Source organism: Mizuhopecten yessoensis, unplaced genomic scaffold (genome assembly GCF_002113885.1).
Source record: "Mizuhopecten yessoensis strain PY_sf001 unplaced genomic scaffold, ASM211388v2 scaffold716347, whole genome shotgun sequence".
Classification (NCBI taxonomy): Eukaryota; Metazoa; Mollusca; class Bivalvia; order Pectinida; family Pectinidae; genus Mizuhopecten; species Mizuhopecten yessoensis.
In genome coordinates, this window is record NW_018480071.1 from 1,198,775 (window position 1) to 1,270,863 (window position 72,089).

At 36.9% G+C, this 72,089-nt stretch overlaps 3 protein-coding genes across 7 annotated transcripts; all 3 read left to right on the plus strand.

The window, feature by feature from the left end:
* The first annotated feature begins 7,706 nt into the window (after positions 1-7,706).
* On the plus strand, positions 7,707-23,987 carry LOC110443460. 2 transcript variants are annotated; one of them, XM_021487685.1, is made up of 6 exons: positions 7,707-7,736; positions 12,705-13,079; positions 19,350-19,415; positions 19,970-20,056; positions 21,342-21,476; positions 22,250-23,987. In XM_021487685.1, exons 2-6 carry the CDS (start codon positions 12,795-12,797, stop codon positions 22,547-22,549), a joined length of 873 nt encoding a protein of 290 aa, XP_021343360.1. In that variant the 5' UTR covers positions 7,707-7,736; positions 12,705-12,794; the 3' UTR covers positions 22,550-23,987. The 2 variants fall into 2 exon arrangements, with proteins under 2 accessions (XP_021343360.1, XP_021343359.1); XM_021487684.1 differs by having other exon boundaries at positions 7,735-7,803.
* Positions 23,988-31,284: 7,297 nt separating this feature from the next.
* LOC110443459 lies at positions 31,285-42,114 on the plus strand. The gene is made up of 12 exons (XM_021487683.1): positions 31,285-31,382; positions 31,508-31,721; positions 31,984-32,031; positions 32,751-32,962; positions 33,528-33,617; positions 34,070-34,175; positions 34,375-34,520; positions 36,114-36,201; positions 39,300-39,464; positions 40,362-40,487; positions 40,880-40,997; positions 41,684-42,114. Exons 1-12 carry the CDS (start codon positions 31,296-31,298, stop codon positions 41,970-41,972), a joined length of 1,689 nt encoding a protein of 562 aa, XP_021343358.1. The 5' UTR covers positions 31,285-31,295; the 3' UTR covers positions 41,973-42,114.
* Positions 42,115-44,200: 2,086 nt separating this feature from the next.
* On the plus strand, positions 44,201-56,746 carry LOC110443481. 4 transcript variants are annotated; one of them, XM_021487709.1, is made up of 5 exons: positions 44,201-44,327; positions 51,205-51,825; positions 53,535-54,434; positions 54,670-54,933; positions 55,274-56,746. In XM_021487709.1, the coding sequence occupies exons 2-5, from the start codon at positions 51,386-51,388 to the stop codon at positions 56,706-56,708; spliced, it is 3,039 nt and encodes a 1,012-aa protein (XP_021343384.1). In that variant the 5' UTR covers positions 44,201-44,327; positions 51,205-51,385; the 3' UTR covers positions 56,709-56,746. The 4 variants fall into 4 exon arrangements, with proteins under 4 accessions (XP_021343384.1, XP_021343382.1, XP_021343386.1 ...); XM_021487707.1 differs by lacking the exon at positions 44,201-44,327 and adding an exon at positions 45,715-45,916; XM_021487711.1 differs by lacking the exon at positions 44,201-44,327 and adding an exon at positions 45,715-45,916 and having other exon boundaries at positions 54,682-54,933.
* Positions 56,747-72,089: the final 15,343 nt, after the last annotated feature.

Genomic DNA, 72,089 nt, shown 5'->3' on the forward strand with positions numbered 1-72,089 from the left:
CTTATTGACTAGCTAGCAACAGTATCTAGAAAATTAATAAGCAGAACACAAGAAAAACTGTTAACAGAAATATGACATGCATTGTAACTTGAACAATATGAACTGGTTCAACTTCAACCGGATTATCAAAAGAAGATTCATCATCCTATAAAGTCCTTAAGGCCTATATACTACTCCTGCAAGTTTCTCGAAATCACTTTGACTGTTCAGCATTGCTAACTGAGCCCAGTATGCTCGCTCGTTTGTGAGCACATCACCACCAAACACTTTCTTTTTTATTACAGCTTTTATAGCATCATGTGGAATATACTTATCATGTCCTCTGTTTTGTTCTCGCTTTTGTCTAACAAATCTAATATAGCAAAATAAGATTTTTGCGATGTTTCCTTTAGGAATGGATGTTGAAGATACTTTGGCACACAACATTCATATTTCTTTACACAATTAACATACTTAACTAGAACTCTCATAATATGAAATATAAATATCTCCTTCAATGAATGACATTCTTCCAGAGTTGGAATAAACTTGGAATTTTCTAACAGGCTGATGTCAGCTGTAGGAGCAATGTCTGCAAGATCAAGATTCGAAACTTTTTTTTCAACCCCAACCAGTAGAAACCAATGCCAACTTTGTCGGCATTTATCATTTGTCATTTTTGAAGGACTCCTACTAATGTCAACGTTATTACCTATAATATCACATGACTTGTTCCTTTCCATCGTCTCATCTTGTGGTTACTCTCTTCTGTCAGTCTGAGATGCAGGTTCTACATCAAGAGAAAATAGGAAAAAAATCACTGAACTGAGTTGATCATAAATGTATTATATAAAACAGAAGGTAAAGGATATAACAAAAGAGTAAATCATCAATAGCAATGGTCTAGCTAGTCGGATAAAGATAATCTTGTAATAGAGGAAATGAGCATGTCTGAAAATATACCAACCCAATTCCAATCTCAATTTAACTATCGAGCAATGACCTTTATATTCATTAGCTCACCTGGCCCTTCTTATGCCGTAGTCCGTCGTCCGTCCGTCAACTTTTTCTTTTGAACGACTTCTTCTGAAGAACTGTAGGACCTAGGGTCATGCTATTTGGCCAGTAGGTACATGGGATGGAGTGCTACAAAGTTTCCTCATTAAAATGACCTTGACCTACTTTCACATATGTGAAAATTTTCAAACAACAATATCTTAAAAAACATTTGAACTAGAGACATGATATTGGGTATGTTATGTAGACCAGCAGTGCGAATATTTTTCTCAGTTACAGTTATGAGGTCAAATGTCAACTTTAAATGCTAGTGGGGGGTTCAAATGTCAACTTTGGTTAAAATCTTTAACAATCTTCTTTTCAAGTTCCATTAGGCCCAGGGTCATGATATTTCACCAGTAGGTACCTAGGATTGAGTGCTATAAAGTTTCCTCATTAAAATGACCTTGACCTACTTTCAAGGTCACAGCGGTCAAATATGTGAAAAAATGTCAAACAACAATATCCTAAGAACTAGAGTCATGATACTTGGGTATGTTATGTAGACTAGCAGTGCGAATTGTTTTCTTTATTACAGTAATGAGGTCAAAGGTCAACTTTAAGTGCAAGTTGGCAAATGTCAACATGAGTCAAATGCTTTAACAATCTTATTTTCAATTTCCATAAGGCTCAGGGTCATGATATTTCACCAGTAGGTACCTGGGATGAAGTGTTATATATTTTCCTCATTAAAATGACCTTGACCTACTTCCAAGGTCACTGGTGTCAATTATGTTACAAACTTCAAACAACAATATCCTAAGAACCATTTGGACTAGAGTCATGGTACTTGGGTATGTTATGTAGACCAGCTGTGTAAATTGTTTTCTTTATTACAGTAATGAGGTCAAAGGTCAACTTTAAGTGCAAGTCGGGAGTCAAAGGTCAATATGAGTTAAAAGCTTTAACATTGAAATTTAAAGTTTCAAACAACAATATCTTCAGAACTGTTTAAGAGATGTTAAAATGTCTTGTGTTCTAGTTACCAAATTTGGTCTTAAGTTACCTATATGTCAGTTGTTTTTCATAGCATTGTTCAAAGCAAACATATCTCAAAGGTTTAAACTAAAATCTCAAGAAAATAGCTGCTAGAGTGATGACAGATCAGTGTTACAGACAGAATGACTAAAAAAATGGAGATAGAATCATTAAACCTAAGGTATATAAATAAATATGGGAAAAGTTGTCAACTTAAATAGAACTAATAAAGGATTTCAAGACTGGAATGACATGCAACACTTTTCCTAATTCAGTTACAAACAACTTGACAAGCAAAGGGTGTTCAATACTAAACTCTCCTTCGGTTTGCAAAGTTCAGTCACAAAATCTTGATGATAAAGTCCTGTACAAATACATAACTTGGTAAAAACCCTAATAGGGACTATCAAAAAGTCACTAATTTATTGCTTTTTCAATAAGTAAGTATGTCTCAAGTAAATTTATATACATGATTAATTGATACAATTATCGAAAAGCAGATTATTTTTAGTATTTACAACTTTATTTATTGAGAACATTGCACCATCAAATTTGAACAAGAATGCTAAACCTAAAATTGGTACAGGACAATGTTTACTAATAATGATTGATACTTTTATATAGAAATACATACAAGATGCTTAAGTATGAATAACAGTGCAATATTTAACCAGGGGATAAACACATGTATACATATTATATCCTTAGTGTGCATGCAAATCAAAGTTGCCTTACATTTATAAGAGCGCAGCTCGAAGCTCTTTTCCGGTAACATGTACGAACAATTGAAGTCATGCATGGTAACGTCGAAATACTATGCTTCCAAAATCCTTCGTCACGGAAGTAGCTAGTATAGAGTTACTGCGGTCCTATTTTTACAATTCTGTTTAGCTTTGCTACACATTCTGAAAAATATCTCTTTATCTTTTAGTATATAGTAACTACCAAACAAGACGGAAATCCGGATATGTTTGGGCTATTGTGATTCTCTTTTTACACGATTTAGAGGGATCAGGCAAAGTATATCATGTCGGAAAATAAAATTGGAATTTAATCACCAATATACTTAACTTTTATAATAACAGATAATAACAGTCATATTTGATAAACAATACATCTTCAAATTTGAAGTTCCTCTACTGGGCCTCACTCTTTCCGCAACATTACGCTATTGCTATAAAACGAATAAATAAATATTATTTTAAATAATGTTATTTAGAAAATAAGATTGAAAAAAAATAGCATTTAGACGCTTCACTCGTTTCAGGCAATGCCTGTTTTTAAAATGAATGATTTGCCCAGCAACAGATTCAAGTATATTATATAAAAAACAAGTACATTTTGTTTGTATTAAAATGGGTAATGTTATGATTCAAAAATTACACTATACTATCGAAACAAATGTACGAGCTTCGATCTCTCCAGGCCATGCCTGCGTCATATTATGCAATCTGGAGAAACAAGTTGTCCTGAAGATAAACAAACAAAATTATAATGAAACAAAACAGAAATCATATGACATGCCGGTACATTTATTCTTAATTATCACTTTTTCATACTTTGATGGTGTAAATAGTTTAACTTTAACCCCAAAATCTGCTGTAGCTGACTTTAGTGGTAGAGGCAAAATGTCCGCAACAGTCATTTCGTCCGCTGCAGTAACACTTTAAATTGTAGGCCTAGGTGTCCACAGAGCTTTTTTTGATTTGGCTTGGGACGTTTTGATCTTTTTGATGTTTGTAGCAGACTTGACAAGTATTTTTGTCGAAGTTCGGAAATTAATTTGTGGTTTTCGATTTTTAAGTCACCTGAGGTTTAGCTCAAGTGACCTATTGATATCCGTCTTCGTCCGTCGTCGTCCATCGTCCGTCGTCCGTTAACATTTTACATTTTCAACTTAAGCTAAAAAACTGGCAAGGGATTTCATTAATATTTCATGGGAAGGTTACTGACATCTCCCTGACCAAGTGTTCTTATTTTTCGGGTCGATCAGAAATCCAATATGGCCGACACGGCCGCCATTTTGAAAAACTATTTCAAACTTAAAGTCAAGTTCTACTGGGCCGATTGAACTGAAACTTTGTAGGAACGATCGACTCATGGTCCTGACAAAGTGTTGTTATTTTTCGGGTCGATCAGAAATCCATTATGGCTGACACGGCCGCCTGTTTGAAAAACTATTTCAAACTTAAAGTCAAGTTCTACTGGGCCGATTGAACTGAAACTTTGTAGGAATGATCGACTCATGGTCCTGACAAAGTGTTGTTATTTTTCGGGTCGATCAGAAATCCATTATGGCCGACACGGCCGCCTTTTCAGAAAAACTATTTCAAACTTAAAGTCAAGTTCTACTGGGCCGATTGAACTGAAACTTTGTAGGAATGATCGACTCATGGTCCTGACAAAGTGTTGTTATTTTTCGGGTCGATCAGAAATCCAATATGGCCGCCACGGCCGCCATTTTGAAAACCTATTTCAAACTTAAAGTCAAGTTCTGCTGGGCCGATTGAACTGAAAGTTGGTAGGAATGATCGCCTCATGGTCCTGACAAAGTGTTGTTATTTTTCGGGTCGATCAGAAATCCAATATGGCCGCCACGGCCGCCATTTTGAAAACCTATTTCAAACTTAAAGTCAAGTTCTGCTGGGCCGATTGAACTGAAAGTTGGTAGGAATGATCGACTCATGGTCCTGACAAAGTGTTGTTATTTTTCGGGTCGATCAGAAATCCAATATGGCCGCCACGGCCGCCATTTTGAAAAACTATTTCAAACTTAAAGTCAAGTTCTACTGGGCCGATTGAACTGAAACTTTGTAGGAATGATCGACTCATGTTCCTGACAAAGTGTTGTTATTTTTCGGTTCGATCAGAAATCCATCATGGCCGCCATTTTGAAAAACTATTTCAAACTTAAAGTCAAGTTCTACTGGGCCGATTGAACTGAAACTTTGTAGGAATGATCGACTCATGTTCCTGACAAAGTGTTGTTATTTTTCGGTTCGATCAGAAATCCATTATGGCCGCCATTTTGAAAAACTATTTCAAACTTAAAGTCAAGTTCTACTGGGCCGATTGAACTGACACTTTGTAGGATTGATCGACTCATGGTCCTGACAAAATGTTGTTTTTTTCGGGTCGATCCGATTTAACTGAAACTCGGTCTAGGAATAATCAGCTCATGGTCCTGACAAACTTAAGTTAACGTTATACTTAACTATTTTGTACTCAAATTGGTACATATTTCAACAACGAAAATAAATACTGTAGGACTCAGGTGACCGTTTAGGCTTATGAGCCTCTAGTTAATGTTTCAATTTTGTTTACCAAGTCGTAATCAATTTTGAACAGCTTATTTAACTTTGTAAAACAAAATCCACATACGTATCTGCTTTTTCCATCCTCTTGGTCAGCAATATACCCCAAGATATAACTTAACTGGTCAAAAACAGCGAACGTGGGTCCAAATATTACACGTCTTGACTTTGTTTACAGTGTGTTGTGACACACACGACATGATTCGCTGGGCGCCGCCATTTTTTATTTACAATTGTAACGCGCGTTTTGATTGGTCGGCGAAATCTAGCCGCACCCCATAAAATTGTAGATGCGGGAATTTCCGATTTCGTCGTGAGATCCGCCAAGGGAGAATAGGAGAGTATCGTATTGAACACCCTTGGCTCGCAAAGTTGGTACAAACCATACTTCCATTCATTAGGTTCTTTCAGAAAAGTCAGCCCAACCCCCATACTAAATTTTACAATTAATATATGCTTACATTATAAACAACATCAAAGTTTCTGTTTAAGTGGCCATGTAGCAACACGTTATGCATTTTGGTGTTTGAATGCCCACAATGCTACAGTGAATTATCACAGTAATATGCAAATATATCGTGGTATATTTTAGTAGTTCCAAGATATTGCAAGAGGTACTGAAATAGAATTAATATAATTACAATAGATTATACTTCCAGAAACATAATATTTAGAATGAGAAATGAATAAGTAAAACAGAATAAAGTTCTCTGGGGTTTTTTCTCTTCTTTTTTTCTAAAATCAAAATTAGGCGTGGTATATACTTGTTTTTTTTTATTAACATAATATAGCTATGCAGCTGGGAGGTCAGTATAAAATCCACCACCGAGTTTCCGACCAAAACATTGTCCCTGTGTTCATCACACATAGTCGTTCACTCGGGGCTGGTTGGACACCACCTCACAACCTCATAACTAAATACAGTGCATTGTAGTTGTATTTTCGTGGAATCTGGAAGTAAATTGGTATTAACTTAGCTCATATCTGTTCCTACACGGCCATCAGAGACACCAACATAGAGAACTTTGATATAGGTAGTAGTAAATGTGTATTGATACCGGTTTATACTACTGTTACTGTCGCAAAATGTACTTTTCAAAAAGACAAACGGAATGCCGACGTGCACGTCTAAAGTTCTTAAGAATATCCTTTAATGTCCTGTATGAATGGTACGTTATTTTTAACAGGTCTTCATTTGTCTCATATGGAAGAAAACACTTGGTTGTTCTGGTGGGTCTTTAACCCGGAAAAAGTTACCGTTTCCGAAATGTGCAATACGACTGTGCGCAACAGTATCGCAAATTCCCCCGTTTGAGCTTCGTGGAATGTTTTGTTCGCTAGCAGCAATAGTACTCTTCCTCTCTTTGACACAAAAAAAGTATTTGTGACTGGGGCTAGGCAGTCGACATTTGGGTGTTTGTTACATTTTGAAAATAGGATTCCAGCAGTAACAAATGTTATTAAAAGAATCGTGAATCTGTTAGGTGTTATGGAACAAATAAAAGGAACTTTTCGCATTTTGGGGTTTATGATATGGACGCTTAGTGGTCATAGTTTTAAATGACTGCCAGGAAATAACTTCAGATTTGCCTGTATTTGATGGAAATGAAATAGTGTTTAAGGTGAATAATTATCTCGAAACGTGTTCAATTACCGCTACAAGAGTTACAGGTGTATTTATGTTGTCATTATAACTAAACGAATATTTAGCTACAGACAAGCTTTGATGTTGTAACCTCGAACCAGTAAATATATTATACCGTAGATGGGTTTCTTTTATAATTAAAACACCACTTGAATCGCCTGAAACGTTTGTTCTTATTTCACAATTCAAACCAAATGTAGGGGATAAGCGCCAGAAACGTTTCTCCGTTCAATTGTAATTTCAATCCATATATTTAGAGTATCTTGGCATTTAAACATATTAAATTGAATATTTTGTACTCCAATGTAAATTGCATGAGATAGGTTCGTATCAATTTAATTTACAAGATCGATACGCATTGATATTTTAGTTCTTTTTAGAGCTCCACATATGTTAATTTACCACGTTGAGCTTCAAATAAATATTTGAACCAATTTCACAATTATTGTATACCTCTTGGTACAATCCAGAGAAAACAACCGTGCTAATTTAACACTGTGATTCACTATTGCTCCTGCCAACGGTAAGCGTGGACATTGATTCTAACGACCTTTAACGTCATATAGAGATAACCAGCTTTGTGTTGGGGGTTTATAATATAGAATCACCGACTGTCTTATCAAAATGTAAGTCTGATCGAATTAAGACATTTGTGTTATCGCCTAATAAATAGCCGTGGTGCTGGCATTTCATTCTGTACCTGCTATCAGACGGATAAATGAGTAGGGACCAAGATTACCGCTGGACGTGTCTGAATTCTAAAGGTGGGTCCAATATAATTCGGTACGTTCCGAGGAATATTGACTTCTGATGGTAAGAGACGGGAAACAGGTATGTTTAAACTCTGTTTATAATATTGCATTATATTTTCATTCATCATAATTGCCAGTCACCGATATTTGTCTGTCTGTTTTTACTTCGAGTTACTAACTTGACATTTTAGACTAATACGAATTACCGTGGTACCTTTACGAACCACGTTGAGACATTTACATGTATATATGTATGTTAAAACATGTTATTATCCATATACAGTCACGTGAAACATGTATTGTATTTTGTTTTACGTTATATATGTATTTGTACGTGATACGACATACATATAGTCCTTATATATTGATTTATATTTTAATAAATGTTTTAAGATGGCAATGGCAGCAAACATTACCACCTAAATCCTCTTAAATACTAAAATCGAGCCCCATTAAAATTAAGTAATTCATTATAGCTCATCAGATTTTGGGTGTTCAGTAAAAATATCTAGTGACAGTTTGTTATACTCGCGTATATGCGATACATTATGATAATAAACAATAAGTATTTAGTAATAGTAAGTAGTATAGTATCTGTGTAGTTTGATACATGTATCGTCTCGTTTCGGATAAGTTGTCTTTCTAGTGTATCGTCTCGTTTCGGATAAGTTGTGTTTCTAGTGTATCGTCTCGTTTCGGATAAGTTGTGTTTCTAGTGTATCGTCTCGTTCGGATAAGTTGTCTTTCTAGTGTATCGTCTCGTTTCGGATAAGTTGTCTTTCTAGTGTATCGTCTCGTTTCGGATAAGTTGTCTTTCTAGTGTATCGTCTCGTTTCGGATAAGTTGTGTTTCTAGTGTATCGTCTCGTTCGGATAAGTTGTCTTTCTAGTGTATCGTCTCGTTTCGGATAAGTTGTCTTTCTACTGTATCGTCTCGTTCGGATAAGTTGTCTTTCTAGTGTATCGTCTCGTTTCGGATAAGTTGTCTTTCTACTGTATCGTCTCGTTCGGATAAGTTGTCTTTCTAGTGTATCGTCTCGTTTCGGATAAGTTGTCTTTCTAGTGTATCGTCTCGTTTCGGATAAGTTGTCTTTCTAGTGTATCGTCTCGTTTCGGATAAGTTGTCTTTCTAGTGTATCGTCTCGTTCGGATAAGTTGTCTTTCTAGTGTATCGTCTCGTTCGGATAAGTTGTCTTTCTAGTGACAGTTTGTTATACTCGCGTATATACGATACATTATGATAATAAACAATAAGTATTTAGTAATAGTAAGTAGTATAGCATCTGTGTAGTTTGATACATGTATTGTCTCCGTTAAGATAAGTTGTCTTTCTAGTGTATCGTCTCGTTCGGATAAGTTGTCTTTCTAGTGTATCGTCTCGTTTCGGATAAGTTTTATTTATAGTGACAGTTTGTTATACTCGCGTAATACGATACATTATGATAATAACGAAGAGAATATGTATATTTTCATTTTAAAATGTCAAATTAATTACGTCAAGAGGAAGGTATTGTTTCAAATTTAAATGTCTTTAATGAAGTAGGTATATAGATTAATGATTATCTGACAATCAAGATCTACTCATAGGAAATACATCGAAACGCGCAAAAATATATAAAGGGCGGCAGTTTCGCCAAACAATAAATATTACGTGTTTCCGGTAACCCTACCTACACGAATTTTTCGTGCATACCCAAAACTTTTGAAGGCATTTTTTTCGACCATTTGTTGGCCCTTATGACCTATCCTGTGCTGATGGGCCGTTAAGCATTTAATAATAATAATAATAAATTTCAAAGAAGCGCTGTTAAAGTCAAAATCACTCTCCTATATACACCATATAAAATGGTTTGTTGTCTACCTCCCCACACTAAATTTTTCCAACATTTTACAGGAAACATATTTTTTGTCTGGCCTAAATTGAATTACATAAAAATATAATCATTAATAGCTTCAATGATAATATTGTTTTTTGATTGTTTTGTATCTTTTAATTTTCTCTTCTTTTGTGAAATTGTATATTAGTTTGCCTATTTATACCCGTTGATGTTATTTTTTTTATATCTATTTGAGGAAAGGGTCTAGATGATGGTGATATAACACGTATGAAATCCTCTTGTCACTTTCTTTGTCAAAAATATATGTTTAAACCTTTTAATCGCAATGCCACAAATTTTTGTCAGAAGACACCTCCGAGCTAATAATACTGGAACTTATTCTTTTACAAATAACCATACGGGTTTCTTATTAAAGTTACCTGTAAATACACATGTATCGACTGTACTAGTGAATCCGAAATATTAAAAAAGAAAAAACAGATTAATTTGAAGTTCAAAAAAAAATCAAGGTAGATAACTCACATAAATCATAGATATAACGTGGGAGGTTAGATATAGCTTTAAGACGTCACATGTCTGTCTCATTGACAGATGCACAGACGGAATATGTTATAGCATCTAACCACTGCCTGATCAGGAGGAGAAAGTTGGGACCAGGGGGGATTTTTAAGCTGCTTTCTCCGCAATACAAGTCAAGTATTGATATTGTCTTACGTGTTTTAAGGTATTGCATAACAGAACAACATTCCAGAAATACCTGTTACTCTTCAAACGAGACAAGAGAAAACAAATCGATGAGGTATCGTAATGAAATATATAATCATATCGTCAAGACGCTTAGGTATCTCTATAGGTCACCTAAACGCTTGTTTCGTAACGGTAAAGAACGTGAGCGAATCCGTTTGTGACGTGTATGCTAGACATACCCTCATTGTGTCACTTAGACCCATAAAACGCACATTTGTCGCAGACAAGACATTCTGGTCGGAGATAAATCTACAAATTTCCTTCAAATGCTCTCCGTGTGCACATGTATACGCTAGTATTTATTTAGTGTACCTGTACTGCAGGTACACTTGCATATTAAGGATCCCCATACCACTGCAAAAACACTGTGACTACTTACTGGAAATGCCTTTACCCGGCTTGAGTATAGATTTCATCAAACATTTCCCGAAATAAAACCGTATTTACGAAACTATTATGAAAAAAATACAAAATATACAAATAAACATAACAACATTTGTTAGCGTTTAAACACAACGGAACTAGACTAGGATTCGAACCATTAACCTCAGATTGTTATACTATTGATCTAACCGATTAAGCTTTCTGGTCAAAGGAGGTGTCCTAGCCTAACTGCTATAGTTATATTAAAACGGAAGTTCAGAGGAGGTTACTGTACATAGGGAAATCCAGTGTGTTGGGACAGGGATCATTAAGTATACATGTAATAGGTTGTTTGGGCTATATTGAGGAACTCATTTCCGTGGTTCGTACTTGTTCTGAGAACTAACCTACTCAAAAAGGGTATTGTTTAGTTTTTGGTTTTCAATATGGCGGACAATATCAAATGTGACAGAGCCCTTACATGTATTTCTCCGCATTCGGATTATGCAAAACATCAACTTTCGATCTTTCTGAACAAAATATTGTCACACACAGTTTAAATATGTCTACTTACCTGTTTTTAAAACAGAAGGTTCAACTTTTAAAAAAAAAAAAACATTTTTTTGTGTACAATATTTGGACTAAAACTACATGGCTGTTTACGTGAAAGGTGTTGTATTTTAGCTTCCCGATGATAAGTATAGTTCACCGTTTATCAAAGAATGAAAGTTGTCTATTTGCATAACTAATGGAATTAATAGTAAAAATGTGTAATTGCAAAATTCCAATTGGCCCTTGAGACCAGTAATATGATAATATTCCTTCGAGAGAGAAAAAATAAAAATAAAATATAAACGCATTTTAACATTGCTTTTCTATATATGGCCTGTCAATCAAACATTACTTCAACGAAATGTTATACAAATAAATAGGGGTCATACGTAAGTCCATATCTCAATTTTTTTACTGTACACGGTGAAACCAGTTATTATAGACACCTGATAACACCAACTCCCTTAAATAAAATATTAAATAATTGTATGGTATGGCCGCAGGGGAACCTAATTAGTTTTGCTAAAGGATGCACGCTAATCTAATCTCTTTCTCAAATGATTACAGTTCGGTGATTTGGATTTACAAGCGTTATGACATATATTTTAAATGCGTGTCACAGTGGCGGATCCAGAGACATTTCTGGGGGTGTTTCCAAATTTACAGGGNGTTATCAGGGGGGGGGGGTCTTGAAGCCCCAAAAAAGCCACCTCTGGAGCCGCCACTGCGTGACACTCCGTTAGTCATGATCCCATGTACAAAGGGATGCAACTCTAGCAGAAAAGGTGTAACGTGAAGTTTAGCATCTATCCTTAAGAAATATCATTTTTGAATTAAAACATAGTCTAATGTGGAGGGTAACACTAAGTTCCTAAAGGGAGATAACACATATTTAAATCACAGCATAACGAATCAGGTAGTATTATACTATATATATATAATGGCTCATTACAGATATCATGTTAAATGTAGCATAACACCTTAACTCTAGCACAATATCAAAAAGTATAGTGTGAAACGCTCATGGCATTGCTTCCATAGTTATTTAAATAAAATACGTGTATGTCTAATTTTTGTACCTCTGCAAACGAATGACGTAAGCTATTTAATTCAGAAAAGGACATGCAATCTATACTACGCATACCGAAGTATAAGCTTTAATCAACCCAAAAAGTGTCGTTTGACAATTATACAATTCATAGCTGTTCTATATGCTACTTTATCAAAATATCACTTTTCTGCTCATAAGTATACGTTCTAATTGTAATACATGTAGTTTTGTTTCAGAGATTTTAATGAAGAAATGGCCTTGGTTTTTTTCCTGAAAAACGAACATATCGTCAATTTAAGTGAGCTGTTGTTAATATTATTGGCATTACTTCAAAAAAATCGTAGCAAAAAGGGATGAAAACGAAGGGAAAATAAAGCTGATATTTTACAATGTAAGACTTTAAACTGACTAGATATTTTATTTCCAACAGGTCGTTTAACGAGATTCATCCAATTCAACCGACCAGAACAAACAGCAGACTTGTCTCATATTTTATTGTGAATCTGATTGACCAAGGAGAATGCCGGGAACACCCAATGCGCGTGTGATGGAGGTTGAGGGTGTCGACACCAGTAAGATAGAGGACTTCCCGCTGTCGGGGATTAAGGTGGTTGGGTCGGTTCAAATCGCACTGGGAGCGATCTGCATCACGCTCGGACTGGTGGATATTCTCATGTTTGTGTTTGAGGACCAGGATAAACTGTTCGCCACCACAGCCACGCCCATCTCGCCGGAACTACAGCAAGCTCGGTCTACACTGATGTCCCTCACAATCTCGTCTGCTCCGATCTGGTGTGGTCTATGGGTAAGTTGACTCCGCCCTGCTGCAAAGTTGACACGCCCCTATACTATTTGAGTCGGCCCCATCCATCCGATATGATTGTAAGTGTGCCCCACCCTTCTGAAATAGGTTTACGTTTAGCCCGTCTATTCTATTCTTGGCAGTGCATTATTTTTAGAATAGGCCGTCAAGTAAAGCTGTATGGATGTAACTTTTTCCCGCCCTTCCGAAGGAGATTTGAGTATAGCCCATATATACTTTATTTTTTGCAGTGCATTCCACCTTCCCAATTAGAATCGGTCGGTTATAATGTGATCACGACCGTTTAGCATGGTCGTACATGTACGTATGTAAGTGTTCCCAGCCCATTTCGCTCATGCTTGTTTGTCCCGCCTCTGATTTCAAATGGGGACGTTTGAAACGATTACTTTTGTAATTATTTGAGTGTTTTTGTAATGATAATCGCCCGAATGTAAGGAGTTTAAATTAACTTATGTCAGCCGACGACCTTATATTTTAATTCGGCAACTTCTCGTGTCCCGCTATTTATATGGAAACTGAACTCGACGAAAAGTAGATTTTTTTACTTGCTGGTGTGCTAATATATGGTTTCCAGAATATCTATTTTTCTCCTGAATTGGCCGTGTTTAGACACAAGTTACGTTATTGTGGTCTTTAGGGAACATAGTTACCTTCGGTAACAACACTCGGTGAGTCCGACACTTGAAGTCAAGTCATTCTATATCAATTAATGAGCTTAATGGAGTTCCATCAAAATGACCAATTTACCATTCTAACGGAGATATTTCGCCAAATTCGTCTCCGCACAACTCGCGATGTTTAAGACTTGTTTAATTCATTTCAAAATATTTCATTCAAAACGATACGAAATATAGATTGAAAACAGGCTAGGCCTACAATTCATGTAGCTGTATCTTAGTAAAGGTGAAAATACGTTTGCTTGCAATAATATGTTACAGTTATGAGTCAAATAAAAAGTTGCAAAAACTATAAAATATGCCAAGAGGATATGTTTGGTTTATTATTTCGTCTGTTACGCTTTTCTGTGTAAAGAAGTGGAAATCAATTTACAGACAGTTGATCGCCCGCCAAACACTATGAGACCATATGACACTAAGAAAGCCTCGGGATTATTGTAACGTTACACAACTGGCCATACCCATTGTCATTCGAAAAACCCGGGGTTTTCTTCTGGACCAATTTTCTGTTATTTTCGCATTAAATCCAGCCTCCTGACTGATTGGTTAAGCGAAAATAATACAAAATGTGTTATTTTTCACGAAAATTGTCAATTTTATTCACTGTAAATCAATATTTTTCACCGGTGAGAATGTTATTTTTGTATTATGAAATTTGAATGTAAGAAATGTAATATAGATCATGTAGCCCTTCGTTTAGTTTAAATATATTGTATTGCCAAGCAAATAGATTGGGCAAAAGATATTAAATTTATATTAAGCACTTTCCCAGCAAATTACAAGCATATATTTACAATATGACTTGATGGCAGACTTAATTAATATACATATATACAGGTACATTAATTCATTTTTAAATGCTTTCGTTTATAAATCGAAAATATAAGAGAGAGAGAGAGAGAGAGAGAGAGAGAGAGAGAGAGGGACACACACACACACACAGAGACAGACAAAGACAGAGACACATAGGGGGGGGGGGGGGGGGCCTAAGAGTCAGCAATTATAGTACATACATCCTCGTCATTATTAATGTATGACAGATGATATCTACCTCCAAAACAACCGACAGTGTAAACTTTCTCCATGCAAACGGAACCAGTGATATTCAGCTCGCTGTTGGCAACTCTGTGCTGTTCAAATGTTCATCACCTCCCTATAAAACCTTCCTCCTGTTCGTTCCGTTCCCCTTTGTCCCCCACGCTTCCTATCTACATTCCCTAGCAAGAAATACATAGAGCGATAACAGATTAGCAGCTCCCAAATGTAAAGCGGGGTTTTAAATACCTGGACGTAGCACCGTGGGCTTTATCTCAAAACTGATAAACAAATTTGTTAGAAAGCCAAGAAAATACCTGCAGATTATGTCCCGTTTAATCATTCTGGATAAGTTTGCTTCCGATTAAATTAGAAAAACCTGTTGTTTAGAATTGGAAATCCGCCCGACCAGTCACCGCTATGCACATGTTCGTAGTAGATTATTAACACCGTGTTAACAGATGGCAGTGCAGACAAATAAGTCGTGATCTGCTCTTTTATCAAGGGAGGGAAATAAGTTAAAAACAGACGAAAGAAACGATCCCTGTCCCACTGCACGTAAAACGCTAGAGAGTTCCACTGTAGATATACTTACATACAGTAGTCCCTCCTTAATTTCTTTTTTGAATAGTTTAACTGTAGCTTCTGAGCTAGTACCACTTAACAGGTACACGTAGCCAGTTGATAAGTACGCCAGTACGAAACGACTGGAGACCAAGGGTTATACGTATAACTGCACCCCCTCCGACCCCTCCCATAGGGTATTAACACTGGTGGGTTCTCCTTTCTCCCACTTTTTAAAAAAAAAACATAGAGGCAGGAATGTTGTGATAGCAGTTATAGTCTGTTTCATATATATTTTACCTGTGTTCTCCCACATTACCTGTATCATATATACAGTACTGTCATATACATGTAGCTTCGATATACTCTATTTTCATATTTTTTAGCCATTTTTTTTCTTTTCATATCATATACTATTTTCATCAGCTAGATCTATAGAAATCTATATCTATCTATAGATCTAGAGAAATGAGAACAAACCTTAATTATATAGACGAAGAACAGAACAAATCCCTTCACCAATAACTATAGGATAATAAAACAATCTTAGGAGGGGTCGAAAAGTACGATCCAATCACTCGGACCCGATAGCTCCCCAAGGGCACCCCCAACTTTTTCACTTGCTGACATTTCGATCCTACCCGTGAATACCAAACACAAAATCAATCCCAAATTGGGAAATCTTGTTGTGGTTGAATTTCTCTGTGTTTCCTTTGTTAATTTTTTATGAGGTTCCAATAATTTAAAGGAAAAGAAACAAACAAGCATAGTAGAACAGAGTATATATACAATTAAATTATTCAAAAAATAATAGAATAAATCACAAAGAAGTATAGAATCATAGGAAACAAAGTATATAGAACGTACGTGTGTGTAACATAGTATAATGATATTAAATACAGAATCACTGTAGATGCACGGGCACACATGTACAGGTATATATACATACGTTTTTATACGTGAGTACCTAATATGTATGCACAACAATTAACCCCCTACAACGAACTTGTTACAACAAGTATCATAAAGTGGTAAAAAGGTAGGATCGAAATACAGTCAAAACCTCGATCATAGAAAACGCCCCCTACTTCTAGTAAATATGTGATAATATATGAACCTGCGTTAATAATAGCTCAGGACCCCCCTCCCCCTTCCTCTACCAATCCCTACTCAACCTAGTACTGATACACTCACCAATCTCAAATGAACCCGGTTCACGTACTCCCATTATCACATTTTAACCCCTCCCCCTCCTCAAATAATATATTTCCCTCCTCTATTCCCGACCAAATACCTCTCCATGTACTGATATAATCCTATATACACCTAGTTCACAAAACAACTCCAACCCCCTCCTACTAATACTCACAACATATGTATAAATTGTTAGAACAGAGATCAGCTACAGACGTAAGTCCAGGAAAAGTTTTACAAGAATGAGAACATTTGTATCGAAGGAAAGTTTTCCATACTGTGCAAAGTCTGGATTCGGATTCATGAATGGACAACAAAAATCAAGGTTAATTAGCACTTGCATGACACTAACCACTATAAACTGTGTCTCATGTTAGAAGTCCAACCTGCGCGTAAGAGTAGGCGCGTTAACGCCGGCACAGATGATAGGGATAGGTTAGATAATATTATATATTTTATTAAGACCATTCAACGGGCTTCCAAAATATAGAATCAAAACCGAAACGCAATAGCGTAAGCTAGGGTCACAGGACAGCCTGGATATGGTAGACACGCCCACCTCCTACACCCGTGCCGTATAAGACATCTTGATACGATACGGCCAGCGTCAAATCAACACATTTGTCAACCATTTCGGACCAAGAAGTCAACTGCCGACAGAACACTGACCTCCGTCAGTGAGACGAAACCCTAATGGGTGGAGTCATGTAGGCGATAAACCCGCCAACCAACCAACCAAGGGTTCGAAGCCTAGCTATCGCTTTGCATTTTTAAACTCATAACCCTTTTATTTATATTTTTTTTTATTTCATCTTTACTATTTTCCTAATAAAGAATTGGCGATGTCTGACTTCCTTTTCAGATATTTTGTTCAGACCTATTGTCGTGACAGAAATAAGGTTTATAATGAATAGTTACAGCAGTGGTTCAGGGACCCTTAAGGAAGTATACTGGGTTCAGTCAAATATGCGATCTTAAACATATCAGCTTTACATTCACTTTTAAATGATTCAAAGGCACCAGACAAACGGTCTTTTTTTTCAATAATTATGCATAAGTTAACTTACTGACTTGCTCAGCTATTAACCACAATCAACCTTCACCATTTCTATATGATATAAACTTTATTTTTTATTTTTACAACAATTATTAAACAAGTTATTACAACTTTCATTCATCACTCTTGTTGGTCCGGATATTAGCGCGCATGGGTCTTAATGTTTGAAGAAAAAGGGAGTACGAGGAGAAAGCCCACGTGGTCGGGCAGGTGACCCAATATATTTACATGTCCGATCGGGGAATCGAACCTCTGCCGCCTTGGTGAGAGGCGAGTGCGTTATCCACTGAACCCCTCGACCACCCCAACCGTCATATTTTGGTTATTTTAAACTGGATATGATAACTATTTTGCATTACATGTGTATTTAACTCAGCCTGATTTAGGACGACTGGATAAGTGGTGGCTATAATGTGTGCCTAGCCCCTGTGTATAGGGCTCGCGTCTTCATATATAAATCTGCCTGTCAATCATTGATCGAAAGTCAATGTAAATACAGCACTGACAGAGAGCTGACTTTAAAGATATGTATTACAATGTACCACAATAACCAAACTTCGTTCACAGCAGTCGATATATCGTCAATGGCGACATAAGCTACCCTTTCAATAGACCTCTTCCCCGGTACCCGTTACTGCGGACATTTACAATCCTCCCCCGGTACCCGTTACTGCGGACATTTACCATCCTCCCCCGGTACCCGTTACTGCGGACATTTACCATCCTCCCCCGGTACCCGTTACTGCGGACATTTACTATCCTCACCGGTACCCGTTACTGCGGACATTTACCATCCACCCCTGGTACCCGTTACTGCGGACATTTACCATCCTCCCCCGGTACCCGTTACTGCGGACATTTACCATCCTCCCCCGGTACCCGTTACTGCGGACATTTACCATCCTCCCCCGGTACCCGTTACTGCGGACATTTACCATCCTCCCCCGGTACCCGTTACTGCGGACATTTACCATCCTTCCCCGGTACCCGTTACTGCGGACATTTACCATCCTTCCCCGGTACCCGTTACTGCGGACATTTACCATCCTCCCCCGGTACCCAGTTACTGCGGACATTTACCATCCTCCCGAGGTACCCGTTACTGCGGACATTTACCATCCTTCCCCGGTACCCGTTACTGCGGACATTTACCATCCTTCCCCGGTACCCGTTCTTAAACTCCAACTCGACTGGATATAAACTGCATACACTTTCCTTCATTCATTTCTTCCCCGAATTTTACAGGGGCCGCGATGGCCGAGTGTATTAGGCGTCTAACCGTCTACGATCTCTAGCCCTCCCCACCACAGGATCACGATTTCGAAGCCTACACCAGATAATGTTCGCAGGTCGGTGATTTTCACCGGGTGCTCCGGTTTTTCTCCAAAATCTACCACTTCCTTAAACGCCAATAGCTGTTAATAGGACATAAAACACATAAACAAATCCCCGAACCTTACAAAGACCAACATTTTAGCTGGTGTGTCTTCCACTTCCGGTCCCATTGACCTAACAGACTACCACTGACTCATCACTTAGTCTGACCTTAAGGATACTTGTCCCACTGCAGAGTGAAATATCCCCTTGTTTTCCATTTGGATATAACTACAGCATGTTGATTCTAGTACCCTGTAGAACTTGCGTTTGAAATCTCTATGAAGGCACCCTTCAGGACACTTACTTTCTGTTAATTGGTAATTTGTTCGTTTTTCATGTCGTCTGTAGTTTTGTGTGGCCGGAGCCATGGCAGCCTGCATGTCACAGAGGAACAAATCAACGCTCAATTATTTTGTAAGTACAAGGATAATAGTGACATGGTCTCGATGACGTCACGTTGATTATTTCCATTTAATAGATTCAGGTCGTGACAAGAAAATCTCCAACCCTAAAACGTATTTTTTTGCTGCCTAACCCTAGGATATGGCGAGGGTTAGACAGCCAAATAATTACCACGAGGGTTTGAGTTTCCTCTGTTCGAGCCTTCAAGGTAGGGGTGGCTATTGATCTCCTATCCTACTTATTATTTAATCACAACTACGTCAACAGTAGACTGATTTGTTTGATTTGCAATTGTACCTCTGACGGTGTCAAAAGCTGATTGTGGTGTCATACTGTATTGTCCCTGCTGACGTCATCGTAATGTTTCTTTCTGTAAGCTACTTGTCATGCCCTAGCGGTGACAGAGAAATTTTGAACAAGAAGGAGGGGGGAAATATGTATATGATGGTTTAATTATAGGATGCTGAGTTAAAATGTACACGTATATATGTTTGTAACAATTAAAAGTACTTGTGTGTATATTCAAAGAGAGATATGAAAGTTAGATGTAGTTATTTTTTTTACAGAAACTGACGTTCCTAGTGCTGAGTATAATGAACGCCGCCATCTTTGGTCCAGTGTGTATGACCATCACAACCGTCGTGTCCGTCATGGTATGTGTGATGTATCTAACTTCCGGTGTCCGTCATGGTATGTGTGATAAATACACTTCCGGTGTCCGTCATGGTATGTGTGATGTATCTAACTTCCGGTGTCCGTCATGGTCTGTGTGATGTACCTAACTTCCGGTGTCCGTCATGGTATGTGTGATGTATCTAACTTCCGGTGGTGTGATGTATCTAACTTCCGGTGGAGACGGAGCGGGGGGGACGATTTGAATTGCTCTAGATAAATACACTTACTCCAAATTTCACACGTCACCAAGTAATATTAAATATTTTTTATTAAACGGATACAATTTGAATCTTTCAGTCATTCGTTCGTGGCCCTATATAGTGGCAAATTATCATTTCATAATTTGAACTGGTTATCCTTCAGAATTGCTTTCGATTTTAGTTCTTCGTAGTTTCTCGGGAAATATATTTAAGGTAGGAAATAAATGTGTATTCCCACAGAGAAACAAGACACTAGTAGCAATACACGCAACAAGAAAGAAGGGGTTGGTGCGGAGGGAGGTTAGTTAACTCTCCCTAAGACATTTTTTTCCGCGATGAAGAATCAAGAATTTGAATGTATTCTTCAATGCTGCAAAGAACCACTAATACAATACATTTCACGACGTCATTTGTTATATATGATACCTGCACAGCCCTCTTACGTTTTCAAACTGGTGTGTACCGTTTGTCAAAATATAAACAACATTCAACTTGATGAGACAGCATTAGTGGGTTTTTTTTATTTTGTCTCTTGTTTTAGTCTTCCTCTTTGAAACATATATTTCCCTGCTTTGTTTTTCATCCGCTAAACCTTCAATTGTATCGGGCTGACTAATCGCGAGATACATGGTGAGCATATGTTCAATCTGAAACTCATCATTATGACTCTCATGAAAATGAACTTTCCAGAGCGATTTGCCGGTATTTTTCGATCTTGTACGTGCTATGATCTGCTATCCCTTGATAGCAAGCTAAATTTTTCTTAATCGACACAAGTTTCACATTTTACTACATTCTTGGTTTAGGTTAACCTCACAGACACACGATTGACACCGAGACGTTCGGGTGTACACGTGTCGATAGGCTTTATTGACATACGATGGACGCCGAGGCGTTCCTGGTGTAAAGTAATCCATAGCCTAAATGTGTTGCTTGTGTGATAACAGAGACATACGATCGACGCCGAGGCGTTCCTTGTGTAAAGTAGTGCATTGCCTAAATGTACGATGGATGCAAAAGTGTTCTATTGAACAAATTTTGAAATATTTTGCTTAATTTACAGAGACACACGATGGAAGCAGAGACGTACCGATGGTTGATCCCCATTCTGACAGCTTTCTTCTCCTTCAACGAGATCGCATTTGCCATTATGTCTGCTTCAATTTGCTGTTGCTGTTCTCCTCTTCGGACAAATAGGGTATGTGTGATATAGTCCTGCATCAATAGACTAATCTCGTGGAGGAGTTGGGTGGAGGTGGTGGTGGGCTGTGTTGTGGAAGGGGTTGCTATTGCGCCTATACACAAAGGGAGAAACACATGCCCTTATCATAAAAGATTTGCAGAAAAATAAAATATAATTTAATGGGAAGTAACTTATTAAAAAAAGGTATTTAAATATATTCCGAGAGGAAATATATACAGTATTTATATACTTTTGAGCGGGTTAGGATTTGTGCATGGTATTTCAGCGAGATAGCACTATAAAGTTGGCATCAGATCCGCACTATCACAAGGAAGCAAACACATCGACATCCTCCAACACACATACACACATGCACACATATACAACACACAAGGAAGCACGTCCTTAAAATTATGATAGATGTTGACAGGACGAGAAACCATACACTATACATGGAAGCATGTCCTTAAAATTATAATAGATGTTGAAAGGACGTTAAATCGAATGAAAACAAACCAATATTTTGATTTAGAATTGATTGAAACTCCTAGTCTAAAAACAATATGACATCATTCTTATTTTTGACGTTAAACGTTTCATGTAATGTTGTTCATATCAACATAACAAAGTTAACTTGAAATTATTACGTTTTAACATATTTATGATTACCAAAAATCATATCATATTTGTAAACTCATCTCGCCGGGCGACAATGGTCAATCGTAAAATTCCTAAAATTCCTGTCATTTTATATGAAAACATTTCTATTTATCTATATTTTGTTATAGGTTAAAGTTCTGCTGGCTACACAGAGGGAAGATAGTAAACTATTCACAGTAACAAACAAGCTGACCGAACCGGAACCAGAAAAGAAACCACACAACGTCAATAAGAAGCCCGATCGCTGGCCGAAGAAGGAAAACAAACCCATCCAGGAGGAGCCACTGGTTGATGGGGAGGAGCCTTACAATTCAAACGAGGGCGTGTCTAACTTCAAGGACCGTCCAACCACAAAAGATTCCGTCGCTAGTTACGTTAGGCTCAAGAGACTGGCACTCCCATCATCCGAACAACTTACTACGTTCTAAGGGAGATAACTCTATAAAGAATTATCAGTATATGGCACGTCACAGAAAACACGTGATGATATTCAAGACTACAAAACATACAAAAGGTTCATTTCAGTGACATCCTTATGTGTATTCATTAAACAAGGAGAACCTTTCGTTACTAAATATTTGTTGGGTAAATTGTTTCCGAACGCGATGGAATTTGGCATTAGCTAGATATGTTTCTTATAGAAAGACTTTTAAGATTAACATGCTAGAAATCCGTCTGACATAATTTAACAATGGGGGATTGTTTTGCATTCTAGCTCTATTAGTGACCATGTTTGATGATATACATTGTAGCTGATCCTTGTGGACATGTGGTTTAAATGGTATCTTTATAATATAAATTAGGGGTTTATTGTTGTATATATTTTATTGTCCATTGACTAGCATTTAAAATTAGGAATGTCGGTTGATTGCATTTTGTCTTTTTTTTCGCGGGATAGCGTATTTTGAACTATTCCTAGACAGCGTTTTATATCCCTTTTGTAAAATGCAAAAATGGACGTACTTATATAAAACTTTATTTCCGGATCATTGAGGAAATGTTAATGTTTACTACTGGTATCGTTTGAGGCAGTTAATTTTTTACGTTCTTAGTGCTGAGTATAATGAACGCCGCCATCTTTGGTCAAGTGTGTATGACCATCACAACCGTCGTGTCCGTCATGGTATGTGTGATGTATCTAACTTCCGGTGTCCGTCATGGTATGTGAGATGTATCTAACTTCCGGTGTCCGTCATGGTATGTGTGATGTATTTAACTTCCGGTGTCCGTCATGGTATGTGTGATGTAGACTCGTGTACCAGGATCACACGAAAATCGACATTAAATGCCAACCAATAAATTCTAAATTATTTAATATCAATCAAAGGTTTTGATATTTTCGAATTTGTTGGAGCTGTTAGGTTGTTTTCTACGCCAGGGACATGGTGTAGATCTACGTATATAAACTTCAGTTTATAATAAAACCATTTCAATATGATTGTTTACAATTGTAAAACAGATATATGTACATTTTTAGTATAATTGAATTCATTTTAAACAAAATCCTTTAGTAAACATTTCAGTGAGAAAATGCCTACGTTACAAACCTAACCAACTGTTCAGAGGACGTAGTCTAAGAGTAAAGGAGGTCTAGATTCAATCTTATTTTCATTTCTGTAAACCATTTATAAAATTCACGGTAACTACCCCGCTCACCTCCCCCTTTTTTCGTATTTGTAAATTGCAGAATTTTCTCACAAATAGTAAACTAGTTCCAAATCTATGTCTTCGGTTTGCTTAAAGGAGTTTTTCAAAATTTAGTTCATACAAATCCTTGACGACAAAGGACCTTCATCCTGCTCGATTTTCCAGCCTTTATTACTTTAGAACTAAATTCTTGATTTGATGGGCATTCAGCAAAAAATAAAATCATTGAATTTGTTCATAATTTGTGTATGGCTTGTTATTCATTTTAAGTACTGGAAGAGGATCATGGAGTGAATCATATATCTGTCTGCTGATGGAACTATGACGTCACCGCCTCGTCAGTAACAGGAGACTTGACGTTACTACATTGAATTGAAAAAGGCAGAAAAATAATGAACGATTTAAATTTTTATTAATAACCCTTCTTTGAAATCAAAGGAGTGACTCGTCTCTAAAAAAATATGATTTCTGTATCTTCTGTTTTAGGAATTGAACCTGACTCAATGTTAACGATGTTAACCCTTTCCCTATTTTAAGTTACACAAAAATGAACCTTCAGGTTTTTATGAGAAACGTGGCCAAGTACAACGAGATGTGTACCTTTGCCAAACAAGATTTGTACCGTTGTCTAACAGGATGCGTACCTTTGTCTAACAGAATGCGTAACTTTGTCTAACGGTATGCGTAACTTTGTCTAACGGTATGCGTACCTATGTCTAACAGAATGCGTAACTTTGTCTAACAGGATGCGTACCTTTGTCTAACAGGATGCATACCTTTGTCTAACAGGATGCGTACCTATGTCTCACAGGATGTGTACCTTGGTATAACAGGATGCGTACCTTGGTCTAACAGTATGCGTACCTATGTCTAACAGTATGCGTACCTATGTCTTACAGGATGCGTACCTTTGTCTTACAGGATGCGTACCTTGGTCTAACAGGATGCGTACCTTTGTCTAACAGTATGCGTACCTATGTCTAACAGTATGCGTACCTATGTCTTACAGGATGCGTAACTTTGTCTTACAGGATGCGTACCTTGGTCTAACAGGATGCGTACCTTTGTCTAACATGATGCATACCTTTGACTAGCAGTATGCTTACATTTGTCTAACAGGATGCATACCTTTATCTAACAGGATGCGTACCTTGGTATAACAGGATGCGTACCTTGGTCTAACAGGATGCGTACCTTTGTCTAACAGGATGCGTACCTTGTTCTAACAGGATGCGTACCTTTGTCTAACAAGATGCATACCTTTGACTAGCAGTATGCTTAGATTTGTCTAACAGGATGCATACCTTTATCTAACAGGATGCGTACCTTGGTATAACAGGATGCATTCCTTTATCTAACAGAATGCTTAGCTTTGTCTAACAGGATGTGTACCTTTGTTTAACAGGATGCATACCTTGGTCTAACAGGATGCGTACCTTTGTCTAACAGGATGCATACCTTGGTATAACAGGATGCGTACCTTTGTCTAACATGATGCATACCTTTGACTAGCAGTATGCTTACATTTGTCTAACAGGATGCATACCTTTATCTAACAGGATGCGTACCTTGGTATAACAGGATGCATACCTTTATCTAACATGATGCATACCTTTGACTAGCAGTATGCTTACATTTGTCTAACAGGATGCGTACCTTGGTATAACAGGATGCATACCTTTGTCTAACAGGATGCATACCTTTGTCTAACAGGATGCGTACCTTGGTATAACAGGATGCATACCTTTGTCTAACAGGATGCGTACCTTGGTATAACAGGATGCATACCTTTGTCTAACAGGATGCGTACCTTGGTATAACAGGATGCATACCTTTGTCTAACAGGATGCGTACCTTGGTATAACAGGATGCATACCTTTGTCTAACAGGATGCGTACCTTGGTATAACAGGATGCATACCTTTGTCTAACAGGATGCGTACCTTGGTATAACAGGATGCATACCTTTGTCTAACAGGATGCGTACCTTGGTATAACAGGATGCATACCTTTGTCTAACAGGATGCGTACCTTGGTATAACAGGATGCATACCTTTGTCTAACAGGATGCGTACCTTGGTATAACAGGATGCATACCTTTGTCTAACAGGATGCGTACCTTGGTATAACAGGATGCATACCTTTGTCTAACAGGATGCGTACCTTGGTATAACAGGATGCATACCTTTGTCTAACAGGATGCGTACCTTGGTATAACAGGATGCATACCTTTGTCTAACAGGATGCGTACCTTGGTATAACAGGATGCATACCTTTGTCTAACAGGATGCGTACCTTGGTATAACAGGATGCATACCTTTGTCTAACAGGATGCGTACCTTGGTATAACAGGATGCATACCTTTGTTTAACAGGATGCGTACCTTTGTTTAACAGTATGCGTACCTATGTCTAACAGGATGCATACCTTTGTTTAACAGGATGCGTACATTTGTTTAACAGTATGCGTACCTATGTCTAACAGGATGCGTACCTTGGTATAACAGGATGCATACCTTTGTCTAACAGGATGCGTACCTTGGTTTAACAGGATGCATACCTTTGTCTAACAGGATGCGTACCTTGGTATAACAGGATGCATACCTTTATCTAACAGAATGCGTACATTTCTCTAACAGTATGGATACCTTTGACTAGCAGTATGCTTACATTTGTCTAACAGGATGCGTACCTTGGTATAACAGGATGCTTACCTTTGTCTAACAGGATGCGTACCTTGGTATACCAGGATGCATACATTTGTCTAACAGGATGCGTACCTTTGTCTAAAAGGATGCGTACCTTTGTCTAAAAGGATGCGTACCTTTGTCTAACAGGATGCATACCTTTGTCTAACAGGATGCGTACCTTTGTATAACAGGATGCATACCTTTGTTTAACAGGATGCGTCCCTTTGTCTAACAGGATGCGTACCTTGGTATAACAGGATGCGTTCCTTTGTCTAACAGGATGCGTACCTTGGTATAACAGGATGCATAACTTTGTCTAACAGGATGCGTACCTTGGTATAACAGGATGCATCCCTTGGTATAACAGGATGCGTACCTTTGTCTAACAGGATGCGTTCCTTTGTCTAACAGGATGCGTACCTTGGTATAACAGGATGCGTTCCTTTGTCTAACAGGATGCGTACCTTGGTATAACAGGATGCATGCCTTTGTCTAACAGGATGCATTCCTTTGTCTAACAGGATGCGTACCTTGGTATAACAGGATGCATTCCTTGGTATAACAGGATGCGTACCTTGGTATAACAGGATGCTTACCTTTGTCTAACAGGATGCGTACCTTGGTATAACAGGATGCGTTCCTTTGTCTAACAGGATGCGTACCTTGGTATAAAAGGATGCGTACCTTTGTCTAACAGGATGCATACCTTTGTCTAACAGGATGCGTTCCTTGGTATAACAGGATGCATACCTTTGTCTAACAGGATGCGTATCTTGGTATAACAGGATGCGTACCTTGGTATAACAGGATGCTTACCTTTGTCTAACAGGATGCGTACCTTGGTATAAAAGGATGCGTACCTTTGTCTAACAGGATGCATACCTTTGTCTAACAGGATGCATACCTTTGTCTAACAGGATGCATCCCTTTGTCTAACAGGATGCGTACCTTGGTTTAACAGGATGCATTCCTTTGTCTAACAGGATGCGTACCTTGGTATAACAGGATGCTTACCTTTGTCTAACAGGATCTGTACCTCGGTATAACAGGATGCATACCTTTGTCTAACAGGATGCATTCCTTTGTCTAACAGGATGCGTACCTTGGTATAACAGGATGCGTACCTTTGTCTAAGGATGCGTACCTTGGTATAACAGGATGCGTACCTTGGTATAACAGGATGCATCCCTTGGTATAACAGGATGCGTACCTTTGTCTAACATGATGCATACCTTTGACTAGCAGTATGCTTACATTTGTCTAACAGGATGCGTTCCTTGGTATAACAGGATGCATACCTTTGTCTAATAGGATGCGTACCTTGGTATAACAGGATGCATGCCTTGGTATAACAGGATGCATCCCTTTGTCTAATAGGATGCGTACCTTGGTATAACAGGATGCATGCCTTTGTCTAACAGGATGCATACCTTTGTCTAACAGGATGCGTATCTTGGTATAACAGGATGCGTACCTTGGTATAACAGGATGCATGCCTTTGTCTAACAGGATGCATACCTTTGTCTAACAGGATGCATACCTTTGTCTAACAGGATGCATTCCTTTGTCTAACAGGATGCGTACCTTGGTATAAAAGGATGCGTACCTTTGTCTAACAGGATGCATACCTTGGTATAACAGGATGCGTACCTTTGTCTAAGGATGCGTACCTTGGTATAACAGGATGCGTACCTTGGTATAACAGGATGCGTACCTTTGTCTAAGGATGCGTACCTTGGTATAACAGGATGCGTACCTTTGTCTAACAGGATGCGTACCTTGGTATAAAAGGATGCGTACCTTTGTCTAACAGGATGCATACCTTGGTATAACAGGATGCGTACCTTTGTCTAACAGGATGCGTACCTTTGTCGTACAGGATGGATACATTTGACTAACAGTATGCGTACCTTTGTTTAACAGGATTCGTAGCTTGGTCTAACAGAATGCGTACATTTCTCTAACAGTATGCGTACCTATGTCTAACAGGATGCGTAGCTTTTTCTAACAGGATTCGCACATTTGTCCTACAGAATGCATACCCTGGTCCAACATGATGCATACCTTTATCTAACATGATGCGTACCTATGTCTTAGAGGATGCATAACTTTGTTAAACAGGATGCGTACCTCGGTCTAACAGGATGTGCACATTTGTCTAACAGGATGGATACCTTTGTTTAACAGGATTCGTAGCTTTGTCTAACAGAATGCGTACATTTCTCTTACGGGATGGATAACTTTGGCTAGCAGTATGCGTACCTTTGTCTAACAGGATGCGCACCTTTGTCTAACAGGATCGATACCTTGGTCTAACAGGATGCGTACCTTTGTCTAACAGGATGTGACCAACAGTGGTACATGTACCCTTCCTTCTTCCTTTCATATTGTCATATTTGCAAAACAATGTGTCTCTCACCGTTAAAGAGTCAAGAGACCTGACGTTTTCTCTCATTGCTTCACAAATGAATGAGACGTTTTCGACAGCTTGTAAGATAAGGTTTCAACTGCTGTTAGTGTCTAGCTGAGTGGTCGATACCATATTTACCGTCGTATCTTGCCACGCAATGTCGCGTCATAAGAGAAAGGACAGTGTGGTAATCATAGAATTCCGAACCGTATGCCGAATCAGGCCAAATGACAACACTAGCACTAAACGGTTTCGATATGTTACATGTTCAAATGCTATTTCTGTGTTGGAAAAAGACCGATGGGAGTAATACAGTTAAATTTAAGTAATATTTCACACAAAAAACCACGAAAATTAGTCATTTTCGATTTCTTTCGAATTTTAACATGTGATATATACCTACACGATCTACTTATTACAACTGTGTTTGTTTTCTTTTGCAATTTGTTTGAGGTATAATGGTAGAATGGTTAGACTATTAGGAGCTTTCTGTTACTAGAAATTTTGGTTTATATATATATATATAAATAACTTTATTTTACAACAATTCTGAAACAAGTTATTTCAACTTATACTAGTCACTCTTGTTGGCCTATCCTCGATATCTAGGGGTTACGCTCACTTTCGCTCTTTGCAACCCTGGAATATGTCATGGGAAAATTGAAGGCACGAAGATAGCTGTTTGATTGGTATCAGGTAAAAAAATACTTACCAATCGCTAGGCTGATACCTGGCCTTTGAAGATTACAAAGGTGAGACGCCCGACTTCAAAGCCCGACACCTTTTACCGTTACATGACCGCGATATTCTTTTGATGTACATCAAAGGATCAAACTAGTCTTCTCGTCTCATCAACAAGGTGGTGCATACTGAGCCTTCAATTTTGCTATGCCATAATCCAAGGGGTGCATAGAGCGAACGTTAGCGTAACCCCTTGCTAGCGAGGATGTTGTTAGCCCGGATGGGAGGAACTGCAGTACCCGGGGAAAACCCACGTTGTCGGGAAGGTCACCCTATACTTTTTTACGAAAGGTGAAAGGCGAGTGCGCTATCCACTGCGCCATCCGACCACCGATCTTGGTTTCGGAAACCGAGTTACGAAAAACAATTATAAAAACCGTTCTCAAACGACGCAGGTTCGTAAACTCTCGTATTTCATACCGATAACAATAATAACGTTGTAACACCTATTTTACACGATAATTTGTTTTCGAAACAAAATCAGAAATATGACTTTTAAACAATCCGGATTGTATTAGATACTACTTAGTAAAAAGGCACCATACATCTTGCAGTTCTTTACAGAATGATTTAAGCAATATACGTAAATTGATAGTATATAGCAAAGGGACGAATTTTGATTCGGTATCGGACGTTTGTAGAGACGTGGACGACAATTAAAAAATGAATATGGGCCTAAAATATGGCTTCAGACGTCAAGAAGAAAAATTGGAAATTTTATTATGGGTCGTTAAGTGAAGAACAAATAATGGTAGCCTTGTTATCACGTCCGTTCATCAAGTTATCAAGGCTGCACACGTGTGAAATCTAAGACAAAAGGTCATTTCTCTGTATAAAGCTTGGTTAGCTTACCGGCAATTCAATGCAATTGTTTTCAGATATTGTTAAATCAACAAAAGTCACTTAAACTGCATTTAGATAAAAAAAAAATAACTCAATATGTGATAAATCATTTTAAATACTTTTACATTTCTACAAATATACACACATCTTCAAAGCGTTAACGAGAATCTACGTTTGAATTTCGTTAAGATAACAAGGTATTGAAAACTTTGTCAGAGATATGCCATAACTGTTTGACGTCACCACTACTTATCTTGCACTTCCGTTAAGTGACGATAGCGATTGTTCTCTCAAATCACTGACCCCCAAACGCCTTGTGACTCAAACCACGCCCGCCATTACACCGGTGTTGAGGGTAATAGACATTCTAAGGATTAAAGGTATTTAATTTTATTATTACTAATGGATAACCCAGTTGCCTAGGATTAATCTCGGAATCAACATTTGTTAACTTAACATCTGCTTCGTTCACACACCATATATACAGTTATTAATCTCCTTTGACATAGGAAAATTATATCTGCCTACAATTTCTCTGTGTCTTTAATTTATACCTAATTTGAATGCATATCTCTAGGATATGCAAAATTGAAAGATTGAACGGTATCTGTTTGTATGTGACGTCATACACATATTAGTTACGTCACATGGAAATGAAGATATATATTCTTTCTGATTTTTTTGATGCATTGCAGGGGTGAAAAATACGCGAAATGGGGTTTATACCTGGAGTCCTATTGTGTGTATTCCTGACATTTTCATTGGTCGACAGTCATGCGAGACGTCAATTTGTCCAAAACGGCGGAGTCACCAGCGGAGTGGCGAACAGTACACACCCTTCCGGTATGTACCCATTTCCGAATCAGATCCAGCCCCAGATTCACCATCCAAACGTCATTCACTTCATAGGAGCCGGATATGATCTGCTGAAGGTAAACCAAGGGGCAAAAATCAAATATTGTAAGGAGCATTACAGCTGTTCTCGCATTTTGTGTTATTTTAACGACTTCTGTATCTGTATCTGTACCATGATTCTCTTATTTTATTGCGTTTCTAGGGTAACCCTGATGGTGGTTTCTGGGACAAAGCCGGGGACGACCCTGGTTTAAAAATAACACAGAAAATTTTCTACGTTACACAAAGTCTAACAGGAACTCCCCCTCAAATTGAGCTTGAACACCGGGATAGCTGTTTTAAATCGCATGAGTACAATCTCATTTACAATACTAAATCTTACCAGGATAGACTCCGCGAAGCTGTGACGTCATCAGGTACGTCGTTTTTCACTTTTAATGAAGGGCACCTTTCATATTGTTTTGCATTTAATTTCTAATTGAACATTTCTTATTGTTTTAAAGTACAGCTATACAACTGTTCACATTTGTTTGATAAGTATGCACACGTACATTATATCATTTATGTTATTCTGTGTTCGTTTTGATTATGTTCAATTGTGTTTCACTGTGTAACAGTTTATTTGAGGCCTGTTAATTTCCGCTGTTACTACTACCGGTTTTGTTTTCTTTTTAACAGGGGATGCAGAAGGTGGGCTTTCAGAGTACGCCTTTACTCTTAGCTCAGGTAATTGTACAAAAACGTAGCAAATAACTGTTCAGTTAAACATAAGTTATTGGAATTGTGTATGCGTGAAATAATAAACATTTGATAACGTAGAACACAAGTTAAAAAAAGTGATGACACATATCATACGTTAGCAACAGTGATTACAAATAATATACGTTAACAAAAGTGATGACATACAACACACGTTAACACTGATGACGTAGAACACGCGTTAACAGAGATACTATTATTGCAAGTTCAAAATTGTGATGTTACATTCAAGGTAGTAAGTTGGTGTTTACAACGTGATTGTGTCTGTGATTTAACACAATTGCTTTTCAACACATTCCATATTAGTTATGATCAATACATTGTATGAAATGTCTTAGTAATACAATTTTATTACATTCTAGCAAAAACAGAAAACATACATTGAGCTACGGAATGAAATTCACAGAAACATTTCCTTTAAAAACATTTGAAATCAAAATCAGTTCATTTTTTTTTATTTTCTTTTCCGGCTGTATTATATAACAGGAGCGAATAAACATGTAATGATGTGAAAAAGGGGCATTTTCTAAATTGGTTATCACAAATGCAAGCAGATCGTCTTATGAACTTTTTTTATGCATTTCACAGTAGATATTTCTATTGTATTTATCTATCCAAACATTACACTGTGTCAAACATACATAACCGCATATAAGAATGACGTAATACACGTTTTTAATTGGCAGGCTATAAGGCCATCGCCGTGCAGACTGCTCGACACAATTACATTTTCCAGGACTACACTTCTTTCTGCAATATGGGGCATGCGCGGTTGAAGCTTCATCTTGCCCAATCAGCTCATATGTCCGTAACGAACGAATTTGCTGCCGCCACGTGCCAGCTTCCAACGACGTATGACCAGGACGCTTACGTCAAGTTCATACAGGAGTGGGGAACGGTCAGTTTGTACATCGGAACCTTGTTAATTCGGACAATGTCAATTACATACAAACTTATGAAAAAATATTTTAGTGGGAAACCACCATTTGCCTTTCTTTGGCAAAAGGGCGTAGCCGAATGTAAATGAGCATTTTGCATTGCTTAGAATGTACCTAAGTGGAGATTTGCTGTTCAGTTTTTCCAAAAATACCAGAGTTTCTTTTCCAAAAAAGGTGTAACGTTTATTTTGAAGTGTAAAGCAATAATGTATTCTAGCAAATAGTCAGAAACCATCCGTGAACGTTTTCAAATATCGCTCCTTTTAATGTTTTAACGATTGTTCGTTTGAATATTTAAGAATGTATTATGAAGGTTTAATATGTCAGTTAATACTATATATGTATATCTATTGAAGCACGTAACATTTATTGGGTATCATTCATGTGAGCAAGTGATAAAATTATCTTTCTCAGCCGTTTGAAATTACATGTACTAATATATATCAGCACATGAGATTACTTATCCTTCCAAGCACGTTAAATTACTTGACCATTTCAGCACGCGATTTTATTTTTGTTTTGCAGCACGTGATCACCGAAGTTGAAGTCGGTAAGAAGCTGACGTACAGGTACCAAACAACACTCAGCCAGTACATAAACTTCATCGTCAACAACGTAAGATTAAATAACATTACAACGAGTCCTTTAAACGTTTATAAAACAACGGGGTGGGGTACGGGTCAGGGTGGTGAACGGGGTTGGTGAGGGAATGTTACACTGGTTAAATAAAATATATAATAATAATTATCATTATATAAATGTTGATTAATTAGTTATCACAAACACTTATCATTGACTTAAGGGTGGAATGGAATTATTTTCTCAAACCGCTGTTACTACAAAAGAATTTCTGAAGTTACATTCAGTTGCATCCCCCATCTCCCCCATGTTAGTAGTATTCACAAGCACGTTCAAATTTGTTTTTGACCGAGATAGCTTTTTATTTATCTAGAGAGAAAATCAGAAATATATTAAAATCGTTCAAATGGTTTTCATATGCAGTGATTACGTTTTAAAGACACTTAAGTTGCAGTTCTATGAAATCTCATCTTGTCTCGCTATTGCAGGCTAGTGACGAGATTTCGATCGGAGGACCAATGAACGGCTTCGACGCATCGCTTGGTGTTGATATGGAATCCTTCAAATATAGAAATGAATATCGCGCCTTGGTTGGTCAGTATCTTTTCTCACTCTTCTTTGCCCATTTTATGAATATACATCTGTGTCAATAAATTACCGAACACATCTAGTGTTTCAGATTTAGCACATTTGTGCATGAAGAGTTTCGTTAGGTTATCATGATTATCAATTATCACAAAAGCGGTCAAAGTATACATCAATGTTTCCGGTTGTTTTTCTATTTTACCGGTAGGTAAATATCACGACACACTTGGAGCCGGAGATATGATGTATAACGACGAGATCGAGCTTGTTCTTCTTACGCTAGATGGCGCCTTAAAACCGGAAGTATGGACGAACTTCGAATATTATGTACAGCAAGGTGTTTGCTCACAGGAGGTGAATAAAAAACAATCTATTCATACTTCTTAATTTCCTGCAATATTTCCGTTTTTGCGAAGGCATTCATTTTTGCGTTGATTTACCAGCGAAATTAAGAAACCTTATTACGAACAAGAACGTCTTAAATATCAAAAATAAAGATCAGGACCCAGTTCCTTGCCTTGTTCGCATAGTTAAATAATTGAGTACGTTTTTAATGCCGTATATCTACACACAAAAAATAAGTAAATAAATAAAGAAGTTGATCTTGGAAAAAATGTTTTCGTGACATACAAATTTCGCAGGGAGACTGCATCATTCACGAATTAAAATCTCCTGCAAAAAAATAAATAATCCTGAAACGGTTACGATTACTCTGAAATAGCATCCTCTTCATCGCGAATTCAAATACTCCAGAAAAAACAAGCACACAAGATTCAAAATGTACACGTTTACCTTAAAATTGTGTGTCGAAGACTCGTGAATTCAATAACGCTTAAAAAACGTTGGATTTGATCATATTGGCGGTTAAGGGCCAATACCAAAAGGAAAATATATTTGCGAAATCTGAAGCATATAAGTTTATCGATATTAACGATCCCTATACTACCGCAGTAAAGTATCCTCTATAACTTTTTATACATTTATTTTGATTTTTGATTTGGATACAGCTTTAGTAAGACTGTGACAGGGTCCTACTGTAGACCAGGTAGCTTAATTGATTATATTGATGATACATAATAATATTAATAATATACAATATAGCGCCCTATATCATTTGTAAAATTACTCTAAAATTACTCATATGGATAACAGTATAAGTTATAATTGTGAAACAAAAACAAAGGCTTACAATCCCTTTTATACATTATATATTTTTATATATCATGATTTGGACTCCCTAGTTGGAACACAGATCTGGCCAAGTTGCAGTTTTAATCTCAGAACGCAGTTGTTGATTTATTTCTGTTCCTTTGATATTTAAGTATCTATTTACTATTATATCTTTATAAACGTTTAACAAAATAGGATTTTTTTTCTCCGGAAAGACTCTGTCAAAGCTATAACGGGAGGCACGGTAGTCTAGTGGAAGGACGCCGGGCTCGTGACCGAAGGGTTGCGGGTTCGAGTCACGGTACGGCACTGTGTTGTATCTTTGAGCAAGATACTTTACTCCGCTTGTTCCAGTCTACTCAGCTGTAAATAAGTACGTGGTTGGGCAGTGCTAGCATTGTTGAATGCTAGCTGTGAGCTTTGAAATGGCAGCTACGGCTGTATGCTTCCCAGGGAATTGAGAAAGATATTGGCTGGTTGCAAAGGCCCTGTAACCACGGATAATTCTTTGTGAAACGCTTTGAGACGACCTACGAACTAGGTTGTTATAAAGCGGCATATACAATGTAAGAACCTCGAATTATTGTTATTAAAACGGTGCTGGGAAAATAAGTTTCCGATGCGTAGTTGATCTCATAAGGGAGTTGTATTGGAATCGAGCATGATTATGTACCAGCAGCTTCATATTCTGTAAACGTTTAGATTTTGTGTTCTTTAAGACATAATGCCTCAACCGACTTTTTTCCTCTCCGAAAATCATTTATGTTGATTATACAGCAGGGCACCAGTCTGAGTAAATGGAGAGCCAACATTCTGAAGGCGCTCGCAGTTTATCCTAGAGTCGTCGGAGCCTCCACACCCACAGGTAAAGTGAAAAGGTGCAGATGTATTACGCATGTCTGATATTTCAGTTTATATTCACATAACTTAATGTTCGGATTAACTCCATAAGAAAAACAGTTTCTTGTGTGACGATTTGCTGACAAGATAAGAACTTTTCCAAATTTATATCCCTTGAGGTATAAACTGGAAATGCTTTAATTATAAGATACAGGAAATTAAACAAAAACACATTCGCTTTAGAACTTCTTACTGGTTACAACAGAAAGCAAGGATACCCAATCGATAGTAACAACTAAAATGTAGATAGTTTATCAGAAAGAAACACGCACTCGGAGAAAAAATCTTGTTTCTGAGTACGAAACCATCAGGCGAGAATACTGCAAAATAAGAAAAAGTTAAATCACAAACAAGAAAAAACAGATAGGATTTAGAACCTAGAACCTGATGCCAAACAGAGCCCGAAAATTATCTGGAGGTATATTAGCTCCAAATCTTAAACTGAAAGTGATATCTGCGACCTCTAAACCGTGCACGGAAATGATCAGTCGCGCAAATCGGTTACGGATAAAGAAAAGGCAAATGTACTTGCAACATGTTTTAAGAGTGTTTTTGTAAAGGAAGCGTCAGATGGAGGTGAGATTCTGCAGATTTCAAACAGGAAAATATCGGTACCAATGTCACCTATATTTATTGATAAAGAATAAGTAAGGAAAGAACTCAAAGCTTTTGAAATCTACAAGTCTCCGGGACTTGATGGATAACATTCCTTCGCAATAACACTGGCGATATTGTGCAATACTTCACTGACATGTGGAGAAATGCCAAATGATTGGAAAGAAAAATAACATTAGCGCCAACTACAAGAAAGGCGATAACTGTGACCCTGGGAACTTGTAGTCAGGCCCGTCAGCTTGGCATCCATAGTTTGTAAGGTAATAGAGACGATCTTGCGGAGACACATAGTGGATCATATGAGGTAAAATAAGCTACTTTCGCCGAAGGAATACGGATTCCTTCCAGGCAGGTCAACTACTCTACAGCTTCTGAAGGTACTGAACGAATGGGCCGATGCTTTAGATCATGCTTTATCGATAGAGTACATTTACATGGACTTTCAAAAATCTTTTGATACCGTTCCACATAAAAGATTCATAAGTAAAATGTCATCGTACGGGTTTAGTGAACAGGTTTTTAAATAGACGACAAGTTTCATTTTAAAAAGATAACAAATGTAATCGTTGAAGTGCGAAAATTCAAGTTGAACTTCAATAACATCTGGAGTGCCCCAATGATCCGTCCAGGGACCCCTTCTGTCCATACGACAAATTTAGATCTCTCAGATAATATCAACTCTACCGGCTACATTTTTAATGATGAAACAAAACTGTACAAAGTGAATTATGGGATTGAAGATACAAATGATGTCCAAGCGGATATTAAAAGACTCTCCGAATGGATCGACACATGGCTTCTGAAATTTCATCCTTTAAAATGTAAAAATATATACATAAGTCGTGCGTCATATTACCTAAACAATGAAGCATTAAAAGAAGCATGCCACGAGAAGGATCTTGGAGTGTTTGTAGACACTGCCCTAACATTTGAAGACCAAATAAGTGCAGGTAAAATAGGCAAATTCAATGTTCGCTGTCATTCAAATAACATTTCAATACATCAATGAACACACTTTTCCACTCTTATATAAACTCTAGTCAGAATTCATCTAGGATATACAAATACAGTATGGTACCCATAAAGAGCTTAACAAATTGATATGCTCGAAAGAGTAAAACGAAGGGCAACGAAACAAATGCCGGGATTTGGGGATTTGTCATATCCGGAGCGGCTAACAAGACTAAATCTACATACTTTAAGTGACAGACGTGCACAATCACGAGTGGTGTCTATGATCGAAACCTTAATTTGTGGCAGGACTATGCCGAAAGACATGGTATAAGGGGACATTCCAAAAATCTTTACCCACAACATCCAAACATTGAAATAAGGAACAACCTATTTTCACTACGAATAGTGAAGTTATGGAACCGTCCTACAGAGGATGTGATACAGCACCATCAAGAAATACATTTAAGAACAGACTCGATAAAAACTGGATTGATCAGGAAATCATTTATAAATACAGAGTTAACATAACTTGTTAAACATGTGATATCCATGCCCTAACTTTCATTTATGTGTACATGTATATATATTTATATATATATATATAAAAAAAAAACATGTTCGAGTCCATTGTAGGGGATCATATAGATCCTGTATCGGAAAATAAACTAAACTAAGCGTAACTTTACTATATTAAGGGAATCCGAATGAAGCCTAATATAATACATGTGCAATAGTTCCGGTCATCGTCCCGTCTGAACAAATACCTAATATAATACTTGTGCAATAGGTCCGGTCATCGTCCCGTCTGAACAAATACTAAATATATTACTTGTGCAATAGTTCCGGTCATCGTCCCGTCTAAACAAATACCTAATACAATACTTGTGCAATAGTTCCGGTCACCGTCCCGTCTGAACAAATACCTAATATATTACTTGTGCAATAGTTCCAGTCATCGTCCCGTCTGAACAAATACCTATAATATATTACGTGTGCAATAGTTCCAGTCTTTGTCCCGTCTGAACAAATACCTAATATAATACTTGTGCAATAGTTCCGGTCATCGTCCCGTCTGAACAAATACCTAATATATTACTTGTGCAATAGTTCCAGTCATCGTCCCGTCTGAACAAATACCTATAATATATTACGTGTGCAATAGTTCCAGTCATTGTCCCGTCTGAACAAATACCTAATATAATACTTGTGCAATAGTTCCGGTCATCGTCCCGTCTGAACAAATACCTAATACAATACTTGTGCAATAGTTCCGGTCATCGTTCCGTCTGAACAAATACCTAATATAATTCATGTGCGATAGTTTCGGTCATCGTCCCGTCTGAACAAATACCTAATATAATTCATGTGCAATAGTTCCGGTCATCGTCCCGTCTGAACAAATACCTCATATAATACTTGTGCAATAGTTCCGGTCATCGTCCCGTCTGAGCAAATACCAATCCATTGTACGCATATTTTTTCTTTCATCGTCAGACTCTCCTCTCGCCATACCTATCACTTGGCCAAGTGGAACATACGGGCTTCCAAAACCGATTTCGGATTGTCCCGGTCACTTCAACTGGACAGAGGGGTACCGAAAGGAAAACACGGAAACCACTAACCCAAACAACACCTGGTCAGCAGATAATCATTTTGCGGGTAAGAAATGGCAGAATAAGTTCCGTTTGTAAATTATGAACATTTTGACTTGTAGTTTTTATCATTTCTAAAAAGTAAATTAAGCAGCATATATACCTCCATATCAGAAACTTAATTGAGAAATAATCAAAATATATCGAGGAAATACTGACACCATGTTGTTGACGAGCGATGACGATAGATTGGTGGATTTGATTGATTGAAACAAACATCTGGTATAAAGCATGACGTCAGTTAGTCTTTATTGTTTATCCTTCCAAAACATAACCAGCTTAAATAGACAAACGCCCAAAATGTCAGAAATGATGAAAACATATAGCCTGTTATGCAATGAAAATTTAAAAACATCACACAGATACACAGATTTTATTCTGACTGTAGGACTTAAAAATCCTCTGCTGTCAGCTCAGTACGGTTTGAACAGATTCTGACATGAACATGGACATAGAAAGTATTATCTAGGTAGTTATTTGAATAACATTAATAATTAAACTTTGAGATGAAAATTGAATGCTTATATTCCCAATTAAAGTCATTACGTGTGTTCACAACTTTAGCACGTGTCAGATATTAGCGCGCGCAAAAAACCCCCAGCATAATTTGAATGTTTTGATTGTCTAAGTCGCCTTTCTTATCAAAAGCGTACGCGTATGGATACTGAAGTTGACACGAAAAAGAGTTTAGTTACATTTCACTTGGTTGAATAGATATAATGAACACATGTCTGTATATTATGGTATGGTAGATTATATAGCTCGGGATTCAAAGATGTTGGAGAATTTCGTTCTTCTTAGCTTCACTTGTAGGATAAGACATAACTTGAATTTGACCAACATCTTCATGGCGTTTTATTTACTTAATAACATGACGTTTTGTTTTCTTTTACATTTGCGATAGGAGCGCTGACGCCATCGTCTATAACCTTTGACTTCTGCATGAAACCTCTCGCCAACCAATCACCGTACAGTATAAACTGGACCAAGGGAGACTACTGTATTTATAAATACGGATCTTGCCCGTTTGGTATGTCATGTGGCTGTATATCCGGATAACTTCAATAAGATTTATCAGTTTAGAAACATGTTATATCAAAGTTGTACTTTATACACAACGTATGTACTCGTTGAACTTGTCTCAACGTTCCAAGTTGGAGTTGTCTTTTTTCAAGCTATGACTGAGTTAGCGATTTGTATTGTTTATCTGTACACCGATGTGACGAAATTGTATATTTCTTATGTCACTCGATCCGGGCCGTTTCGCCTATCTATAGAGAGCGTATACGCATGTGTCGAATAGGTTACTGGTAGGGTGTAGATCTATCCCCTTTCCCGTTATACGCCCTACCAGTAACCTATTTAGACTTGAAAAAAACATATTTCAGGAATGACATAGTAACAATAACAAATTTTATACAGGGTTCATGGCAGGAACTATCCATTTTGACGACGAGAATACAAATAACCAAAATTCCCTGGGCGGCGATTATCCGGACGGAACATACAGCATGGATACAACATATAGCTACTGCTGTAGGTACGTCATACGGCACAGGAAATGACGTCATCAAAAACATAAAATACAGGAACGGATCACGGGTTTGAGAGATTGAGAAGGGTATTTTTTCTTACCGGTTCAAGAGATATTCTCTCAATATATTTATCAAAACCGTGTGTTTGGTGGATTGTTTATGGCTTTGTATGGTTGGGAGAACGATTCGAGCTCGGTGTCTGTGTCCATAAATTGGATTTCTCTTTAGTTATTAATACTTATCGTTACATGTAAGTACTAAATCCAAATAATTAGTTATAAATAAACTGTGCCACATCGACCACCAAAGCCTAGATTAGGGTTCAAAGGGTACATGTCACCATTGTTGTGATGCTGTAGTGATAACATGGCTTTTTATGGAAACGATTTGATCAAATTCCAATCGTTTGAAAAGTAAATATGTTGTTATGCAACTATTTAAAAAATTGTTACTGAAATATATGTATTCTTTTGTCAATACAAACTTAACATTTGCTACTCAAGAGGCGGACATCACGAACTCTATAGTTTCCATCTCGAATTGGCATTGACTGCAGCATTAATACCAAATAAAAGTCATTTCAAAACTTAAATATTTATGTTTATTCTCAGGAGGAATGTTCTACATATAATACCTAGATCTTGCAAACTTCATCTGATACATGTACCTTTAAACTTCGTTTTATTCTTAGATCCGATGGTTCGTACGTGAACCCTATCATTCTACCAACCGATAAACCATTCTACTTGTTCAAAAACAAACGTGGTTGCCAGCACGTGCATGGCATGGTTGCTAAGGAGGAATACGTACGCCTTGACAACGAAGATATGCCTACCTCCAGTTATGGTCAGTCATCAGCAGGCTATGGTCCTCACCCTGCCGTAGACATTGTTCGTTACCATGACACCACTTCCACTCTTCACTTCTGCTACTACTCAAAAGCCGCCGGGGGGCCGGGACAGGGGCCTTTGGTGGGGTGAGGTCTGAGGAACGGTCCGATAAATTGTCGACAAACGATAATATAGCTTAAAATGGTACAGAGGTTTACCAGGTTTGTGCTCTCGAAAAATATTGTTTCTGTTTAAATGTTTAAATGTTGTCTATTGCAAGTAACAGTTCTCAATAAAGAACATTGTTAACAATTTATTTTTTCAAATTATTTGTTGTAATATTTAAATGGAACCAAAAACATAAAATCATCTTTTAACTCCAGTTTATCTTCATATGTACATTTATATATCTCTCCAACTAATCGAGTAAACAAAACACGAACTTAAGTCTTATGAAATTTCTCAGACGAAAGGTTCCGATACAAACAATTTAAACATAGACGTATGCTTCTTCGAAACCCATCAATACACTGTATCATAGTATTCCCAAATGGGAAAAACTCTCGGCTTGATGAGTGTTTGACAACTTAATAACTTCCGTGGGTTGAGACCCCGTATCTCATCTCATTAGTTATTGCTCCTTTACCATGTTTATCTGCTATTCATATATATAGTCTGGTATTCAATTGCAGCAGCTGACGCAAATGAGCCACAAACACAATCATTGTGGAGCAAAATCCCATGTTAGTGAGCAACAGAATGTATCTCGTCTTGAGAAAATAATTAATAATTAATAATATCAGCTACTATAAGTAGCTTTTGATAGAAATTGCTGTACAGACTTCTTTTTTTTTCTATTGTCAGGAAATTTCACGTGTGTTTCACACACGTGTTCACAAACATCACCTCTTGTGCGAGTTCGCGTTTCGATCTGCTGACAAAAAGTAGATGTCTGTTACTATTAATAAAGTTTAATAGACAATGCTCAACAGACTTCATTTCTTTACACACTTGTTAATCAACATTACCCTTTGTTCAGGTTGCGGTTTGACCTTCTCTGGTTAAAAACGTCATTGTGATGAGTTTGAAGTGCATGTATTCGTATCGCCGTCAAAGCTTTGTTCCTTTTTTGGTTTAATATCAGTGTGAACCTAACATTTTTTTTTATAAAAAATGTAAAATCCACTTTTAAATGTTAACAACCATTTTACAATAAATACTGACATTTCGTCCTCTTAAGGATTTAAATTATCATGACCAGGTATGCTACTGAAATTTAGACTTCAGTACAGTTCTTTATTTGTTCAAATACAGCTTTTGTAAATTACTGATAAAATGAGAAACACAGTTGTACTTAAAGAAGGACTTATCATCATCATCATCATCATCATCAGCAGCAGCAGCATCATTATCATCATCATCACCTTGACGTATTAAGTCAGGAGACGTTTGGATGAAATATCCTCTTCAAACCAGCATTAAACAATAAGTGTTTTTTTTATTTTTCTATTTCTTTTCCAATGCCTCAGAGTAAATAATTAAAAAGACATTATTACATTGTTTATAATTCATTTTGCGCCGAAAATAGGTTCTTGACGGCAATTATTAATAATCAATGTTGATGCTTGTCTTGTAATGAAATTATTCATCTTCAACTGATCAAAATATTACCGGCTTTTTAAATGAAATATAACATATATAAAACAGCCTTAGTTATATAAACTTTGTCGCTTTAAATGAAATCGCCTAACAGTCATATGGCAAGCTCCCGATCTTCATTCAGTTTCACGAAATTTGAACAGCCAACACAACCTGACCTCATAACACTCATGATACAGGAAGATTTATAGTAGGACAACCGGCTAGAGTTACGTGTTAATAACCATTCGGATCATCAACATGACTCGTGACCAGACATTTCTCATCCCTGATCGTTAAATCTACTACGAATCTGTAAGTGTCTCTTAACGGATGCTGTTATTAGTCGGACTACACAAACGAAATTATATTGTTGAATATTTTGCGATAAAGACTTTCTTAAGGAAAACGTTCCCTTAAACTGACAAATCATTCCGCTGCTGTTATTAAACATAGACTGATAAGCTTCATGTATGACACAAACCAAATGGCATGGTTAGTATACAAAAAAGTGGATTATAATTCCTGCTATTTTTCAGACTTCACATTTATGTATCGATAAAATATTTCACTTCATTTTATTTGTTTATTATATGTTTAGGCAAGATGTACATTTTGTTATACACGTCTCTGTTATTGCCGTTACGCAGAAGTGGTTAAAAATAGATTGGGGATTTCCTTTTTCAACACATTTCTATAATTACCGTATGATCTAAATATGCACATAGTGTAGTGATTTCTTATCGCCTGTGTAATACATTGTGTTAGCGTACACACAATACTTGGGACACTTCTACATATAGGCAGACATAACATCACTGACTTAAAATAGTTCACCTAAGGATCCCTGTACTACCGTCAGAAACTGTAAGTACACATCGGATGCTGCTTTTTGGTATATTTCTGAAAAGAAAGCTACGGACAGGTGTAATTGTACCATAAATATTTTTATGTCAGGAGACGTTGTGATTGATTTCTTCCGAAAACCATAATTATTATGTTGACCATTTAATATCATATCTCTAGGTTTAGTGCATCAGAATATATAACTAAAAGCACAATTCTGAAAAAAAAATATCCCAGAAAAAATAGTTCATTTTTGACATACTGTTATATAATATGCCACAATGTCTACAGATACACGTCGTAACAGATTTATAGATAAAACAACAATACTTTTATACAGCCACAGTAAAGAAACCCGGTTGCTTTAAAGTTAAAGATATCGGCGTCCGATACCGGAATATATATATAGCCATTGGTTTTACCAATCCAGATATTTCTGGCGACACGTCAAACATATTGCCACCCAAGAGGGGCGGCGTTTGCCTTACATTAGCATTGGCTGAATTCAGCTGATACAATTTTTAACTGACCATATAACTAGAAATCAAAATAGTTATGATACCTGGAGGTTTATAGTTGGACATACGTTAAGAGTGAGGAAATACTAGTGACCCGTATCTACATGTATAGGCAATATATACATTTTCGTATACACGTCACATTTATTGATGTTTCGCAGAACTGGTTAAAAATAGATTGGGGATTTCCTTTTTGAACACATTTCTATAATTACCGTATGATCTAAATATACTCATAAGGTAGTTTTTTCGTTTCGTCTGTGTAATACATTGCGTTAGCGTACACACAGAACTTCAGACAATCCTACATATAGACAGACGTCACATCACTGACTTAAAATAGTAACTTAACATACGAAGAAGGGAACATTAACCTAACGATCCCCGTACTACCATCATAAACTCTAAGTACAAATTGCATAACTACTGTTTAGCTTTAATAAATTGATTCTGAAAAGAAAGCTTTACGTTGCTGGACTGTCATGACCACGTATGCTTCCGAACATGTGTAATTGTAGACTCTAATACGTTAATGTAAGGAGACGTTGTGATGAAATGTCTCTCCAGTCAGCATTTCAGGAACTAGGTTGAACTAATTCAGTATCATATAACTTAATTGAGTGCTTCTTTGTTTATTTAAAAACACAAAGAATAAGGTTATTTACGGTACTTTAATTGATGTTGATACTTGACATACTATGATAATATGATACATTGACTACAGATAAACAGTGTAACAAATAAAGCACATCTATTGTATTACAGCTTCAGTGAGGAAACTTTGTTGCTTTTAAGGTATTCGGCGTCCGGTATCCGAATTTATATTTAGCCTTTGGTTTTACCGAGATATATTTCTGGCGACACGTCAACATCATTGCAACCCAGCAGGGTCGCGCGCTGGCCTAACATTTCTGTGGACAGCTCTAGGTCTTAATTTAGTTAATAAAATTTTGAACTGACTACATAACTGGAAACCAAAACAGGTATAATAATGGGAGGTGTATACATGTAGCTGGAGAGACGTCGAGAGTAAGGTGGTACATGTGATACGTATCATCCACTTCTTGGATCTATAAAGGTGACAATAAATCCGTAAGTACTTTATCACCTTCGATATGATAACATTATGCATATATATTTATAATTAGTCACATACATCGAATTGTTCTTTGTTCAGCTCACAGAAGAAGTACTTGTGCTAATGCTAGAAAATAGTCTATTACAGATAACGGCTCATTAAGCTGACAAACCATAACATTACGGATGTTTAGCATCAACTGATAAGCATTCTGTACGACACAAATCAAAACGGCATGGTTAGTTTCCATATTAAATACCGATAACTATTGTTTTAATGCGTATTGTAATTCCAGCTGTATTTCAGATTTTACACTAACATTGTATGTATTAATTGTATTATCTTACTTTATTTCATTTCTTTAATACAATCAATATTGTATTTTGATGTACACGTAACACACAGAGCTGCTTCTTAGAACTGTCTTAAAAAGCTTGGTTATTTCCATTTTGTTCACTATTTATATATTTAAATATTACCGCATTACCTAAATATACACGTATGATAGTGTTTTCTTATCGCCTGCGTAATGCGGTATGTAAATGTTCATAAGACACTATGAATGTATATTGTGACTCAATTATAATGATAAAAAGAAAATTTCATTTTTATCGACTATATACGTCATATTTAAGCACTATCATCAAATGGGGATCATGATATTTTGTCACGGACACAATTAGCATTTATTTATTACCAGATTGTTATAAATACATACGATCTAAAAATAGATCTCAGGAGACGTTCCAGTTAAATGTCAGCAAACCAGCATTACAAAGCTCACCAATATGGAGATGTTTTAACGCAAATCTTAGCAATCTGATAAAAAAAGCAATCTAATTAAAATTATATCTTCACATCGCTCCCGTTTACTGATATGTCGCGTTGAAGATCTAACAACATCCCATAGAGGGTCACGTCAGAGGTCAACATGAATGCATTATCGTATTTATAACAAGCCAATCAAAACGCGACATAACTCTTTCTTTCAACCAATCAGAAAGCAGGACCTGTAGCATTTAATGCAGACACCTCGTAGCCCAAAATCCACTTTTTCGTCTGGTCCAGTGATAGTTTGAATATTGCGAAGCCTGTCATTGGTTAATTTTAGTTTCAGGTTGTTAAACTTTTTAACGACAACATCACCAGAAGAGGAAGTCTCTCTTATTTCAAAGCAAAATCCACAAATTGTACAAACGTTGTCTTGTAGATAGACACGGCGTGGTGTCATGGGCGCCGCCATTTTCGATGCTCATTTGACACCTCTCGGTCTTTTATCATAGCAAGTGTGTTCCGAAATCATTACATCATCACTTACAGAAATGCGTAAGCTCTCATCTGATTGGTTAACGCAAAGGTCGCCTGAACATGACCCTCTACGGGATGTTGTTAGATCTTCAACGCGACATATCAGTAAACGGGAGCGATGTGAAGATATAATTTTATTTAGATTGATAAAAAGAGGATTTTTATTGTTTTTACTTATTCCAAAAATACCATGAAATGAGATTCCACAATTTTTTTATTTGATGCATTTTTGATGTGGTAATCTACTGCAACAAGGAAAATAAAAATAACGATTTTGATGAACCTTGTTAACATTTTATTCCTCACAAAAACTCACCATATAAAACGTTTTCCTAAATAAATTGTACAAAAACGTATGCTATCGAACAGGAGTGACTAAACCCTTAAAAACTATGTTGAACTTTTTTCAGCACCATATCACTAAATCGAGTGCTTCAAAGTATCTTATTATGAACAGAAATATTAGGTTATTTACGGTACTTAAATTGTTGTTGATACTTGACATACTATTATAATGTGACACATTGACTACAGATAAATAGTGTAACAGCTAAAACACACCTTATGTAATACAGCACCAGTGAAGAAACTTTGTTGCTTTAAATAAATACCGGCGTTTGGTTTCCGAATCTAAATTTAGCCTTTGGTTTTACCGAGATATATTTCTCGTGACACGCCAGATATATGATATTTTTACACACTAGAGGCACTTGCCACATATGTATACAGGTAGCTCTATGTCTTAATGCAGTTAATCAAATTTTGAACTGACCACATAACTAGAAATCATACAGTTATAATACCGGGAGGTTTAAAGGTAGGACAGACAGCCGTCAAGAGTGAGATAATACTAGTGATTCGTATCATCATTAACACTCGTGTCCAGACCAGTCACTTCCTGGATCTATACATTTACCATCGAATTCGTAAGTACCCTAATCTTTTTTAATATGAATCATCTTATGCATATATATTGATTTTAATTTCACATTGATGACTCGCTGTTGCTTAAGCTCATAAAAAAATACGAGTGTTGTTAAAGTAATGCAGGAAAAGAGTCTTTTAAAGATGACGGTTATTTAAGCTGACCAACCATACCGCTTCGGATGTTGACTGATAAGCTTCATGTGCAACATAATTCACTTTACATGGTTAGTATACATATATAAAATACAAATAACTGTTGCTTAACTTGTAAATTAATTCCAGATTTCGCAGTTACGTATGGATATCACTACTGTTCTATATTTTATTTCTACAATATAATCAATACTATATATTGATGTACACGTTACCCTTAGAGCTACTTCTCAGAACTGTCTAAAAATAGGGAAGGAATTTCCATTTTGAACACTATTTCTATATTTAAACATTACCGCATTACCTAAATATTCACGTATGATAGTGTTTTCTTTGTGCCTGCGTAATGCGGTATGTAAATCTTCATAAGTCACTTCAAATATGAAGGCGTTTTGTGACTAAATTATAATAACAAAAGACAAAATTTTATTATTATCGACTGTATACAACACATTTAGGCACTAATATCAGAATGGGGATCATGGTATTTTGCAAGGGACACAATTTGCATTGATGTATTACCACACCGCCATAAATACATGATGTGATCTAAAAATATATCTCAGGAGACGGTCTAGTGAAATGTCAGCAAACAAGCATTAATACATAGTACAACATTACGGTGATGATTAAATGCAAATCTTAGTATTCTGATAAAACGAGGATGTTTGTTCCATTTATTTATTGAAAAAAAATACCATATTCATTTTCAATGTGGTATTCTACTGCAACAAGGAAAATGACAACTAACGATTGTTTTTGAATCCTGTTAACAGTTTCTTTATCTCAAAATCTATAAAACACACCACACAAAACGTTTACCTAGAAATTGTACACAATTGCATGTTGTTTCATTTACATTCCACAACAAAACTGATTCAGTTGACAGCTGTCTCTCATCAGACATTGAATTGTTCCTAGAGGGACTTTTAAAAACACAAGGCAGTTCCATTCATAAAGATATAAATGGCAGAATTCACCTAAAATTATGCTATCATACTTGTTTCATCAGCTAGATCGACTTCCAACTTGAAACAAATACCAGTATTTAGCCTACCTATATTTACGTTGGCATTACTCTCATTAAGTGGCAGCCGTAACTGCTTACAGCAACCATAACTATAACAGAGGTTAAATTGTTAAAATATTTTCTGTTACAATTTGCCCAGAGTCTGTAAAAATGGTAGTTTCTACTCCTGCTTAATGCTCAGCAATTTATGAGTGGGACAACTGGTTCGCCCGTTGTCAGTATGATGTGACCGGATGGGGTGTCCTGCTGGATGTCTTCGGCAGTATGTTTCAGTGAGGTAGCACTATTAAGTCGGTATCAGTTCCGCGCTATCACAAGGAGACAAACACACACACGCATACACTACACGCATACATCTTGCACACAGGGGAGGCCGTCCTTAAATGACCGAAGTTGTTGATAGGACGTTAAACAATACTAAACTAAACCAAACCTGTTATAATTTGCATGAAATTTTACATTTAAAGAAAAAATGATATTGTGACCAAAGTTTGGCATGCAATGTAAAGAAGTACTTTTAACTGAATTCTAAGAACAATATCCCAATATAGCAATTTGATTGCAAAACATTTGAATTGACTGCTGATTAATGTTACAAGAACTTCAGTTTGGCAATAATTACGAAAACATAAATATCTTAATTCACATGTAAGTGCTTTGGGACACTTTCATATTTGAATGTCATTTTCAAACATATAATTCTTTAGCTCACCTAGTCAAAAGGACCGATAAGCCGTGGCGCGGCGTCCGTCGTCCGCCCGTCCGATCCGATCCGTCCGTCCATCAACTTTTCCTTTAAAACGCTACACGTCCTAAACGGCTCCGTGGATTTTGCCTTAATTTCACATTGAGCATTGCCTAGTGCAAAGGGGACTTAGTTTTGCATAAGTGGAGGTTGTGCCCCACCCTGGGAACAGTGGGGTGGGACCCAATAGGGATGATCGAGATAAAACTTTCTAATTCTTTTTCTTCTGTTCGGTGCCCAGTAGAGGAAATTACATTAATTCTTTCAAATCCTTCTTCTTTTGTACGATTAAAGGGATTTTTATCAAAATTTGGTTCAGAGCATTAGGGCAAAGGTAAGTCATTTTTTGTATAAACGGAAGGTGTGCCCCCCTTGGAGGCAGACGTGTGGGGCCTAATACGACTCGAGGTTAATCTTTATATCCTCGTCAATTGTTAGAATTAAGGGACTTTAACCAAATTTGGACCTAAGCATCCCTAGGCAAAGGGAAATAATTTTGTGAAAACAGAGGATGTGGCCCCCTTGGTGGCAGAAACACAATTCCAAATAGTGGAACTTCGGGTAAATATTTAAAATCCTTCTCCTTCAGTTTGATTGGAGGGGTTTTAACAACTTTTGTGTAGAGCATCCTTTATCAAAGGGGACTCAATCTCCTTTTGGCAGAGGGTCTGGCCGTATATGGGAAATTGGCATTAATGTTTAAAACTAGCGCTAGCTTGGAGACGAAATTTAATCAGAACCTCATTTGATGGACACTCCTTGCAATACATGTTTATACCCAAACTTTTGCCAGAATACAAAAAGACCCTTCCAGAGTATAGTTACGCCTGGTATAGAGCCTACGTTACTGTGGTAGTATTTCATTGTTACATATAGATCCACACTCTATCATGTTGTAAAAGGAAAGCCATGTCGGTGGTATGTATTTATGAAAATTACAAAAGCAAATTATTGGAATTGAAAATTTGGTATAAACTAAATTACTATTAAACTTAAAAAATAATGCCTATTTAGTTCCGCGACGTTTCCTATTCACGGTTTTGGGTGTACATTGTTCCCTTGGTCAAATTTTTACATTTTTGTTTATCGACTTTGAGTTTGAGTTCGAACATAAAATGAGCTGTTTTGATATGTTTTAGGTGACGCCTTTAATACCTCACAGTTGTACTAGACAATATCAAGCAGCTGGTTTTTGTATACAGCCATCTTGTTTAAGCAACCAACAGCATGGATATTACTTAAAGACAGCAGTGCGTAGAACTGCATGAGGACCGTTTACTCCAGCGACCTAACTATTTGTGTTTTGGTAAAGGAAATTTCATGGCATCCGAAAGCTCCATCCGATGTAAACGATGGCGTGAAAAACGCAAAGATGATGTAGAATACTGGAACCAGGAAAGATCACGAAAACGTGAGGCCAGACGAACACGACCTGACGAGAAAAAACAACATGACAGGGAACTTAGTAGAAAACGGCAGAAAAAATTCCGCGATCGCAAGAAGCAGAAGAGGTGTAAAGAGAGTAGTTCCGTCATAGAAGTGGATGGGCCGACTGTTGAAACTGGAATCGTCACAGAAGATGTATCATCTGGATCACATGATGCTGACATGTCAGCAAACTTAATTTCAGTTCCGGAATCCGATTACATGCTTCTGGAATCTGATGCGATAACGTCTAGCAACTTTAGGGAAACATATCCAGATGGTATAAAGGACGGGAATTCTCCAACACCGGATTTACATTACTTAAAAAGCAACAGGTTGGTTTTGGTTTTCTTAAACTCTCAATATACGACCTAATTATGTTAAACACTTATATGCCTCAGTGATGTATCATGCGAACATATTTTTACCGCCTCAGCACACACCTTCATACACATGTTACTGGGCTGGGTTAGTTCCCAGTGAATGTTTGAATAACTCACAAAGACTGTTCATTAATCAGTTCACGTTTATTCTTGCATGTATATCATCGAATTCCATGAATTAATATCTGTCTGTTATATCTTTACATGGATATCCTGAATTCTGTAACAGATACAAATAAGACACATTTAGATGACATACATATCTCTTACATCTATACTTACACCTATACATACATTATCACACATACATACATACATACATACATACTTACATATGACCCTATTTATTCAATGTTACTTCAAATAATCTAAGAAACCATATCATTCTAACAATACACAATATGTTAGATTTATTAACCTTTACACAATATATATTTACACTTATAAATCTTGGATCAATACAGTCTAAGGGGAGATAAGCTACCCTCAGCATTACATTTAGCATTAACTTGGAATGATACTCAAAATACAAACTTCGCAACAATATATAGATATATGTGTACCTGGCTATGGGCCGAATTCCTAGACTCTTCCAATTATAATCAATATTCAGTCGACCCAGGGTCCTATGCATAAATAAAATACTATATGTTGCAATGGTTCTAATTACTCTTAAAACATCTTCACCAAAATAAAACCAATATATATGTACCAAGATATCTTATCAATCTTAGTTACTGCAGAAATACAATAAATGCATGAAAATAGTTTTATGTTCAAGCAGCTTAACTTTTTACAACAGATTTGCATTAATTTAAATTCGACTTTTAGTCTTCCAACATTTTGTCAGACCAATGTACATTCAAAAGGTAGCAATTACATATTTTACAACATTATACAAACTACATGTTAATAGAGAAGAACAAATAGAAACTTACAGGAGTATGAAGCCATGTCAAGGTTCAGCAAAAAGTAGTAGAATAGTAAGCCCAAGTGGCTTCTCCAAGATCTGACTCGAAAGTGCCAAATCACACAAAGAAATCTTTCTTACAGACAAAAAGTGGAGGGAAAATGAGGACCAATAAAAACATGTTTCGTTCAATATCTCAACCAATGGTATCATCATCTTATGTCAGGTGTTCAATTAGAAGGTTCCACTTATAGAAGTATATGCTTACCTGTATATACCCATACAGGTAAAATGGGCTCACCACCACTCACACATGCTCACCTTTCAGATCACTCTAGCTACAGGAAAATACACACACAATGACATATACATGGACAATACGTGGATAACACATTGTGCTTGGTGAAAGGTAAAATGATGTGCTGATGATGATGCTAATAAAATAATACAACACTTAGGATTAAAACTTACTATATACACTCTTAAGATTTTAACCCTGCCACACACACATTATACATATACATAGCGGTACGTCCATACAATATCTTAGCTTTCAATAGAAGCTTAACCACCTACAGCAAACCGAACCAAACTCGTATCATCGTGATGCAAACTATAATCAATATATATAATTTATCTACGAACCATGCTATGATGCATATGCTACTATGAGTTTCTACTGTAAGCAATTTGTTTTCTTTTCTTTGCTATCTTTTGTGTTATCAGTAGCTAATGAAGTTTACCATTTTAGGTCGGCCAAAGAAACTGCACCTCATATAAACCTTATACAAAATGAGGATGGAAAAGGAATAGACATCATAAATAATGACAATGCACGGCAAGCTTATTTTGAAACAATACAAACCAAATTGTCTCTGGTTGAAGACTTTAACTCTGTTAAAAGTCGCTGTAATTCAATATCACAGTACATCGAACAAACGTTCTCGATACGCGATTTACCGACATTGGACGTGAGAGGATATCATCTAGATAACGTCGCGTCAACTTTATACCCCCATGATGATTCTCCAAATAACCTCGTTCCCATACGCACTGTCGGCGATGGAAATTGTCTTCCACGGGTTGGTAGTTTGTTTGCGTTTGGAAATGAGAAACACCATGTCGAAATGAGGGTCAGGATTTTCATGGAATTATGCCAGTTCGAGGATTATTACTTAGACGACTCTTATTTGAATAGAGGAACTGAAAAGTCAGTAGGAAATATAGCAATGACCCTTGCACAGTATTCAGTTGACTATTTTCTGACGGACAAACACATGTGTCGTGAAGCTTTCCGAAAGTACATGAACGCTGTACTGCAGCCGAACACCTTCAATGGAATATGGAGCATTTTTGCGCTAGCTAGCGTCCTCGGTGTGCAGATATTTTCTATATACCCATCATACGGAGGTTACAATGTGAGGCGACATCTTCATCGCCAGGTCATGCCCCGAATATGTAGACACGATAATGATCGAATAGTTCACATCATGTGGACAAGTACACAGGGAAAACAACAGGAGCCCTCATCGTGGACTCCAAACCATTTTGTCGCTGTCCTTCCTACTCAGGAACCCATTCATTCAAGTGTTCAAGAAGATCGTGTCGGACCAAAAATGCTCAACATTCAAGTTGGAACAGACCAAAGCGGGTAAATGTTTATACATTTTCGACTATCATAACCTGATATTGTACCGTTTATATTAGTTCTGTTATCAACATTATTAAGTGTAAATATCAACAGTGTCTGTTCAAATAACAACATATTTATTTGTAACTTAATTCTTATTTGTTCATCCGATTACATTAATTGTTGTCCATCATGCCCCTTCTATTCCTTCTTTTATTATCCTTGGGGTATGTTTTTTATGTATAACTGTCGATAGATTGATTGATAGGTCTGATGTACACAGTGGAATTACGCCCTCAAATCCTATGGACGTGCCGTCAAAATATCGTCCAAACGAGAAGGTGGAAACCCCCACTTTTATAACCCTGCAAAATGTGTCCAGAGAATATTCAACAGTTCCGCTGATACATGAAGCTCCTGAAAGAACTATACTACTACAGCAAACTGGGCATGATAATCCAACGATGCCATCTCTCTCTGTGTCTGAGGGTTCGGTTGATGGAAATGATACACAACGACGGTAATCCTATATTGAAAGTGTTCATATGTTGAGTTCCTGTCGGTCTGCAGGCAATACGTTTATTTATACAGTTACCTCCAGTTAATTTCGTGTTTGATATAACTGTGCAAGTATTGTAGTGCGGCCGTATTACTATCGGAGTGTAAGGGTTCGGATCCCAGTCTGTCCTCTCTGCATTTTAACTATATTCTCACGACACTGTATCATAATTCCGTCTTAATGATTGTTTGAATTAAACGTCTGAATTTAAGAAACCTATTAAATTGTGGATTATAAAAGTGTGTTTTTCATTTTGTATTTTGTGGCGATATTTTATCCTTTTGTCTGTTTTTTTTAACAGACACGAAGACCGGTGCCTGTCACATCCAAATGAGGAACTTTTGTACCTTTGTACGACCTGCAATGGACTTCCCATCTGCTATAAATGTCATCTACAAGGACACCAATGTCATAAACTGACAGATTTGAAGGCATGCCTTGCCGAGAGCGAAACTTTGTATGTAACGAAACTAACAAAGAAAGAGGAACATCTGAAAGACGACATCGAAAAACGGAAATTGGATCACGTCCGAAATATGCAATGCATAGAAAGCGAAATCGAAGACGCACATACGTTTTATAAAGAACAATTGACCACATGGGTATGCAATCAAAAGGCGTGCGTGCGTGACAGAGATCAGAATATAAGACGCCAATTACAAGACCTGGCAGCACAGATAGGAAATCCAGACACATCTGTAGAGGAAAAACTTCTTGAATTAAGAAAGCTGCCAGTATCACAACGACTTTCTGTAATGTCTACGGAACCACAACAGGAAACTATATCCGGCGGATATCCCCGTACAAAGCTCGTGTTCCGTGATAGACCAGTCCATTTCTTAGGCATGTTAGGCACCCTTGCCGAAATACCCTGTCAGAGTGATATATCGACTACGGATGGATCCATGCAAGCGGCTTACGGATCAGAACCACTGAGAGTTCCCGATGGAGATAACGGTAGGACACAAGCTGAACGAGAAGGTCCTAGGAAATCGACAAACGGGACAGCAAAGACTGATTTGAGTACAATGAACAATTATGACAAACGGTTTAAAGGTTTGGAAGGCAACATTCTGGAATCATCAATGTTTACTCAAAATGACCATGCATGGATTCCCGGATCAATAGAAACGCTGACCAACAATCACCAACAATCACCACATGGAACATCTCACAATGTTCAATCATCTGCTTATGGCAGATTGGAAGTGCCGTTGCTCAATGGTCCAATACAAATGCTTGACCGCTTGTCACCTGTACAAAATTCCACAGGAACACAGATCAATGAAGTGGAGACAGAGCTAAATCACGATCATGTCACGTTCGCAGGGAATACCAGAAACGAAAACAAGTGTACAAGATTGGACACGTCTAATGTGATCAAAGCAGACATTTGGGTAAAAGCTGTTAAGGGAACCGACTATGATATGATAGGGTCTCATCATCACATTCACAGAAGTACAACAGACATAGCAACTGAACCATTTATGACGACGAACTTCTCACAAACAACTTCGAAGCAACGACATTGTGACCCTGGGTTTACGGGGCTGGTGAGAATGGAAACTCAAAACAGCAGGAACAGCGAAACTCGAAAATACGTTTCGGAGGGTCAAGCGCTCGATACAACCGTCCACCCTGTCAACCTTATTCCGGCAGATAAACTGACACATATTCCAACCGGTATCTTGAACGATGTAGGTAACGTGGTAATCGAGTTTCTGCCCTGCAGGTAGGGCGTAAGAATTGTACCTGCTGCCCCCAATTGCATGATCGTAAGAGGCGACTAAATTTGGGACCTTATCTCTTCTCTCCCTCTAAATAACTTTCTTTTTCCTAATGTCTCCCTTGACAATGTCTCACTTTTGGCCATTTGTTGAGAGTTCGCCCCTGTGAGGAAGGCTTTGGGTTCTGTCCCCTGGCCGAGACATACCAAAGTCTTTAAAAATGGCAGTTTCTACTCCTGCTTAGCGCTCAGCAAATTAGGAGTGGGACGACTGGTTCGCCCGTTGTCAGTATAATGTGACCGGGTGGGGCGTCCTGCTGGGTGTCTTCGGTAGTATGTTTCAGTGAGGTAGCACTATAGAGNGAGTTTACGTTACCATTACATGATGATGAACCTCTATACTTTAAAACTGTTGGTACTTTTTTGTATGTTTAAGATGATGTACGAAATGTGTTATTACAGGTGAGTAAGACTGGTGTCATACAACAAGAAAACCTGTTGAATCCGGAACAAATTATATATGGTATGTGTGTGTCACCTGTTGATAACACGATTTGGTGCGTTTGCAATGATGGTAGTGTCAGACGTAGGACATCATCAGGAATTATTGAGGAAATGTTCAAAGTCATTGGCATTCCGCATAAAATACTTGTAAGTAGTTCTGGGGACGTGCTTGTTATTGTGATGGGTAGTAGACTTACACTGTATACTGCTACGGGCCAGGTGATGCGGAGTACTGCGCTGACTGGTTGCTGTGCATTTCTTACACGTATCAAAGAATGTCCAAAAACACATGACATACATGTAGGTACCTGTGACTATTTCTCCTTACCAAAAATCATAGTGTTTGACAGTTCGTTGACAAGTTCACGTAACCTTGAAGTCGCTGAAAAATGTAAATCTAATATATTTGACTTCTGTTTTGACATGCATGGCAATGTTTTGGTATTCTCTTATGATAGAATCAACATGTTTGAACAAAGCACAGGTCTGCATATCAGGACTATATATCTCGACACTTTTACTGAATCAGACCTTCGGTTTTGCGATGTTGATGATGATAATGTTCTGTGGGTTCTCAGGAGTGAAGCCAAGATTACAGGTATTCGTTTATGAAACAAATGATTGTTGTCTACACTAAAAACGACAATCATTTGTTGATATAGTATTCAGTTTCAAATAGCCACGAGGGAAAAACTTTAAAAACTGGATTTTTGTGGTGCGAAAATGTTCGCGATAGGACACTTTAAACGGCGTGACAATTGTCTCGTTTGCAACGGTTCTGGAATCAATATTTTCTATATAACGTTAATCTACAAAATCTGTAAACATGTATTTGCGTGTAGATATTTTTGCATAAATTTACTCAATGCAAAAACGCGATGATTTCAACACCGCAAAAAATCCACTTTTACAGTAGTCGAGGAAATGTTCCAGACACGTGAACAACTGGCGATGCCGGGAATTTGACAATCAAGGGACTATAATATTGCTATTTCACGAGCTTCTTAACCAGTCAGTAGCCCCTTTGTTATATCGACGTAAATAAAACCTTATGACTATGTTATTGTGTTGGCTTCAACGCCGCCTTTGTCTGTAAACACGTGCCTTTTACTCGGGAAATAATCTGGTCGAGAGAAACCATATCCCGAAATCTCAAAAATATGCTCTATTTTTTGTGTTTATATAGGTATCAGTGTTTTATAAAAGGATATCGTCGTGTCCCGTGTAGAAAGGGAAGGTTACTTAGACAGCACAGTGACTACTTACAATGGATGATTACAATATACCATTGAGTAAGCAGTCAGAGAATCTGTTGTAAAAACAATATGCAACGTGTCGATGCAAAGATATTTAATTAAAGCACTAGACGTGCAGACTATACCACTGTGACTGAGATTACGAGATTGACTTTCGTGAAATGATAAATTTCATTCGGGCTTAAGCCCTCTTGATATTTATTGTATGCAGACCTACAATTATTGTATATGTACATATTATATTTTTGACAAATCAGTACTAATCATTACCCGTGTTTATATGCAAATTGTTTCTTAAAAAGACTTGAACCATACAACAATGGTGAGCAAAACGACATCGAGGGTGGAGGAATGATGTCACAATATCATAGTGTAATAAGGCATTACATGTAACATGTTCAGAATCCATTATTATCTCATTACCTTGATCAGTGGATAACAACCGAGGAGTTCCAACCGAAACGAAATTGAAGGCAATGGGACAGTTCATCATCTTGTATTATTGCAATGTGAAATACAGGATTTTGTATTGCTTGATATGTAAACTGTTTTTAACATTCCATACTGATATGTATTGATTGTACACTGCATCAGTAGGATGCTTTAAATTGTGATGGTGGAAATTTCGACCAGAAGACGTACATACTTGAGTAAATGTATGAATATGTATGATAATTATTTTAATGATTCCAGTTACAACTGCAAAAAACTTTAACTATGTGTTAGAAAATTTAAGGAAATGACACTTTCATTAAGCATTTTTGAATGGAAAGTCATAATTTCAAAATTCTTTGAAAAATGATATATAAACACAAATCTCTACGACAATATTGTGAGTGTGAAACAAAATTGGACAATACCAGTTCGGAACCCGAGACCTCCGGTTATTATACTGTTGATCTATCCAACTGAGCTTCCTTGTAAACTGTAGTATCCTTACCCTGTCGTTCTACAGTAATCTTCAAAACAAAATTAAGGGGAGGTTACTGTTTATTCAAAAAACTACAGTGGAACTCTTTAGTATTTTGTTTGCAGTTTGAGCGGATCCTTAAACATGCATACGAGTATACTGAGATTGATGATCCTTTACGTCAACTAGAAGATAGATATCATTGATTCAGGGTTCCTAGACTGTTGGAATCACTACTAATACTTATAACTTGTAAGTCAGCTATTGTTTCCATATTTTGTAGTATTTGATTTCATCATATAATATTGTTCTATATTAGATTATATCATCACAAACGATGAATACGCAAAACGTGTAGTATGACCCATTGTGACGTCATACTGAACAATATCTTCTTATGTCGTATACGCTGTTAAAAATGGATGGATTGATACCTATGTCGAATATGGCGCCGTTCACGCTTCAGCGAGATTTCTTAGTTCCTTCTACATTCTAAAAAATATATCATAAGTATTCGGATCCTATATGTGCAAAGAAATGCTGAAACCTTTCATTCCATAGATGAATGTTCAAACTTTGACGGTTAGGTTAACAATGGCGGATTCCTTCTGGGATTTTAGACCGCACCGCTACCAGAGCAGAATGTTAATGCGCGTACATAACGACCGTTATTAATTAATACAAATGTTCGAAGGGCTACTCTTTTACTTTATTTGAAAATAAAATTTAAAATCTATGAAAAGAAGAAAAAATGTACACTGCATATTCCCTAAATTAACCCATACATCGATGAAGATTCTCGGGAACTATATACATGTGACCCTAGCAACCATGGCCGCCGTCGTGCCATCGTAGCAACCCGCCTCGATTGGCCTTCATTTTGACGGCGTGAACGGCAGTATGAACGCAGGTGGCAACGCACATATTCTATGGTGCACGTTAGGGCTCCATACAGAGTAGCCAAATGCGTCCATACTACCGTATACGACGTCAAAATGAAAAGCAATGCTTATATATAAATATAAATCGGCGAACATGTTAAAATGTTCTAGCAGTGTAAAACATGACGTCATTGGATTGTAACATAAATTGATCAAAGATATAATATTAGTATTTTTCCATACGCATGTTTTCTTTTTGTATAGACGCATTCCGTCTTTTCCTTATATTAAAATATCTCACACCGAGGGTTGAAACTTATTTGGAACCGTAGGGGATAATTGAATTCCTCTCTGTCTTCCGCGTTCACCATTTGTAATTTATAAGATTTTTTTCTGAAATGCACTTTAATTCACAAGAGCGTGACGTCATACAGTATTTTACTGGTTCCGTGACGTCATGGAATTATTTTTTCTCGTGATATCTGTTCTTACGCTATGGTCTAAAGGAGAATTGTGATCAGCTAAAACGGGAGATAACTATATGAACGATAGGAGAATACATATAATCTATTTCCGAAGGGATAACGTTGTGACGTTACACAACAAAAAATCTCAAAAGATTTTGAGTTCAAATTGCAACAACAATTGAATATATTTATTGTCATTATTGTAATGTCACTTAAAATGTATATTGGGAGAAGGCGTTGATAAGTTGTTATAACTTGTGCCTAATCCCTTGTCTATTTTTGGCAATAAAAGTGTTTAAACGAAACACAAAATGTAATTCCTAATTTTGTTTGTTTTTGTTTTTGTTATTAAAGTCCGTTCTAGGAAGTATGGCAGCAAGTCGGATTTTGAACATTATTTAACTATCCTGTCGAAAGATCGGATGGCCGAAAGAGCCCCGCCATATGACGTCATAGTATGATAATCTCTGAACGAAGTTTCATGCCTGTTATTATCACATTTTATGTTATAAACTTTTTATTATTTTTTATCTAAATAAACAAGTAATACAATATGAAGATTGTTTTCACTATATGAAGATATTCATGTATGGGTTGAAACACTATTGTCTTTGCTTCAAGGATACATTTCCTGTTTCCCCACTGGACGTCTACTTCCGGACGAAAAAAATAAAGGCAACGTGAAGACAGGGGAAGCAACTCTGTATACCCACGTGTTACCATTAAAGAACTTCGCTCGGGCGCCGAAGGTTGAACGGTGATTAGTTTCTTTTTTTCCGTGTGAAGATCATAGTTTAAGTTTTGAATGCGTTACATTTTATATCCCAGGATTAAGCCCAAGAACACATATTATGCAGGTAGCCTGACTGGTGCTCAGAAAGAGTTTCAGCTGCTACAAGGTAGTCATACAGTTACTTAAAGATGATTTTTTCAATAATTTTACTGACACAAGATGTAATTGAGATTGGCCTATAATTACTGACATCATTTAGGGACCCCTTATCCTTATATATAGCATTAACATTAGCAGGTTTCCATGATGCAGGAATATGTCCACGTTCCATCGTTTTGTTAAATAGTAATGTTAGTGGATATGATATTGAGGGCGTTGGTTTTCTTAATTACTTTGGGTATAATTCCATCAGGCCCTGCTGGTTTATTATCATTTAGCAGTTCAAGTTGGTCGATTACATCTTGTTAGGATATGTCAATACTTTCTAATTGAAAAGGATAGTTATTTGCAGTAGGTGGCAGTGGGTCAGGATTAGGAGAGTTTGTTGCTATTGAGGTAAAGTAATCGTTTAGTGTATTAGCTTTATCTATAGGATGTTGGAGAGATATACTGTTATGATCACGAGGAGGAATGCTATTTGATTCATTATTAACATTAGATATAGACTTAGCTAATTTCCACCATTTAGATGGGGGTAAGAATTTATCACTCCGAGTTCTCTGTAGTTTTTTAAGATAATTGTTTTCGTTTTCATTATGCTTTCAATAGTTTCATTTCTAATATTTCTAGATTTATTCCAGAGGTAATGACTATTAGTTAATTTTGCTTTACTATAGATCCATTTTTTTGTTTTAGTTTTAATCTGATTTCATTATTTACCCATGGTTTATCATCTGGACGTATAGAAATTATTTTTGAAGGAATGACATTATTTATTTGTTGATTAATATTGTTGTGTCATCCAGGCAATATCTCTCAGTGATCTGTTCATTTGGTCAAAAGTTGCATTATCATACGTTGATTTAGTCTCTTTATAACACCTTTGTTTATAGACAGAGTAGGAGACTGTAATATGTATAGGAGAGTGATCACTACAGAACTGAAGGCTTGTACATGTACTTTGAATTATTCTAGTATTATTAGTAAAGACAATATATTTGGAATCGTTACCATCCGTTCTATCGCCTCTCATATATAAATGTTTTTAGGTGTCTTAAAATTCGTTCTATTGCCAATCATATATTAACCTCTAATGTGTCGTTATATCGCCTATCAAATGGTAAACATTGGCTGTGGATGTTTTATTTTCAGAGTTATAATAAAAACAAGATGAACTTAACAAATCATTCTCATATTGCCATGACCAGGTATATTTCTTTCTCATTCAGTACTTTACTAGTAAATATGCAAAATTGCAAACTGACATTGAAGGTTGTCTGTTATACACAGTAGTATGAAANAGGCTTGTACATGTACTTTGAATTATTCTAGTATTATTAGTAAAGACAATATATTTGGAATCGTTACCATCCGTTCTATCGCCTCTCATATATAAATGTTTTTAGGTGTCTTAAAATTCGTTCTATTGCCAATCATATATTAACCTCTAATGTGTCGTTATATCGCCTATCAAATGGTAAACATTGGCTGTGGATGTTTTATTTTCAGAGTTATAATAAAAACAAGATGAACTTAACAAATCATTCTCATATTGCCATGACCAGGTATATTTCTTTCTCATTCAGTACTTTACTAGTAAATATGCAAAATTGCAAACTGACATTGAAGGTTGTCTGTTATACACAGTAGTATGAAATGTTTCGATCAAAACTTAGCTCAAGGTGCAGTTACTGATAACATGACTAGATCAAACAGATAAGAGAAAAGTCCAAACTGAAATAGAACTAATAACACTGGCACAATGGTGATAACTGTCCTATGTGACCTTGAATATAAGTCAAAAAGGTAAGGTCGGCCCCCCGCTTGGAATTTCAAAATAAGATACCTATATAGGTATAGGTATAAGAAGCTTAAATCAGGAAAGTTAATGTCAGAATTCATTTGATGATAAATGGGATATCATTGACGTACACCTGTGTGAATGGTAATGGTGTGGTAATCCTCTTCCTCCTAAAGCATTTAGTAATAACAAAAATATTATAAAATTATATCATCATCGTGTGGTTTGGTTTGGTTTGGCAAGATGCATGCGTGTAGTGTATGCGTGTGTGTTTTGGGAGGCTGCGATATGTTCGTGTTTGTCTCCTGGTGATATCGCAGAGCTGATGCCGACTTTATAGTGCTACGTCACTGAAACATCTTAAAATGACATCCAGAAGGACACCCCACCCGGTCACATTATACTTACAATGGGCGAACCAGTCGTCACACTCCTAAATTGGTGAGCGTTAATCAGGGGTAGAAACTACCAATTTTACATACTCTGGTATGTCTCGGCCAGGGGACAGAACCCAAAGCTGCAAAACATTCCAACTGTTATTTCAATACCGAATATTACACTATTTAAAGATGTGTTTTTTAATTAAAGATTTAAGCAGAAAATTATGTGAAATTTCATTACTAATAAATGAATTTCCATTTTGCACACGTTGATTACCAATAATATCTTTCAATCCTTGCAGAATTCGGGATTTACTTTTGTGCCCTCTTCTTGGGGACACAAAGCAACCAGAATAAATCTGCGGCACCCATGGCAATATTTGAATCTTGCTGTATGCAAAACATACTGTAAACAAATGTATACACAGCTCATAGAATGTTCTCTGTTTGGGTGATACACTTGAATTCTACCTACATATTACTAAATGTAAAATGTGCACAGAGAACATATGTGTGCAATGTTCCAGTGGAACAGTTTTATCTAAGTACATAACACAACCTGTTACATGTGTACATATGGCATGGACAGTTCAATTTTGCGGTTGGAAGCACGGTCCGCCAGCGTGGAAGGCCGGATTGTTAACCCACTCGACCAATCCGCCCATGAAAAAATTTAGATACAGGTGAACTAGTGCCAATTGGCATCTTAAATGGAAACAACCGACGGATATTGGATAAAGAGAATGAACAGAATCTAGTTACATAATAAGTAATAAAAAGATTGATTAGTAAAAATTAGCAAAAACATTATTGATTTCGAAAAAGAAAACTCCATGAAAGGAAATTATGGAAACATTTTTAGTTATTTTATGTTGACACGAATCAAATCGTGCAAACAATGCTAACCTGTCATACGACATACATTTACATTCATCATACCAGTTAGCCGTGTAAAGGACAAACAATTTTTGAAGCTGTTTTGATGTAATATTGTGTTTTAGTTTAAATGTAAGACAAGACAAGATTGTTAGATTAGCGATTACAAAATTATTTTGCTGCTTCATGTGTAAGTCCCTTTTTAATACTGAATGGTATGTCAACAAAGGTTTGAGACCTTCATTTAAAAGAGTCTATGTGTACTTATAACTTAATAACGATAACATAATTTAATAAACTTCATTAATGGTTTAAAAATGTATTTTTTGATTAGTCATCCTAGCAAGTAACCGTTCGTGTAGAAGATTATGTTCGAAGCTCGAGCGTTTATGGGAGAAAAGAAAGAAAAGGAAGAGAGGTGGACGATCCAATTGACAGGCATACCAAATCAAAATGTTTTTAATTTTCAAAATTAAGAAAGGCTTTGTAAAAGTTGTCTGCTATTTTGTAACAGCGTTTTGCTGACAACGAATTAACGGAGGCACCAAGTTCATTGCTACTCCTAATACTAGAATGTTACAAAGTTCTAAAATACACGACCACACTATACAAGCTCTCATAAAACAAAGCATGCACATTCTAAACACTCATGTAGGTACTGTCACTCAACACAACCGCGCACAGTATTAAAGTCATGGTAACTCGATCATTAAACATTACTCGTAACATATAACAGGCCCAGATAACCAACAACGATGACAGTAAGTGTATATGTAAGTGTCGGCGAGCGTATCATATTTTTCTCAAATAGATTAATGTCGGTCACGTGTTAAGGTCAAATATTATACAGGAAAACCCTAATCGTTTTACGCCCAGTCACTTAAACAGGAACCATAGAGTACATAGCACACACAAGTTAAGCATCCTTACCATGTCGATGCAAGTATCTAAAATGGTCGGATTTTGTATTTCAAGATGCTATAACCGTTTACTTGTACCAGCAGTAAGGAGTATAAATAGATCGTGAGTTTTTATTGTTTTGAGCATGCCAAACCGAAAACAAAATTAATTTTAATTGAGTGAATATTTTTTTTCAAGCGAATGGCTGACTTTGACTGACCGAAAAATGTCCGTTTCAAAGAATATGGTTGCAAGAAAAGATGTTTAAGAAAGCTCGTATGTTTCAGGATCGATACATTTGCAGATGTTCAATATAGATCGATGAAAGAAGAGGATTTTCCACAAATTAACCAACTTTTGGACAAAGAAAAGTGGGTTATGGAGAAAGCATATTTAGAGTGTGCATTTGCAACAGATCCACGCGGATTTGTTGTGGCTGAAACGACTGATGATAAAATCATAGGTAAGTTAATGTTGATCATTCATCCTAGGGACTGATTAACGAAGCTCCGGACAAAGTCGGGGACACGTAGTATTTCTGTAAGTCAGTAATCTTTATACGAACATATAGAAATATCCAGCTGAAGGCCAGATTAATAAACCCATCTCCCTATCATTTGATGTCAAAAGGGTTGTCACGAGACAGCCTCACAGACCACACAGTCCCAGTCCAATTATAGTTGTGACACTGAGAAAGGTCGTGTTATTTGATTTTAGTAACGCGACAGTATATCAAATTCAGTAAGGTGAAGACGTTAAGATGTGTAGTACAGTACGTTTGAACTACGGCTTTACCTGTTGTACACTACAAGCCCCTAGATATTGACTAGCTTTGGGTATTTGACTGCAGCTCCAACCCAACAGCCCAGTAATGAAAATGTAATCTTGTGGAATATAATGAATTTATGGGAAATTAACCAATCTATACATCAGTGATATATGTTACAGGTGTCAAGTATTGAAATTAAACTCAACAATTTACTCTTGTCCATTGCTGATAAATAAATGACATCAACTATCTATATATGTAATTGTAAGGTATTTTGGTCATTGACGATATAACATTTTAACAAACAAATGTTTAAAAGCAAAAATCAATAAGACTGATTTCCTAACAACAGAAGTCATTTAAAAAGTATGGAATAGTAGACATTAACGCAGACAAGTCCTAATCTGTATATTATAAGGTTTTTTAACGTGGAACAAGCGTCGGTTGTTGATCGGGGAAAAGAAAGACTGATAGAATGGATTACAAAACTATGATGATGTTTATTTACAATGAAAAACATATAAGCATTAAATATATACCATGCACCCTCACAATATCACACTCTCTCTCCAATAAAGTAATAAATTGTCTATGTAGCTTCACGCTTCACACACGGCCACGACGATGATCAATACCAAAGTTCCCAGGAACCACAACAAAGTTCCTACAACAGTCACCGACTCGTGACCCAGCTCAATCCAGAGCCAATATCTTCAAGCAGTACCATGCTTGTATACACCTTGCTAGGTAAACGCACTAGTGTCCATGACACGACAGCACACCACAATGGTTGGTTGGTTCTCAGAAGAACAGTCGCCGACCTTGGCCTCCATGATGATCTTCAGACGTAGTCCCTTCGCTGACATAGACCCTGGTGAAAGATAAACCTCTTGGTCGGACCTGATGCTCAGATAGCAACATGGGTGGGAACACCTGCCTGGTCCTGACTCACTTGCTGAGACTGCTAACCCGTCATGCGAAGCACAGTCTGTATTCTGTGCCTGTTCTACATGCCGTAATATTTCGATAATCCATACCGGGTACACAAGCCACAGAAACAATGTCTGTCGCTGTAAACAGCTCACCCCGTGCACGTCTACCCGTGACGCCTTTCCGCCAAACAATGTCTAACTATTCAGGTTACTTACCCCGGTTATAAATGACAACATACACTATACTAAAAAATGATTTGTTTGTTTGTTTGTTTGATTTTGTTTAACGTCCTATTAACAGCTAAGGTCATTTAAGGACGGCCTGTGTGCAAGATGCATGCGTGTAGTGTATGTGTGTATATTTTGGGAGGCTGCGATATGTTCGTGTTTGTCTCCTTGTGATAGCGCGGAACTGATCCCGACTTTATAGTGCTACCTCACTGAAACATACTGCCGAAGACACCCAGCAGGACGCCCCACCCGGTCACATTATACTGACAACGGGCGAACCAGTCGTCCCACTCCTAATTTACTCAGCGTTAAATGAACTCCGTACAAAATACTAAATACAATATATCAACCAAAATATACATGCTAGCGTGACAAGGTTATTGAGTACCTTCTAATGGTATGATACTACTTATGTTTAATGCATTATAAAGGTATAATTGTACTTATGTGTAATGCCTTCTAATGGAATGATTTTACTTATATTTAATGCCTTCTGATTGTATGATAATACTTTTACTAAATCCCTTTTAATGGTATAATACTACTTTTACTTAATCCTTTTTAATGTATGATAATACTTTTATTTAATGCCTTCTAATAATATAATAATACTTTTATTCAATGCCTTCTAATGGTATGATTCTACTTATGTTAAATGCCTTCTAATGATATTATACTACTTTAATTCAGTGCCATCTAAGGCATGATCATACATTAATTTAATGCATTCTTATGGTATGAAACAACTGTTATGTAATGTCTTCCAATGGTATGATAATACATTTATTTAATGCATTCTAATGGTATGATACTACCTTTATTTAGTGCCTTCTATATTTAATGTCTTTTAATATTATGATAACTGAATGTCCTTTAATAGCATGATACTACTTTAATTTAATGCCTTTTAATGGTATTATACTAGTTTTATTTAATGCCTTTTGATGGTATAACACTACTTTTATTTAATGAGTTATAATGGTATGATACTACTTTTATTTAATGAATTATAATGGTATGATACTACTTTTATTTAATGACAGCCAAAATTGAGGTATTGCCAAACAAGGCGTTAGGAAATAAAAGGTAGTTAGAAATAGAAAGGGAGAAAAAAACAAAAGCAAATACCCAATTTGGCAGGGGTTCCCGCTTAGTCGCCTATTACGATATATGCCATGGATAGCAGCAGGTGTTTCCTTTTCTCGATCCCCCACCTGCGGGGGTGTCAGGACTAGTAGTGTTTATAGGAACAGGAAAAAGTTGACGGACGCCGCGACATGTGAGCTAAAACCTCTGTAACGGTTCATCTTTGTTTTACGTAATAAGTATTTTTAAAGAATTTTTCTGTTTGATAAGATTGTTAATACAGAAATTTTCGACAATGAACTGGACATTTACCACTAATCACGTACTCCTGCCTGTACGGATGTTACTGTCCAAACACTTTGTATAAGTTTTGTAAACAAGTAGACAGAGGTATATATAACTTGTTAAATGACCAATCGTCACAATTTTACATCGTTTTTTTTTTGAAACCGACTAAATTATGTTTAAAGTAGTCGTTGCATGAATTGGCTGTTGTAGCATTGATTAAATGTGCCTTCAATGTAACGTTATGTAATGATTATTTTGGTTGACAGTAATTGATTTCGTTATTGTATGTGAAAATAAAAAAACTGATTTTCTCGAAATAGTTTCATCATATCTAGATCCACATTTTTCCATTTAACACAGAAATCTCCAAAAATGAAAATAATTTAAGTTACATTTAACTACAAATTTTCAAAAATATTGTTTTTTAAAAATAATGATATAATACACATGTATGTTAGAAATGATTATGGAATTAACTTATGATGCATGAGAAAACTTTAAAAAAATGAAAAAACTATTTGTATATATTATAAAAGACACGCTACATTTTTTTCTGTATCATAGCACGAAACAATATAGTGTTGCCATACTTTCTTGTTAAAACACTCGAAGACAATTAATTTACATATATATTTGTATGCAGACTCTGTTTTTATTCTAGGCATTCACGGATCACTTCCTCTCTCAAAAAGTCTTCATATGGTAGCCTTATGGCTTGTCAAGAAAGAATACAGATCTTCAGGTGTTGGTCCGGAACTTGTCAAAAGAACCACGAAATGCGTCAACCAAAATATTGCAATGTTCACATGGCCGCACTATCAACATCAAATTGAAGAAATCTTTGAAAGAAACTTAACCCAAACATACACTACCTGGTACAATTACGGGCAGATTAACCACCTAACCGTTTTTAAAAACAAACAGACGATTGAACACAAGGAACCATTCGTTATAATTCCATTAAAACACGCATCAATACCAGACATTATTGAGTATGATACACAAATACACAAAGTTCCACGAGAATCTTACATAAAGCATTGGATCTCTCATGACAAATCAAAGACATACGTGGCAGTCAAAGCTGACACGGTCTGTGGATACGCTGTTCTGCGCTCACAAGATGATTTCAACCAAATTGCACCGCTTTATGCGGACAATTGGTATGTTGCCAACAAATTGTTTCTAAGATTGGCAAGTGAAGTTCCGAAGGGTTGCAATATCGGTTTCGCAAGTCCTTTAGAGAACAACGCCGCAACCAGGTTAGCAGTCAGATACAGATTGATGAAAAGGGGAATGCCGATGTTGACGGTGTTCACACATGAACCGATATTTATAGATATGAATAGAGTGTACGCTCTCTCTTCTACGTCATTTGGATTGTGCTAAACTGTACAACATTTATTATCCGGGACAAACACTAGCTTCCGGTAGAAGTTAGGTTGTTTGTCACTGTGTTGACATTTTTTTTCCATTTATTTAATCAACCCATTTATCTGTATCATGTATAATTGGAAGTGATGTGGCATGGCGAAATATTTGTACTATACATCTATACTGTTGTGCATTTCATAATACATGGAACTGTACGCGCGAACAAGGTATCCTGGACATGTTTATGAATTGAATGTTATGAGATTTGATAGAAATGTAACAATCATTAATTATTTCTCAAGTCATGTACTTTACCTTGTGCATATGATATTGACGCTCAAATGGTCTCAGAGGGACCAATATCGGTTTCTTGAAAGCATTAGCTTTCAGTTGGCCTATCGCACCGATACATCTGTTGGTGTCTTCGGTATCCGGCCAAAAAGAGGAATGTTTTGCACTTGGCCGCCCCTGAAACGATGGAAATAGCGTCCGCTTCACAATGACGTGACGTCACATTGATTGTTCCTATTCGATTGTGGCGTCATTTCCGGAGTGATATAACACACGTTACATAAAAAGAGGTTACACAACGACGAGAGTGAAATAAATACCATACTCAACAACCACGAGTCGTGTGATCTGTTTCTACCACAATTTCAGTCGTAAAAAGCTGGAGTATTTCCTGATTTGGATTTTGTTGACAAGGCTGGCGTAGTAATCTGACCCATATGATAAAAGTCACTCATCAATATTCAAAAATGACCATTTTTTTAAAAAATAAATAATTATCAAAATTAATGTTTCGGCAACAACTTCTAGAAAAGATAAAATAGATGAACGACTTTAAATATTGAAAGTATGCCAAATTGCATTAATTCATAAAAAATAACCACGGACTATATGCTCGTAAGCATATCGTGCGAAGTCTGCCTCCCGCCAAGTGATGAAGACGAACTAATCGCTGTCAATGTCCAAAACAATAGGCATGGGACGTTTTTTCGTGAGGTTCTAAGGTTGACGTTTAAAGTGAGAGTTACGCCATAGACAGGCTTTCCAAATATTGATAACGGGACATGGGGAGAACGAAATGATTTCCGACACTGTTGCAGATCTTGTTTGGGTTTCACAGATACATATATTACGTCTCTGGGTTTCACGATCTGAACACGCGACGGTATGGCGTCGAAACGATATCGAGCGTCTGAAGCAATTTTGCCTGAAACTAGCGATCAAATCGTTAAGCATCATCTTCTTTTAGTATTGCCTTAATAACCCCCTTTTCCCATCGCATAACCTCACAAAAGTCACCAACACTTGCCGGATGTTGACAGCAGACGACATAAACAAAACAGCACGCCGCAAAAAGCGTCTAAAAAAGTCGTCCGGTCAAGGTTCATCTTCTCGACCAATCAAAACTACGGAAGGTCATATACCACGTGTGGTGTATAACTCATATTTATTCAATAGTCTGCATGTTTATACAATGATCTGAGAATGGAATTACACAGCGTATTGTGGTAGAAACATAAAATATTTGATGGCTTTATGACACTGCATAACACTGCATAACACGGTATTCATATGATAAAATTGTTTCGCATTTTTTTTTTAAATTAACATTGGGTAATTAAAATTGGAATCAAACCCTGGAAAACTGGAGAAGAATTACTTTTATATCAAGTGTGCCTTTAAATACTGATAAAGATAGAAATATCACAGAAGAAACGATGTCAAAGAAGTGACGTAACATCTCATTATAGTCCATGAACACTTTTAACAAAGACAACTTGTCAGTGGACATACAGTGTACAGTATTTGTGAACACGATTCTCGCCTGTTGAGGT

What these genes read in the sequence shown, in the direction of transcription:
- LOC110443460 (XM_021487685.1), top strand. Translation starts at nt 12,795, where the DNA reads ATGCCGGGAACACCCAATGCGCGTGTGATGGAGGTTGAGGGTGTCGAC. An exon ending in CGATCTGGTGTGGTCTATGG is followed by an intron (nt 13,080 to 19,349) that starts GTAAGTTGACTC and finishes TGTCGTCTGTAG; the next exon opens with TTTTGTGTGGCCGGAGCCAT. An exon ending in CTCCTCTTCGGACAAATAGG is followed by an intron (nt 21,477 to 22,249) that starts GTATGTGTGATA and finishes ATTTTGTTATAG; the next exon opens with GTTAAAGTTCTGCTGGCTAC.
- LOC110443481 (XM_021487709.1), top strand. Translation starts at nt 51,386, where the DNA reads ATGGCATCCGAAAGCTCCATCCGATGTAAACGATGGCGTGAAAAACGC. An exon ending in CATTACTTAAAAAGCAACAG is followed by an intron (nt 51,826 to 53,534) that starts GTTGGTTTTGGT and finishes TTACCATTTTAG; the next exon opens with GTCGGCCAAAGAAACTGCAC. An exon ending in GTTGGAACAGACCAAAGCGG is followed by an intron (nt 54,435 to 54,669) that starts GTAAATGTTTAT and finishes AACTGTCGATAG; the next exon opens with ATTGATTGATAGGTCTGATG.
- LOC110443459 (XM_021487683.1), top strand. Translation starts at nt 31,296, where the DNA reads ATGTACCCATTTCCGAATCAGATCCAGCCCCAGATTCACCATCCAAAC. An exon ending in AAGGTGTTTGCTCACAGGAG is followed by an intron (nt 34,521 to 36,113) that starts GTGAATAAAAAA and finishes TTGATTATACAG; the next exon opens with CAGGGCACCAGTCTGAGTAA. An exon ending in AGCAGATAATCATTTTGCGG is followed by an intron (nt 39,465 to 40,361) that starts GTAAGAAATGGC and finishes CATTTGCGATAG; the next exon opens with GAGCGCTGACGCCATCGTCT.